At 40.0% G+C, this 60,948-nt stretch overlaps 2 protein-coding genes and 1 non-coding gene across 7 annotated transcripts; all 3 read right to left on the bottom strand.

Moving 5' to 3' along the window:
* Nucleotides 1-2,012: 2,012 nt before the first annotated feature.
* On the bottom strand, nt 2,013-26,164 carry MYBL1 (MYB proto-oncogene like 1). 5 transcript variants are annotated; one of them, XM_027894661.1, is made up of 16 exons: nt 25,722-26,164; nt 22,179-22,281; nt 21,988-22,059; nt 19,032-19,124; nt 18,322-18,542; nt 16,477-16,660; nt 16,176-16,250; nt 14,630-14,734; nt 13,228-13,461; nt 12,543-12,914; nt 11,606-11,748; nt 11,266-11,380; nt 8,731-8,847; nt 8,540-8,644; nt 6,449-6,574; nt 2,013-4,653 (listed from the first exon to the last, which is right to left on the bottom strand). In XM_027894661.1, the coding sequence occupies exons 1-16, from the start codon at nt 25,739-25,741 to the stop codon at nt 4,525-4,527; spliced, it is 2,214 nt and encodes a 737-aa protein (XP_027750462.1). In that variant the 5' UTR covers nt 25,742-26,164; the 3' UTR covers nt 2,013-4,524. The 5 variants fall into 5 exon arrangements, with proteins under 5 accessions (XP_027750462.1, XP_027750460.1, XP_027750461.1 ...); XM_027894659.1 differs by having other exon boundaries at nt 6,449-6,628; nt 25,722-26,163; XM_027894660.1 differs by having other exon boundaries at nt 6,449-6,628; nt 14,630-14,731; nt 25,722-26,163.
* A 407-nt stretch (nt 26,165-26,571) lies between these two features.
* TRNAY-GUA lies at nt 26,572-26,661 on the bottom strand. The gene is given in 2 exon segments: nt 26,572-26,607; nt 26,625-26,661. It is a non-coding gene; the product is annotated as a tRNA-Tyr (tRNA).
* Nucleotides 26,662-35,854: 9,193 nt separating this feature from the next.
* VCPIP1 (valosin containing protein interacting protein 1) lies at nt 35,855-52,868 on the bottom strand. Its single transcript, XM_027894658.1, has 3 exons — nt 49,971-52,868; nt 44,715-44,801; nt 35,855-41,712 (listed from the first exon to the last, which is right to left on the bottom strand). Exons 1-3 carry the CDS (start codon nt 52,666-52,668, stop codon nt 40,841-40,843), a joined length of 3,657 nt encoding a protein of 1,218 aa, XP_027750459.1. The 5' UTR covers nt 52,669-52,868; the 3' UTR covers nt 35,855-40,840.
* Between the last annotated feature and the right edge of the window lie 8,080 nt (nt 52,869-60,948).

Below are 60,948 nucleotides of genomic sequence, written 5' to 3'. Positions count from 1 at the left end.
CTTGTGCTAAGGCCTCTAACATCCATCTTCTCTGTATCAGAGGGTGTGATGATACAGGAAATCAGAAGTCAGGTAGATAATCCAGAAGACTATAAAAAGAAACCCAGATTAGAACCCAAAATTTCTGTAAAAGGTAATGGCAGGTAGACAGAACTGCCACTGCAATAGCAATTGCATCACTGAGTGACAAAGTCCAGCTGCAGGCACTGTCAGAGGACTCCTTTCAATTCTGTACCTCACAAAACACACACAGCAATGAAGCAGAAAATGAAATTAAAAAAGAAAACCACACCACCAACAAAAGCTGATACTGAAGAATGCCATATTGCACACCTCTTAATCCAGATGCAAACAGAGGTTTCTTCATAAGCATTAAGGTGATACAGTGGGTATAAGCATTTAGATATTTTCTTCATACAGAAATGCAGGATTGTGTATAAGCGTCCAAGGCTTACCTGTTCCTCCAACACATCACGCTAGCAGAACTACAAGGATCCCATTGTTCCCTTCAGCTGCAGGGCAAGAATCCAACCCACTCAGGGGTTAAGCTGGCTGTCTCCAGGGGCAGCCACACAGACCAGTATGCTGCAGCTTCAAGAGGGACCAACCTTTTGGCTCGGCTGGCACAGAAACAGTAATCCACAGCTTCCTCATGAAAGTAAGCATTTAAGCCTATAAAGCTTATCCAACGTCAAGGAAACTTATGAAAAAAAAGGATGAGGTCTAGCATTAGAATACATCCCTGTACTTTCTCCCTAGGTAGTGAACCTTTACCTGAATATTTGTCATGAAAACAAATGCACGAAATCAATGTTTCAAAATTTTTGTTGCTTGCATTGTGTGTGACCTTGGTCACAGGTATGGTGCAACTGTGGTCCATTAATATTCAGTGTTAAAACCCTTATTTCACAAAGCTTGATTCACTCATAGCACTGCATCAGTTTTGTGCAAATCTAGTAGAGTTATTCTCATGTAAAATTAGAATAACAGCAGTAGGAACTAGGCTTATTCTCACCAATCAATTCCTTTAAGATAATTTCTTCCGAGTAAAAGCCAGGTCCACGAGTAAAAGCTTCCAGAGCATTCATATAATGAAATTTAGGGTTGTAGTTAATACCAAATTTGCCTTACTGGCTGTCCATCCACTCTACTTTGTTTCATTGAGCAAAGTCAACACAGAAAAATGAATTAGTCACATCATTAGACTTCACTTTCCTTTACCTACCCTGATTTCAGACATCAGCAGCCAGCCACAAGAACAAATGCTCCAGTCAGTCCACTTCACTTGTCCCAAGCGATGGAAAACTTTACACATGCAAACATGAGCAGGTCTGCAGGTTATTCATACAGTGGTCTGGCTGTGACAGCCAAATCCCCAGCAAAGCCCCTATAACAGTCAGAGTTTGCTTATACAGCTTAAATACAAATTACAGGTCCTATTTCTGAAGAACTGGTTTGTGTTAGTCCCTCCTGTCCTTTTCCTTCAACAGATTACCTTAATTATTTGTCAGTTATATTTTGTCACAAAACTGGGAAAAGCATTGGAAATTTTGTATTGAATGCCAGTGTTTCTCTCAAAATAAGAGTTTAACACTAACTCAGATTAATACATGTTTGTGAGAACCAGTAAGGGAGGGGAAAAAATAAAATCACACTGCACAGCTTACACTTGCATTTACTTCTCAAGACTCAGGTACGCATACCAAAATACTTCTACCCTACAAATGAAAGGAATCTAAAAAAAGCTTTAGACTATGAACATACATCTCAAATTGTTTTCTATACGTAAGTATTTGTATTAAAGCTTTGAGAGACAAATATAAACTGATAACCAAATACAAGTAGGCTTACATGCAGGTTGAATCGAAGCAGGTATTACCAGGGCACTCCATCCTGCTTTGTAATCCACTGATTCCCATAACTGTTGTCTCTGCCCAGTCCAGAAAAGGCAAGTCTCTTGCAGTTTCACAGGCACACATACAAACATGTTTTCAAATAAAAGACACTTACAGTAACCTGGTACATAGATGCTTTATTTCTGACATTAACGTGGTCTGTATTGTGAGATTCTCTTATATAAAAGTAAAGTTTGTAGTACAACAAAAACTAAGATAAACAAGGCATTTGTTGCACATTATGTCAAACCTTAGAACAAAAATATGGAGTAATATGTATTTAGGTTTCATGCAAGTTTGGCTGCTGCATGTACAATTTACCTATCAAGTGAAAGAAATGCAAATGCACACAACATTCAAAAAGTAATAAGATGCCTGACATATGAAAGATTAAAACCTTCCTGCTAAAGTAACAAAGTAGGAGTTAACTAAACGATCCAACCAATACCAACAGAAATTTTTACTACTTACCATAAATCTATGCTTAAACTTGGTACAGGTACTTTTGGTGATGCCACTTCTATGGAAATATACCATCCAGATTCCAGATATTAATTCTCTCTTAATGTCTGATTTCATTTTTTATGAATTAAATGATGTCTCCAGCACTAAATGTTGCTGTTAAATCCACTCTGGTAATGCACACCTAAAATCTAGTACTGCCAAGAATTCCAATTGACTCCTCTAAATTGTCATAGGTGAGGAGTAATCCTGGCATGATGGGCATTTTCTGATCTCTTGTTTATACAGGATTCCCACCCCCCTTGAAATTTTGATGTGAATTAAAAACTGCTAAAAATGTTTGTGCCTACTACTATCAGAGCCAATATTAAAAAGCTCTTAAAAACAAGGATTATATATGCCTTGAGATGTTTAAAAAAAGTTTAAGAACCCATTACCTTCCTTGTGCCACTCATCACATGTTAAAATTCTCATTAAATAAATTCTTCACTACCATCTTTGATATTACAGTGTTAGGAACAGTTTCCACACCCTGCATAGTACTGGTTGATCTCATAAAGTTAACTAGAGAACCTGACATCATGTAATTTTACATACAGTGCATACGATGCTCGCTCTTTCCATCTCTCATAGCAGCAAGCCGATTCTGCCACTATCTGTAGCAGCACACCCGGGAGTGGAGAGGAAGAGTGTCTGAATTATAAATAACTAAAACTACAGTGTACAATTCTATTTACCTGTCAGTATTTGTTGAGAGCACACCATCATAACTTGCTCAAAATTAACTACGTAAAAATCTCTACAACAAAAGCAAACCAAAACATTTCTTCAAAACCAAAAATAAAGACATAAAATAAGTGCAAATACCTAAAATAGGCAACTAAAGCAAGTGTTGTGACCTGTATACCTTTAAATAAGGACAAAGACTTTTCATAAATAAAAGAACGTTCTCTTTGCTCTTCAAACATTTAGTCAGTATATAATGGTCAAAGTCAAGTGCAGATACAATTGTTTTGGGATCCAAGGTGCCAAGTTTCTTAAAAAAAAAAAAAAAAAGAATAAAATATATATATTGAAAATGCATTAGTTTTTAGTTCCTATGCAGGACAAAGTACTCCTGGGTCTCATGTAAGACCCCATCATTTCTTTCTAAATATATTTAAACAAGGAACAGGAAGAGTTGCTGTATAATACAGGTATACCTTGTCATTATGTTGTAGACCAACATGATTTTAGGGCTATAGTGCAATCCTTATGTAGATGTAACACATACAGTATAGATTTTTACACTTCACTGTAATTCTTTTGCTATTCCATATATTTTAAACTTGTCCTTTTTTCATTTTAGCTGTTTTAACAGGAAACAACATTGGCCTCTAGACAACCTGCATACATATAAATATCTACATTTAAGCTTTGAAATGGAAATAAATTATAAAAACAGAATCCTCTCCAATTTACAAAATTTTCCTTGTTCCTACATACTGTACAATACATTCAACAATCATCTCATTTTGAGATTTATGAAGAAAATACTGATGCTTTACACTAAACTTAATTCACCCCCTCTGCCTACTTCTAGTACCATTTGCAAATAAATATATTTAACACTGTAGTTAATTCCATTGTTTTGCAGCATACCAAAAAAATTAGTAGTGCAACTTTCTATCCTTCCTTTGTACTTCTTTCTGTTGTGTTTCTTTATATACTAGAAAAATGCTACATAAGCAAAAGCATATTCAGTCATGTATCTTGCTCATTTGAAAACCAGAAACAACCTATAAACCTACTCTATATTGAAAATGCTCTAACAGATAAAAAATGCAATGCAAGTCAAAAGAATAAATATGAAAAATAGACCTAAAAACTGTATGTTGGCAATACTGAAATGCATTTTCCCCTTCTTTATATTATTCCAGGGCATTACTCTTCTAATATTTAAGAAACTCATTGCAGAACTGTTTGCAGTATCCCTTCGTAAAGAATGCAAGAGCTTCATGTCTGTTCTTTGTCAGTCAAAAGAAGAAAGGAAGCTTTAAGGTAGCTTTAAGGTTTCCCTTGGCAGACTCTCTCAAAGGCAAGACTTAATTCACAATATCATACTGGAATCGCATTTAACATTGTTTCAGTTTCAATGGAAAGAGATGGTTGTCAGTTGCAGTGACCATCACAGTATCAGAGACCTCGAATTGCTGTTGGTAGCTGTGTATGTGCTCAGATATCTCCTTGCTTGTTCAGTCATGATAAGCTGGTCTTCTGTTTTTCCATAAACAACTGCTTCCCAGTCACGATTTGGCTGCATAAAATAAAATTCTGTTAAAAATATTCTTTTAACAAACTAAAATACTTGAGCAGTTCTCATACAATCTCTCAGAGTACTAATAAATTATCAAAGTCTATCAATAGTATATATTACTGAGAAGGATCTAATTCTACAGTACAATACCTAAGAACTGTGACAAAGCTCCCTGTCTACCCCTTAATCCAGCTCCCCAGCAGTGCATCTGTGTTATGCTTCAAGTTTTAACACACAAAGTGAAAAACACTCTTAAAATACTAACTAGTGCATAAAAGGGAAGCTAATTAAGATATCTTCTCTTTGAATATCTTCCCCTTTAAATGTGCTAAGTTCAACAGGCAGAAAAACACGTTATTGACAGCTGTTTGGAGACACCAAGGAAGGCAAAATGGTTTGGCAGCTGAAAAAGAGCACTGTGCAGAACTTTACTGAACCAAGTGGCAGCTGTGGGTGAATGGTCAGATTTCTGGGGGGAATACATTAGAAATGGTAAAGGAATTGGGAATAAAAATGATGAATGGAAGAATAATTGAGCCACTAGTCCTGTTTCTTCCATGAAGCAAAGCTTGCACCTTTGCATGATTTACTGAATCTCAAGCTGATTTGTTGCAGCTCTAACTTGGACACGACACTAGCAGATTGTAGCATAATGAAGAACGCAAGATCCTCTTCCTCCCACGTTGAGCTAGAAACTGATCCAACGGATCAGTTCTACATATATATTCATGGAGAAACTGAGTTGTTTGAGTTTCTCTATAAATTTAGCAGAACTTGATTCATGGAAGGGACTTGGGGCTAGAGAGGCCACAAAACTGAGTGGGAATTTCTCTGGGGAAAGAGAAAAAAGAAAAAGATGCTTCAATGCAAACACTTGTGAGTAAAGTATGACTAAGTTCCCCTTTTAAGTATTCTAAAGAGCGTACTTCTGGGCCAGAGAGATGAATTTACCTTTGCTGCAATTCATAGTAGTTAATCCTTTTATTTATTTATTTATTTTAATATCACCATCAAATGAACTTTGTTCTTCTTTCTCATAAGAAAAGATCAGAAAGTAATACTGTTGTCTCTATACTTAAAAACATCATCAGTAAAGCAACTAAGTAGAACAGGGAAGATCAGGCTCCAGGTGCCCTGCGTTTTTTTGGGGATTTTTTTTCATCAATACAGAGCTGTACATATTCTGAGAAGCCACAAAAATTTTATACATTAACTCCTTATGGGAAAAACAGGAACTGGTACAAAATCAGGTCAAAGAATCTTTTCCTAAAGCTGGTGTTCAAGACAGGCAGAGGGAAAACTAAGTTCAATGGTTTTACCAGTATGGAAAACATACAGAGGTACAAGAACAGGCATGTAACAAGAACATTTACCAAATGGAACCTGTGGATGAACTCTGCTTAATGAAACCCACTGGGCTTATTATGAAGTAAGCATCAGCACAATCTGAGAAGCTTAAGCGCTATAGAGGTTTAGTTTGCACCAGGTCAAGTTTTTTTAACTCCTAGTCTTGGGTACCCAGACCTGTTTTGTAGGTTTCCCCTATCCTGCTTTTTTCCCCACATTTAAATCTTAGAGGCCACTCAGTGAAACATCAGGGTTGTATTTAGAGAACTTAGCTATGAATTTGTGGACAAATAACCAACTTACAAGAAATAAGGATCATAGAAACACTGACCGAAACTGGATCACTGATTTGAAAAATTCTAGACATTAGGGCAAGACAGAAACAAAACAACAAAAAAATTCTTTGTTAACCTGCTAACAGAGCTAACAGAATTCTTTGCATCCAGACCTGAAGAGCTTTCTCCATTTTGACATTTTTTGAGGCACATGCATTCAGTTTCTTCTTAATTACTGCATTTGCTTTGTCTGCCGGATTTGTATCCTGTTTTTCTGATGTCAGGTTACATCTGTTGTCCTGTATTTCCAACAATGGTGTCATTAATAAAGATGTGGTATATGCATTTTTTGACTATTGACAAAAAAAGAGGATAGGAAACAGGAATAATAATTAGTATTTAATACAGAAAGACTTTAACTGCTGTGTTCACAGAAGCCAAAATGTAAATAAAGCAAATGCTATCAGAAAGACCCTAGGAAAGAATCTGAAAAGAAAAAGTGATGAACAGTATATGAAGAACTAGCATGGTCTACAGTGGCATCCATAGTCAATACTAAGCATAGTATAACAAGCAGCTTGATTTAGCATGATTTAGGTATTACTGAGTAGACGGTTTCTTTACTCTAAAGCCACACTACAGCTGATAACATTTTGTTAAGAACAAGAACTTGATAAAGTGGTAACTACAGAACAGTTTTAGAGAAAAAAGCTTGTCATTCACTTCTAGCACAGCCCTTGTGAAAGTCAGGAGAAGGAGATTGGAGCAGAAAAAATAAGATCAATCAGTTTCAGGGGAAGGAACTCAACTTTAAGAACTGAAACAAGCACTGGATGGATCATACCAGAAGAGTTTTATATGCTGATAAAGTCTATGGAAATAAAAAGAAATTGGTCCAGCTTCAGTATACCAAAGCAGAAGAAAGGTATATGGCAATTTTAGAGAGCAAAATTAGATGAAGTAACAGTGGCATAAGTATTTGTTTCTTTACAAAAACACCCCATTAAACTGCATTAAACCACCTTTGAGTATTTATTCTAACTCAGACCTTACTCCTAAGATATCGTCACATGGACACTCAATTTCTACTTAAGGATTGGTACATTTTTCATTTTTAAATCAGATACTACCACTTTCTCTCTTTCTAAGAGTGAATCTTCCTGTTGCACAGCCTTCCTCGTGAAAATGGAGGAAAAGGATTTTTTCCCCAGTTCTCTGCCTTTAATAGACCATAACATCATAGTGTATCTTGGTTTTAGCTTAATAACCTGGACATCGGTGGTGCACAATACACCGTCGTCACAACAAGACATAACTAAGAAAACACCAGGCAACTTGTTTGTGGTTGGAAGGGCTGCAGCACTGCTGTTCCTCCTGAGAGAGTGTTCTTGGGGAAGAGGGGAATTCCCACTAGGTGGCAGAGCACCCAACACCCAGGAGGCAGATATCTACGCTTGGCACAGAGTCTTCAAAGGCATTAAAGAAGGGAATTCAGGAAACTAGGTACAATAATCAGAAAGGAGTTAAGACTCAAGCACCTTAAGCATTCTTTTCAAGGACTTCGGCTCCTAACTCTTGAATATACCTTGTACCTAATCAAGAATCACAGACATTTACTCTTTCAGAATTAAATACATACATACATTAATTTAAAGATTAGAACAAAGTTTTCCTACAAACTACAAGACCAAAGATTAATCTGTTCAATCATTCAACTGAAAAAACATTGAGCTACTTTTAAAGAAAAAAAGGACCATCAGCCCCATATCTGATTTCTTTATGTCTTTGTTGCTGAGGCAGAAGTATTCAAATTCCTTCAGGCAGAGGTAGCACACAAACCTCATCTTTTACATGCTTAGTATTTCTTAAAATATTGCACTATATGAAGAGGAGGAAAAACATGCTGCTTAATATGTCATCTCCCTGGTATATTACAGAGCTTCTGCATGCTGTGTATGCTAAAGTTTATAAGTAATCAGCATGGGAACAGCTTTGCTACAGTACTAAACCTGCAAAGCATTCACATTTCTTTACCAGTCCTACTCTGAAGTCCTAGAAGAAAGAATTCCCACATGAATTCAAGCCCAGTGTTCAAGTATTTCTTGAGTATTTTAAATAGTATTTCAAACTGAATGTGATTTTCGCTTTCTAGATATATGAATCTACCCTTAATCAAAAACTGTATTTTAGTTCACAGAACAAAAGATACGCAGTTCCACATTAATAATGCTGCCAGTGCTGCTCTTCAGTAGTTTAATACTTACCGGTATATCTAGACTATTATCTTCTGTGAAGCGCTGGGCACCAACCTCTTCTTTTTCCTGTGAATCTAGGATCAGTGATTTTCTGACTTTTTTAGAAGAGTTGTGCTGAAATAAACATTTTGCAGAGGAAAATTGTAAAATATTATTTAAAAGCAGTTATTTTCTATTTGAAATTATTATTGTCATGTTACCTCCTGCTTGCAGTTTTTATACACAGTGTCATCTTCCTCCTTAGGAAATATATCTGTTCCAGTTTCCTCTTTCAAAACTTCCCTAATGTCTTCCTCCGAGAAGGCAAGTGGTTGTGACTAAACGTTAATTAAAATTGAAAAAGAAAATACAGGAAGTCTATTAGTTGTTAGTTCTTACCACATCCTACATTCAGCTAATTTAGGCTAGAAAAGGCACCTTGCAAAATACAGCAGCAGATAAAAGGATTAAAGCTACTGTAGTTAAAAACGACAGGGCTACATGTTATTTATAGCCAGATAAAACATATACATGCCTCAAAAATGCAAGGTAGCATTGAAGGAGACAAACTGCTTCTTTGCATTTATTAGTAATGGTTATCCACTGATAGAAGGGGGAAAAATACTTAATATATACTAACACCTATATACATATACATGCATACAAACATACTAAAAAACTGTACCAGAAATGTATGACTTGTTGAGAAAGGAATTTATATCAATTTTAACACAAATCTTTGTATGAGACATCGACAGTTCTAAGTAAAGTGCAGAATTTCACAGAAGCCATACAGATGGCTCCTTTGTGTACTAACAGGAGAAGAATTCCCTTAAGCCCTCAAAATTTGATTTTGAACAGGAGGTTAGTAGTGGACAGAAACAGGAATGCCAAACCACTCCATTTGCATAGTGAGGGACTGTGAATCTATAGGGTAACACAGATGGTGCCAAGCCCTGTGGCAAAGTCTGAGCTGCCTTCTGTGTTTGTAGAAAAGAAGTAGTCAATATATATTGGCTGGAATTTTTTCAGAATTTGAAAAGCATATGTCTACTGAATTCCAAAAGTTATTATGCATTAACATACCTTAGCTAGGCTAGGAAGAGAACAAAAATTGAATTCATTTGGAACAAACAAACAAGCAAAAAAGTAACATTATCCATAGTCAACAACTACAAAAAATCTCCTGAGACAGCCAGAAGAATCAGAGGGTCATGAAGTGCTATAGTAAGATTTCTGGATTTAGGATGAAAAAATGACAGATGTCATTCAAGTTTAACACACCGTGGTGAACATCTAGTCTCAGTCCTAGCACTGCAGAAGAACGAAAGCCAGAAAACAACTCAGGTCTAACATAGTCCAGAGGATTCAGAGGTAATGCAGCTTTTCAAGTCAAATGTTGTTTAAAATAACAGCATATCTACAGCAGCTTACTCTTACTAGATTATCCAGTTGGAGGACCCACACCCATTCACTCTCTCACTATTTTTCTTTGACAAAACAGAATGCTAAAGCATTCAAATTAAAATCTCAGACAATTATGTAACCACCTGTAAGGTGATACATAAGGTTACACAAAAGGAGAAATAAACTCCTGATGTTTCCTGGAAGACCCCAGCATCTGGGAAGACATTTCCAGAAACTGATAAGAGAGACCAATGATACGAAGATAACATTGACCTTTTTTGGCAAATGTCCCGCCAGAGAGAACACAGGAAAATTACTTTTGGGCTTATGTCCTTTGTCTATCACCCCAAAATTAGTGTATTGACTCAAACTGCCTAAGAAAAAAGGTATAAAAAGAGATTGGACATCAGCAAAAACAGGGGAGAAGTTCCATCGACACAGCAAGAGATGGCTGATGACCCAGTCTTTCTCCTTCCACTTCTGGGGATGCCTGGAAGGTGAGACTAATGCTAATTGCTTGCTTCTAAATAACTAGAACTTACTTTTGCTTCATAGAATTCTTAGTGAGTTGCTTTGCTTTAGAGTGTGTGCTTATGCCTTGCTTTATTATTATTACTACATGGTTTAACTGTATTTTTGCAGTTAAACCCTATTCCAGACAACACAAACCCTATAAATTGGCACAAATTTGTATTAATAAACATGTTATTTCATAAACTGCTAGAGTGAGTCTGTTTTTAGGTGCTGACAATTTCATCAATGGCGAAATAACTCACAGGAGAAACTTGCTGAGGGGTTTCCCTGTCACTATTAAGTGCGGTCCCTATAAAAGGCATCAAATGTCCTGTCCGTCTCAGTGAATCTGTTAGGTGAAGGGCCTCACCTAACGAGATGCTAACAGACTGTATTAGACATTAAAAGGCTTTGATCTCCTGAGAGGACATTGATAGACAATCAGTAAATTAATACAGACTGGACAGAAAATTCTTCTTTTCTGCCCCTTTTAACATGACACCATCTCATAAGAGGTACAGTGTTAGCAAGGCTAAACAAACTTAAAGCAACTCACTGATATGAAACCAATGCATTTAAGATTACTGTGGATGTAATTATGGATTACATATACCAAATTACCATTCAAGAAGAACATGCCTCCATACCACACTGAAGGATACGAGTCTAACAACCAAATCTGAAGCATTTTTGGTTGACATTCTAGGATAATAAGTAACTGAAAAAACAGCAGTTAGAAAATACTTTTTAAGATCACACTGAGACTTAGAGTACCTCAAAACCAAGAGGGCATTTAGACTTCAACAAAGAAGAAAAGAAATAGTATTATCACATACCATAAGTCTGAGAGGACCATACTTTTTTTCCTGAGCAGCCAAAGCATTTTTAAAAGGAGTTGGTGTCCTTGGTGTTGAACCCAAAAGAGATCTTCTCATTGTGGGAGTTCTAAAACTGTTCAAGCATAGAAAAGTGTTCATACATACATTTTAATATTTTAATTTATCATTAGTAATGTAATAAAATTATTCTAAGAAACATTTTATATAGTAATATTTTATATAGTATTAAGATTATTTTATATAGTATTACTTCAAGTGTATTACATTTTAATTGGATTTTGACAATATTTGCTTTTATTTGAACACCACCACCAGATGTTTAATGTAATAATCCTACCCCACATTTTCCTTTTGATCTTGTGGTGTCATTTCCTTGTGTAGAGGAGTCGTAATAAGAACTTTCTGCCCACAGATTGGAGTCGATGTAAATGCAGGATTTTCAAAGTTAAATTGTTCATTTCCAGAGCAAGTGTTGAAAAACTAAGCAAAAGAGAGAGAAGAAAAACCCTAACCAACCTTATAGGACAAAGCTTCACCATTGTACTAAACAGTAAAAAAACCCAAAATTATACACATGTATCTGAAAGGCTTTTACTGAAAAACCCAAATACACTATTCTTGACTTACACTAGAAGACATTTCACAGAATCAGCCGGGTTGGAAAAGACCTCAGAGATCCTCAAGTCCAACCCTTGATCCAACACCACCATCGTTACCAGACCATGGCACTCAGTGCCACATCCAGTCTCATCTCAAAAACCTCCAGGGACGGTGAATCCACCACCTCCCTGGGCAGCCCATTCCAATGTCTGATTACTCTCTCTGTAAAAATTTTTTTCCTAAAATTCTATCTAAACCTCCCCTGGCAGAGCTTAAAACCGTGCCCTCTTGTCCTGCTGTTGGTTGCCTGGGAGAAGAGACATTTATTGCTGAAACCTTGATTTTCTCCTTCAAATCCCTACTGCTTAATTAGGTCACAGAGACAAAAGGTCTCTATCAACAACTATTTGCATGAGAAAGTCTGAGTTCAGACACAAGTTGGTCGCTGCTGCTGCTGCTGCTGCCCTCTCTCATCACTCTCCGAAACAGAGGAAATAGGTTTATTTAACAATTTATGGTTTATTTTTAATATATTTACCCTCGTGCAGATCTTTTAAGAAGCTTTTTGACATATCTGTTTAGGCCACAACGTATGACTAGGGAAGAAACTGCTTATAAGTTATAACTCGCTCGCTGCAGTCCTCATGTTCAGCCATGTTTAAAAATAAACCCACCTGTGATGGAGAAAATGGTAGTGTTTTCACTGGTGTCCGCTTTAGTGCAACATTGACAGCATCATTACACAAGCCGTCATTCAGATCACTGACTGGTGATTGCCCAACACGCAATCTCTTTTTCTTTCTCAGGATAGCAGGTGGATTGCTGAACTTAGTTAAGTTCGAGGTTGTTGAAAAAACTGTTTCTTCATCTCCACTGATGCTACTACTGTGGCTTTTGCCATCCAGCATAACGCCAACATTATACTGGCACTCAGGAGCTCCTTCATTGTGTTGAAGCCGCATGAGTTTTACTGGAGCTGACTTGACAGGAGATACAACAGCCTCTGAAAGCTCAAAACAGGTGACATCACTCCACGCTACCGGATCCTGTGAGGCAAGATGCAAAACACTCAAAACACTAGCACGCTCCTTCAAGGTTATTTCTCAATGTCCAAGCCAATCTATCAGCTCTCTATCTCCAAAAGCCATATACTGAATTATTCTCCCTGTAACTTTCATACAATCCTAAAAGACTCAATATTTTAACAAATAATTATGTTTAAACAGGAAATAAAACATTCGATACTGCTGAAACTACAGACAAGTACAAAATAGGGTAATTTTAAGAGTATTTTACACATACTCAGTAAGTTGATACTCCTAAATAAACACTTCTTTTTAAGAAGAAATACAAACTTACAATTTCCATAAGATCTAGTGTCTCTGCAAATTCTGGAATGGTTTGTAGAGGTGTTAACATTCTATTTGCTTCAACACCCAAATACTTAGGTGGTGAATTCTGCTGAACAGGTGTGATTCGAGTCTCATCCATGCTGTAGAAATCACTCGTTTGTTCCTCAAGGCTATTTAGTGTATTAGGCATACAATCTTCCATGACAAAACTTCCAGACCAACAAGGTAAGCTTCCAGCTTGCTAAAAAGTTATGAGGAAATACATTAATCTTACTCAACTTAGAGGTTGAAAAGAGTAAATTATGTGACTGCAGGGCAGAAAATGTGTGGGAAGACTAAGCATATTAATTTTTGCATTTTCAAATACTAATTATGTGTTTCAATTAATGCAGTTAGTCTTCTCCTTACATTAACAAACACAACATTTTCAAATTGTGTAAGATTTTTATCTTACCTCTCATTCATATCTCATACATGCTTATTAACTTAGATAATTATGGGTTGCATTAGAAGCCATCTCTGATTCAAGTTGCCTGTATACCTGAAACCTAGTATATTATGAAGAAATCTTCACTAAAAACACAGGTACATTTCAAGACGTTTCTAGAATGTGAAGTACTTCTTGTTTGATCTGATTTTTTAGGGTAGATTCTGCATTAATAGTTCCCTTTTAGTAGACTGTTTAGTATCCAAGAAACATTTTAATTTTCACTGGAAATCTAGAAGCAAAACAGATTCCACTAGATAAGCAGAATATTCCACTGTTTCAAAAGAATGCCAGTAATAGCTCCACCACATAAAACTGGAAGTTCCTCTGTAATCTAAACTAGTGATCAATATGGTTGGGTTGGTTAGGTGTCTGATGTTCACAGCTTTCTGAGGAAATCAGTGACGTCATCTGCAAGTTACTCTAATTCCACTGAATTTATGCATAAATTGCATACAATGCCTGTTTATTTACTGTTAGTCATGTCCGAATGTCGATATCAGGTATTATAAGTACTCACACCGAAGTTTGCCAAAAACATAATCTACAGGACATTTTAAAATCAAATAGGGTAAAGCCTATGTATTTTTCACCTGCCTCTGTCGAGCAGATGATCAATACTGCTAATCTATAAAACTGAAATGGCAGGGATATCAAATGTGTTATCTCTTGAAGAAGATTAAAATTCTTAGGAACAACTGCCAAACTGCTGGTCACATTTCTGCTGTCTTCACTGTTTAGAAGGTTAAAACTGCACTAAAAATAAGTTGTCTCAGTCCTAATATATAGATTTTGGTTTACAACTCAACAGCCGTAGGTTAGGTTTTAGAGAGTCAGGTGAAAAAAACACCACACTAAACCAAAAAACCAATTGCTGAGGATTAACCTCAGTAATGCATATTCAAATATTTACAGTCCTTACAGAAGACATTTGTTTTCTTCTGATTTCAGTCTCTGCTGACATAAGTAGCAATTCAAGTTCCTTTATTTTCTTTTCTTTATCAGGATCATCATCAATAAATGGCTGCTGAAAAATTTAAGAAAGAAAGAATTACTATTTTCCACTTCCACCACCCCTTCACAGTAAAAATTCTACATTACAACATAGCTGTATTTTCAACAGGAATCTACACAGAGAGGGAACAGAGTTGTTCAAGTTGTATCAAGTTTCTAATATGGCCTATAAATGGCCAGTGTGATACAGCTATGTTCTATCTTTAACAGAACCAACAATGTTGGCACACTGGAATATGCATTCATGTTTTTGTGTGCTTTCTAAAATTTTGAGTTATTTATCCTAACTGAGTGTGTAAGAAAGTGTTTCAAATCAGCATTTGCAGAGCGTCTACACAGGCAATCCTACCACTACTATCAGAAAAGAAGATTAACTAACTGGCTTTGGTTGGTTGGTTTATTTTTAACCTCCTTAACACTTTCCATTATTGTTATAAATATAGGTAAGTGAGGATATATGCCATGAGTTTCAAAACTAGTTATAATCCTGATTTTAGAGAGTACTCTCAGAATCAGGGAAGAAAATGCAATATGAAACAGATGACCTGCATAGGAAAACTTCAGGTTAGGTAGAGAGTCCTGCAGAATGTCTCTAACACATCTACTACAAACAAAACATACATTATTCCTTGTGTCAAAATATTTTTTTTACTAATTCTAAAGTCACAAAAGTTCTTCCAAGGAGTCATACCAGAAGCAAAGATCTACATTTAGTCTGCAACACGCAAGAAATTTCAGATATAGTCCCAACAAGCCCAAAGAAGCAAAAGGAAATAACATATCCAATTTTTTGTTTGTTTTAAAGTTCCTTAATACTTCAGCATTTAGAATGCTGCAAAAGAGCACCTTCAACGGATTGAAAGACATTTATCACTGAGAAAGAAATAAAAGCTACTGAGAACAATAAAGCACAGTCAGAAGCGTAAGTCACAGTAAGTTATTTGAACTGAGTTTTTCAGATAGGGTTATATTTATTACATATATATAAGTACTAAATAAATATATAATGGCCAGTCTTCATGAACGAAGATCCGGGGAAGGTCTTTACACCTTCCAGCCTGCGCATTGGATTTTTTTTTATATATATAATATAATTTTATATATAATATAAAATATAAGTAGTAAAGTCTAGTCTTTACATTTCTCATAAGGTGGTAATACTAGCAGGTCACAATTTTAACCTCATGATTTAACAAGGTGACTAAATTTTAAGCCATATTTCTGTCAGAAATAAGCACAAACATCATGTTTCTGGGAATTACAGAGAGCTCTATTTTTCCTATCAAGAAATACCAATGATGCAAGCAAGCCTAATTATAGAGGAACTTATATAAATTTAGGTGAATGATGAAGACTAACAAACATACTGAAGATACAAGTTTTTAAACTCTTAATTTTACTGTATAATACATAGTAAGTTCTCTTTAATTTATGAAGCCTGTTAACAAATTTACCTGAACTATGTTGGAAGATGATGGAGCATGTTCTAGACAGCTGCCTTCTGATGAAGCATACTGATAGGCTGGAATCTGAAAAGACATAAAACATTTTACAAACCCTCAACAAAAGGAAGTTATAACATTATCTCTAGTTTATTGTACATAAACTATTTATTATGGTTTACGAATCTAAGTTACCATAAAAATCACAAAAAATATTCTATACATCTTCAATATTTCAGATTTATTTCTTGTTCCAAATCAAATAATTTATTTGAAACTGGGAAATACTTATTACTCTGAATTTTGAACTTACATGCGTTTGAACAGGCATATAAAACTGATTCTGAGTGTGCAAGTGCTCCATAGTCAGACAAGGTTGTGGCTGAAGTTCAGAAGAACTAGTGCTTTCAGACTTTATAACACTTTGCAAATATCCTTCCTGTTCCACCTTTCTCCGCATTGTTGAATTCCAGTGATTTTTAATTGAATTATCAGTCCTAAAATAAAAGTGAAAAACAGTGACTGGTTTCTGTATCTCAAAATTTAATATATGACATAATTTACAGGGTTTGTAGAGTAGGTTAACCTGAGGCTACACAAATCCATAAAGTTCCAGCAGTTAGACTGTCAGTTCTATTATCAGTGGTGGTTTGGGCATAATTACTAGAAAGCTACTCTTCTAAAAACTTCCTTATACTAAACTTCAAGTCTGCAAGAAATTAAAAGCAGCAAAAGAGAAAGCCTTGGTTCTGGCTGTTGTCACAGATGAGAACCTTTTCTATTGGATACTTGGAATGTAAGACAATCACCTGAGGTCCCACAGCATAATCAAGGCACTTTGACTAGCATTTGCTGCTGGAAGACACTTATTCTAAAAATGTGACAGTCTGCAATCCCAGTTCTGTGTTTTATGTGCAGCTTTGTGAAAAAACATCTTAATACTCTTTGTGCCCTTGATCTTGTATGGGGAGAAGCAACCACGGCGTTTTGACAAGCAGGCTGAAATCACTTCACACAACCACTGAAATCACTAGAGAAGCATTTAGGTAAGAGTGGAGTATAACTGCATTACAGTCTAAAATACTAGCAATATTATTCCTAGCCTTAGAGAGAGGTACATAGAAACAAAAATTGCTTAAAGCCCCATTCTTCATTTAAGCTTGACTCCCCTTTTGCATCCCACTAGTGTTAGACTCTACAAATCTTCTAGGCCCAGAATCTCTACCAGTCTTCAACTAAGAGTCATCTTAGATTTATTTACAACAAACAAGTCAGTGAATTAGGAATTCCTCTGTCAAACTCATCTTCCCTCTCTGAAATTCTACTTAGATGCAATCCATTCTCTTCTCATTCCTCTGAAGGATTTTCTGTGAGTCATGGGTTGTGTACTTCATCAAAACTTTTAAACGCACATCTCTTATTCTGCTAACATAGCAAGTCCTGACATTCCTTAGGCACAGCTAGACAGTCACTTCCTGAACACACAAACTGAATTCAGAAAGGGACAACTTAACGTTGAAATTCAATTAGCAGTACAAGGTAAAAGCATTATTTCATTAAACTCTTTATACACTAAAATTTTGTTTTCTGCAACTATAGAAACTGCCAATCAGCCTTGAAACAAATATAAGGAGGATAATGCATACAATCTTTAACGTAGAGACTTCATGGAGCTTTGCAATGCATGACTCCTAAGTCTGGACTTTCAAATATTACTAATATTTTCTTTTACAAGTGTCCAGTTCAACAAGTGTTACACACACACACACACAAAAATAAATCTGATCTTAAACCAAGAAAGTCACCCTCAAATGCATATTAATGTAGGCGCTTTGTCATCAAGTTTGATATCAAATCATTCTTGCTCTATTACTTGCAGTTAACCCTCTTCAGCTCAATTGCAGAGGGTTTTTAAGTGATCAAGAGAATTTTGAAGGTACCTGCAAAGCGTTAGAGGTCTTTTTATTGGTTTTATGGCTTTTTAAGAATGCATAATCAAATGCAAAAGATCTTAAAAATTTTTAGTATCTATCAAGATAAATACGTTGTGGTGTAAGTTTCAACAGATGGTCTCTGACTAACAAGTTACATTGGAAAGGGTAGTGAGATGACCACTTTTCATATTCCAATATTTAACACAAATAAAGTTGCAAAGCACCTTCCAGGAAGAAGTTTGGCTATTTCAGCCCATCGGTTTCCCAAACGCTTGTGAGCTTCATAGATTATTCTGTCCTCTTCTTCTGTCCACGAAGACTTTTTTACCTCAGGATTGAGATGGTTATGCCATCTCTCTCTGCACTGCTTGCCTATTCTTCCTTTCAAGTGTTTTGCAATTAGAGACCAGCGCTTTGGACCATACTTCTGAACTAATTCAATAACCTGGAACACAGATGAAAGTACATTACAATTCCAAAACCTAGTTTACCTAATCAAAGACTGAGAACACTGATAAACTCACATTTTAGAATAGCATTGTAATAGTCATCTTGATATGATATTAGACCTAAGGGGGCAGATGATGACTTGGGAGGTTAAAAATGATTTTTCAAGAAATCAAAAAATTACTTATTAACTGCAAATTCTCTATGTTTAGAATATAAATATATACTGATGAAAACATTCATTTGGAAGTGTTCTTTCTGTCACCCATTGCATAAGCTGACGTTAGGCAGACCATACATTCCTACTTAAGAGCAGCTACATTTTTTTTTCCCTCACACATCCCAGTGTAATGTAAATATCCATGGCTCAAGACCCACCAGACATCAACTCTGTGGGAACAAACCTTAAGGAAAAGTGCAGATTCTTAGCAGTCACATGGCAATTTTATTACAGTAAAAGAGCAGAGTTTCAATTAGTTTTCATTACCCTCTGATCTTCTTCTTTAGTCCAGGGACCTTTAATCAGTTCTGGGTTTAGTACCTTCTGCCATCGATGCTGGCACTGAAAATCTGAACGATTCTGAAAGTTTTAGAAGATCAGTGTAGCTGTTAAACTCTAGATTATGTAAACATGTAAGTACTTTCTAGCCAGAATTATTAGCTTATTTCAAATTAAAATGTTAATTTAGACATTTGTTCTAAGTATAATTGTTAAATTCTCCCTTACTGTTTCTTCTTCCATTTGCTTATAAAAACTTATCTCCAGAAAAATAAAGCCTTGCATGAAGCTCTATTCGATGTACTTACTTGATAATCAAATTCAGAACTTACTCTTCTTTAGAGAAAAATTTAGAATTATTTTTGTCCTCATTACTCCACACTTTCTCTGAACTTTGAGGTTGATATACTTTTGACATTATCTACAACTTAAATAAGGAGAGAAATTTTTTAAGGAAATACTTTTTCTTTCAGATAAAAGAATAAACCTTTTTCCAAGTCTCAGATGAACATATTCTCAGTTCTTTACCACAGTGTTAAGGAAAACAGATTTATATCAAGTTTAGTTAACACATACTAATTAAACAACACTGCTTTTGCTGGTCAGGACAGATGGTGCTTTTCTGTAGTTTCACTAAGGATCTTTTGCAATATTGTTCCCAGTTATGAAAGAGAAGTAAGTTTTCACTTAGCTTCCTCAAAACTCTCTGTAGGGAAAGCTTGGTCCAATCCTTAGAAATATGCAGGTAAGAGCCTGCCCCAGCAGAACATACTAGCATTCCTTTTTTAACAGTGGGACATGATCATTTACTCGCTTCAGTGCAAGCTGTTGGACAGCAAGTACCAATTGCAAGGTTTTGCTGGGCTTGTCTAAAAGTAAAGGTGTTACCATGCTAAAGTGAATTTAACCAAGCAGCAGTCTGGCAGACCAGAAAAAACACCCAAAACACTAATATCTGAAATTACACTGATCACAATACCTTCCAAGTTAATCACAAGTAGTAACTGTATGATCGAAAGTACATTAGTTTATTAAAAAACATTTTCTAGTGAAGACAAGTTGTAAAAGACAGACTCAATATAGAATAGCTGTTTCCATTCTGAGGGGAAAAAAATTAAATTGTGATATTTTAGTGTTTTTACCTTCCAGACATTTCTGAAACCCTAATATATTTTTGGGAAAAGAGCAAAACAAGTGATGGAATGAAACAATAAAATCATTTCAGTCTCCCTTAGCTGCAAAAAATTGAAGGCAATTACAAGCTGTGTCCCCTCTCTTGAGAGTCATCTTGAAGCCATCTTCACTTTTTGGGGGCAGAGTAGAGGAAAGGTTTACTTGTGCCCAGTCCAATAACAAAATGAGGTTTTGAAAACACAGAAGCTCTCAGGCCTCTACATGCTAATAATTGAAGACGCACTTGGTTTTCCTTGAAAAGGACCATCAGTAACTGAATAAGTGCTAATTATGCCAGCCTCTATTATTTGACTTTTGAACACTGCAATAGGTCACCTAAAGAGTTTGTGGAGTCTCCATCCGTGGAGATATTCAAAACCCAAAAGGACACTGTCCTGGGCAGCCTGCTCCAGCTGACCTTGCTTGAGCAGGAGCTGTGGACCAGATGATCTTGAAAAGTTCCTTCCAACATAAACAGTTCTGCAGTGGGTAACCTGCTGAACATGAGCTTCCTTGTCTCCAGAAGCATTTGTTTACATCTGGAGAATTTTTTATTAAAAAGCACCTCCACACTACATCTGCAGACCAGTATCCCAAACATTGTATTTTCAATTTAATACACAAGCTTTTTGATATTATCATGTTCTCCTCTGCCATTCACTCACTTGACTGATTTTTAGAAGGGGATAATGCACATATAAGGAATACTGATTGCTTATGCACTCCTTAAATTTAGAAGCTTTGAGTTTATTCCCTGATATCTACACTTTGCCACCTGAAAAAAAAATAAAAATCGGAAGCATCACAGTTGCACAAATACGAGGAGAACGATAAAAACTTACAGCTGTTCTGCATTTAGAATTCAAGTCTATGTTTAGCACACAGGAATTTCATAGAACCGTATCATCCCACACAATATTATAAGAACCTCAAAGGTGTGAGGGGATGTAATTTTTTGATTTCTAATATCTGAACATTCAATACCATTTCCAGGCAGTGATTTCAGCCTTAGATCCTAGCCATGTTTTTCACAGTAGGATTTCATAACATTTGTTCAGAAGAGAAACAAACATCATCAATTCTAGCTGTAGGTACTTTACACCAGTGCCTCTCATACAGCTGAAGAAACATAAATGTTTGAGCCAGTAGCTCTTTCACTCATTCCACCTGACCATTTGAACAGAACTAGAAATTTTAAGTGTCAGTAGGAAACTTCCACAACACCGGCTAAGGTTCCATTCCTAGTAACTGAAGACATCATCAGGTGGGAAGATTTATGTATGTTGGGGAAGTAGTCATCACTATAAAAAAACAAAAGCCAACAAAACAAAACCCAACAAACACACATAAAAAATAATTTTAAAAAAATCACCCCTTCTTTCCTACACTGTTTAAGAAATGGATCCCACTCCTTTCAAACAATCTTTCAGATGCAACCCACTCTCCTAACTGCTTCAGAAGCAACCCATGAACTGTAGATTACCAGAAGTAATGTAATCAGTAAGAAACAGGAATATATTCCATAATAAAAACAAATAGCAAGTGGGAACTGAAGGCATCAAGTATTTTTGATCATTTCAGACAATTGTGAGAGCCTAAGCCAATAAGGTTTTCTGAGGTCTGAGCTAGATCTCAAGTCTATTCTAGAAGCATCTCCTAACATAGTTTTTATTGTTATATGCTTCTGATTTATATTTCATCCCATTTCCAAACTAGACATATAACCAGATAAACATCAAGAGACCTTAACTGAAAAAGAGGTTCAACTTACTTGTAGATGACTAGCAATGAAAGCCCAATCATCTGTACCATTTTGTTCCACCAGTTTCTTCAGCCTTTCATCCTGTTAAAGACATAACCTCAGCCAATAAATGTTACATGCTGTCCAAATACAATACTAAATAACAGCATATTTCATGAGCTAATAAGATCATATAGGAATCAAACTAAAGCCAAAATTACCTCTTCACGTGTCCATTTCACCTTGCTACATATCTTCTTCAAACCTTTTTGCTGTGGTACTTCATAGTCATGATCCATATACTGAAAGTCATCATCTTCCTCACTGCAGAGTACAACAGAAAAGTGAAGATCAAAATAGAGTTTAAAATACCTCTGAATAATTTTTTTCCCCTAATTACTTGTAGTTTTTTCCAATCTGTATATATTGTTCTAAAATGATATACGGGATTTGCATGATTGTAAGACCTACCCCCAGCGGTTCACTGTGTCAAAGGAACAGAATTAATTTTAATTTCAAGACCACAGAGGGGGATATGGACAGATAACTCATTTCAATCAAGACTTAAATATTAAATAAAAACTACTTTTTAAGATTCATGGCTTTGTAACACATTTGTGAATCTTTATTTTACACAAATGAGCTTATAAGATAGAGTGGTTTGCTAGTCTGCAAAACACATTCATGATCCACCTTCACAGCTGAAACAACAAACACAAGAGTGTCGAATAACTGTTAACTTGAGATTCTAAGAAGGCTCCCGACTTCACTAAAAGCGTTGCCTCAGTGTTACAGGCATTAGATACAAATCTTTGCAGACAGATACATTTCAGCAAGAAATAACTACTGCATCAGTGCTGAGTCTCAAAGTGCAGAGCCAGAGGGACGGGCAACCAGGTACCTCTGCGACTCCACGTAGATCACTCTCCATCTACTGGAGAAATGCGGAACTCCACAGCCTGGATAAACAAAGTCTTCCAAACAGGCGGCACAGAGAAGTGTTTCATGTAAACATCGCTTAAACTTCTGTGTCAGTGACTCGTGTTAGTCAGTATAAATTCAAACACGTGGAAACCGAGGTCTAACAACAAGAGCAAAGGCCCAAAAGAGGGGTTCCCATCCCAATACATGGCTTAAATTAAAAGCAGTTTCATACTGAAATGTGTATTTTTCTTCATTCTAATATCGGTACAAAGTATGATATAAATATCACAAACTGACATTCAAAACTAAACTTACTAGATCTGTTCAACCTTAACAATTATGTCAATTTTTCAACCAAAAGTAAAAAGAAAAACCAAACTTTCCCAGAATTAACCTGTGCTGGCATCCTAAGAACAGATTAGATAGGAGATCTCTACATTATTTTCCAGATCAGCACAGCATGCTGATTAACCACGTATGCGTTATTTGTCATTTCCCATGAAGTATGTTCCTGCAAGCCACAGAGAACATATCTCATTCAAAAGCACTGCCACAGGATAGTAAGCGCCCACTCTTGCAGACCCAGTGTATTTAACATCCTTTCTACATCCTATACCACCTCCTGCATTTGCCCTACTTCAGTTCATGATGCAGCGGAAACAGTAACACAAACATATTAAAGCTCTGTGCAGTTGGTGAAATACAAGGCAATAAAATTGTCAAAAAGTCAACTGCAAGTTCTTCATGGTACTTTCAAAAAGACTAGGCTACAAAATGACTGTAAGAGCTTTGCATTAAGTGGCTTAGGATTTACAAGAAGAGAACCTAAACTCAGAAGTAACAAAGTTTTTTCTTTCCTCTCACACCTCCTTCTTTTGTCATTTCTCCACAGGTAACAAACAAACTTCAGGGGTATATCTTGGTATTACGAGAAGCATATTTTGGCATTATAAACTGATTTCATACCAAGTAAGCCATACATTTCACTTATAACTAAAATTTGGCCTTGTGGTTAAGGCCTTTTTCAGCACAACCTCCTCACCTACTGCACAGCAAATTAGTTCATGAACAGTTTTCAGTTACGTGAAAAGTCACGGGGATTTAAAAAAAGAAGGGGCTCCCTGTACAGGGCAGTGATGCTGATGAGAGCGCTAGTACCAGACACTGTGGATTCCCCCCTGGCAGCAGCAGTGGTTCAGAGCCCTGTGCCTGAAATTCTCCAGCAGTACATGTTTCATCAAATAAAACATTTGGAACAATAAAGCAAGTATTTTGTGAGCTCTGTGCTAGCCAGCCTTGCAATTCTGAGTTGAGAATCATTAAAGGAAAAAATCAAGCTTGTAAATGCAACAACCAAGAACGATTTAAAATTAATTTAATATAACATTAAATTAAACTTAATTCCGTTTGGCGCAAAACAATTACACCTCTCTCCTTACTCCACACCTAGATTAACAATCTTGAAATCACCTTTATGTAAACTCATAGTTTCAATAGTTTAGTTTTTAGTGGAAATATAATCATCACACTTATTTGGAGATATCAACACACACTGACACAATATTGCCCTAGGGCTACTGACCTCTAGGCAAACCTTCTTCTGCTATCCACAACCTGCCGTATTTTCAACCATGAAATCAAAGCACTCTTTAGCCATGTGAGACAATACAAGCTAAAGCTTGACAAAAAATGAAACTACTGCTTGCAAGATCACAGGTGAAAGTCTCTTAAGCTACAAAATACACATTAGGAGTAACAAGAAATATTCCTCCCTCTCTGAGCTGATTCTTGCAGTCAGCCAAGCACAGACAGCTCCAGCAGTTACCCTCTGCAAGCAAAGCCCCTTTGTGGTTTACACAACTAGAACCCCAAAGCATTGCTTTCTTGTTTTAGTTGCAGTTTTGCAGAAAAATATTATCTTACAAACTTCTTCCATGTCAGAGAGAAAAACACATAGGCAGTTTTAACATCTGTAACTTTGAAACCACTCTCAATTACAGGAAAAGCATGCATTCATGGTAAACCTCTGATGCCTTAGGTAACTCACTGAGTATCCTTTCCTTTTTCAATCCTAGTCCTTCTCTTGTATTTCTTTATCACTTTTCAAAAACTGATTTTCTACTTAGGACAAGAATAACCATAGTGACAAAACAGTTCTTCAAGGCCCACCTTCTGAATACAAAGCAAAGACACACCCATTTTCATACCAGTATGACAAAAGATGTATGAAACCTATCTGGGGCTGCTGATGGAGTTCGTGAGGAAAACATTATCTCTCAGGAATACTGCAGGATAGATTGTGACATCCTCAATCAAAGGATATGCCAAATCAGAGAAAATAGGTGCATTGAAGATACTGGAAGAATCAACAGGCCCAAACCTTACATCAAGGCAGTGCCAAAGCCACTCGAGAGGTGAAAAGGAAGAAGTACTACTCCATCAGAAGGAAAGTAGCCAGCAGGGAAAGCCACTGAGGAGACAACGTAGTTGTTACTGACAGGCTCAGTTGTCCAGGTAAGCTACGACAGACGGCCCGAGGGAAAGCGCAGAGGTGAGAGCAGCTGCCAGGGGAAAGGCGGGATTTGTACCCGAGAGGTGGTGCCCGCCAGCCCGAGGGAACAGATACCTGTATGGTGCCGGACGGGAGAGGGAGGTAGAGGGAGGTGGGCAGTGACAGCCGGGGCGGTGGCAGGAGGCCGGAGCGGCGGTGAGGGGCGGGGCGGCACCTGGCCGGGATCCCGGGGCGCGGGGGGGCACCGGGGCGCGGGGCGGTGGGGGAGGCAACGTTGCCCGGGAGGGGTGGGGGGCACAGAGCACAGGGCGCCCCGGTCCGCACTCACCTGCGCCGTCTCTCCGCCATCCTCGGGGCGCACCATAGGGGGGGCCGCCACGGCCGCGGGGCGCAGCGCGGAGCCCCCGAGCCCCGCCCGGGGTCCCTCTCTCAGGACAGGGCAGGGCACGTAGCAGGGCACTGGTGGGTCAGGAAGGCTCGAGGCGGGCAGGGATCCTCCCAGGGCCCGCTGCTGCCCGCGGTGCCCGCAGCACCCCGGCGGCCGCCCTTAGCCCCGGCCCGGCCCGGGCGCGTCAGGCATGGCTCGGCCTGGCCGCTGCCCGCAAGGACGGGGCGCGCAGCGGCCCCTTTCTCGCCCCGGCCGGTGCCTCGCTCCCCGCTGCTGTCAGAGCTGCCGCGGGCTTCGGAGGTGCGCGCCCGCCCTTCCTGGGCTGCGCTGCTCTGCTCTGCCCCGCTGTTCAGCGCCGCCCTGCCCTGCGCTGCGCCCGCCCGGCCCCGCCGCACCCCGGCCCTGCCGCACCCCGGCCCCGCCGCCGCCGCTCGGGCTCAGCCGCCGGCGCTCGCGGCGCGCTCGGCCGGTGCCGCCCGAATCTCGCGCGCAGCCTCCCCCCCGCGAGCCGCCGTTTGAATCTGCGCAGGCGGACTGACGCCCCATTGGCCGCCGCCGCCCGCACGCGGCCCCCGCGCGCTGGGCGGGGGGGGGCGGGGCCTCGCGCGGGCGGGCGGGCGGTGTGACGGGGCGGTGGGGGGAGCGAGTCCCGCCGGCGCGGGAGCCCCGTAACGCTCCGCCGCGAGCGGCCGCGAGCCGCCCCCGCGCCCGCCGCAACGGCGGCGCCTCCCGACGGCGGAGGGAGGAAAAGGTAACGGCGGGGCCGCCCCGCGCGGCAAAACCGAGCGTCTCCTTCGAGCCGGAATCGAACCAGCGACCTAAGGATTCCCGCGGGCCGCGCCACTACAGTCCTCCGCTCTACCAGCTGAGCTATCGAAGGGAGCTGGCGAGTGTGTCTCGCTCCGGCATAGAAAACCTTCTTTCCGCCACCACCGGGGATGCTTGTCGGGATCCCCTTCTTGGGAATCGAGCCAGGATCCCCTCTCCAGGAAGAGCTGGAGCGTAAAAACACCCTGAGGACCGAGACCCGGCAGCTCCCGCGCCCTCCGCGCCGCTGCCGGCGGGCCGGTCAGCGCAGAGTGCGGCGCTCTCAGCCGCTCACGCTGCCCCGCCGGGCGCGGTGTGTCTGGCGCTGCGAAGCCAGCGCTTCCCACTTCCCCCCCTCGCCGAAAATTCCATGCCCTGTGGTTACACGCGTGCCTGAGGAGCGAGAAGCGCGGGTTTCATCCCACCCAGCCATCGCTGTGTTACGGGGCTCCTGCTCCAGCCGCTGCACTGATCAACTAAGAAAAGGTAACCCCCAAGTGAGTCACGGAATCAGTTAAGTTGGAAAAGGCCTCTGAGATCATGTAGTCCAGCCTACGACCAAATACCACCCTGTCAACTAGACCATGTCCAGTTTTTCCATAAACACCTCCACGGACGGTGACTCGACCACCTCCCTGGGCAGCCCAGTGCAGTGTCTAATCACTCTTTCTGTGAAAAAAAGCTTTCTTCTGTCCAACCTAGACCTCGCCCGGCACAGCTTGAGACTGTCCTCTAGTCCTGTCACTCGTTGCTTGGGAGAAGAGACCAACCCTCACATTGCTACAACCTCCTTTCAGGTAGATGTGGCACCACATCCTCACGTGGCTGCTCTGACAGACTCATGGACGCTGGGGAACTGCTAGGGAAACAGGATGGGAGCACCTGATGTGAAGACATGTCGGCAGCTGTACAGCCAAAGAAACCCAGAAGGGTAGGGGCAGTGTTTAAAGGTGCTCACCCACAGCGTTCACTCAGCTCGGGGTGCTCACATCCATTATAGGGCCCAAACACAAGCTTTTCACTCTATTAAATGCAACAGGATTTTTATTTTAATGGACAAAAAAAAAAATCAGCAAAGCAGCATATAGCTTCTTGTTACAAATACATTTTTTTCAGTGGTTAACTTATGGAAATTTGCTCACCACCACCACCATCACAGTGGCAGCAACCTCCTGACACTTATCACCAGCATAAAGTACAAGCTACATTCCAGCAGAACCTTTGTGTTTTCTAGGTATTCATATATACAAAAGTCTTTATCTGGAACCATGGAATCATAGAATGGTTTTGGTTGGAAGGGACCTTAAAGATCATCTCATTCCAACACCCCTGCCATGGGCAGGGACACCTTCCACTAGACAAGATTGCTCAAAGCTCTATCCAATATGGCCTTGAACACTTTCAGGGATAGGACATCCACAACTTCTCTAGGCAACCTGTGCCAGTAAAGAATTTTTTTCCTAATAACTATTCTAAATCTATTCTCTTTCAGTTTGAAGCCATTCCCCCTTGGCCTGTCACTACATGAGATGCTCCAGTTACACTTTAAGTTGTATTTAAAGAGAGATTCTCCAGTCCCTTAATCATCTTTGTTGCCCTCCACTATAGCTGCTGCAGGAGCTCCATGTCTCTCTTTTCCTGAGAAGCACTGACCTGGGCACAGCACGCCAGGTGAGCCCTCATGAGGACTGAATAGACGGGCAGGATCACCTCCCTCGACCTGCTGTCAGTGCTCTGCCTAACGCAGCCCGGGATACCATTGGCCCTCCTGGCCACCAGGGCACACTGCTGGCTCACGGACAGTTTGTTGTCCACCAGGATGGAATTCACAGAAGTTATCTGTATAAACGAAGCCCTTTATGGAGTCCGTACATCCCCGCAGCATTATGGATGTTCCCTGTATGTCCCCACAGCCGTAGGGATGATCCCATACGCAGGTGTCTCCGAGCGGGAACGCCGGGCTCGCAGCGCCCTCTGCGCGGACACACGGGAACTGCGGGCTCACGGCACGGAAGGGGAAGCACCCACCGAAAAATCCAACTTCACCCGCATCACAAACCTGCTGTTACAAGGGCGAACTCCCATCGTTGCATCTTTCATGGAGGGAAAAAAAAAATAGTTGGGGTTTTTATTTGCAGTCTTTGCCTGCTGCTTGCTAATAAGTATTCAGCATCAACCTGTCTTTGCTGTGATGCGCTTTTAGCATCCAGAAATGACAACGCAGCAGGTTTCCCCACATCAAAGCTCTGACAGGAGTCTTTGAACTACAAAAGCCATAATCAAAAAGTAACAAAAACCACCCTGAGACAGGATTTGTGTTGTCAGCCTCATGCGGTATGAAATGGCATCTTTTAGCACTCATTTATATTTAATTCAAAGTGAAAGGAGCCCAAAATGAAAATATTGTTGTCGAAATACATACTTTGTTGTATATTCCCACAGTAACACATGTGTTCCTAATTTGCAGGAAATAGACCCTGAAAGCATTAGCTGAGACAAACTGCTAAATTAATAAGTACTGATAGTCCTGTTGTTAAGAAGAATAATAACCTAAAGATGCAGTTTGTTATGACATCCAGTAAACATTCTCCTTGTAGTACGTCAGTAACTATGCACTTCCCTTTTTTTTTTCCTTTTTTAATCCTGTTACTGTCCTGTGTGACAAGGTCTAGCATTTGGAGTTCCTTGTGCTCCTACATCATTAAAAAAAAAAAAAAAAAGATATGCATCCCCTTCTATTTCTTCTCAGCTTCCAGTAACTTCACAAAACCAAGCCAGAGGCCTACTTGTCTCTTCAGAGATCTCATAGTAAGTTATTTTTTCCAACTGTTCATTTAAGAGCATCCCTAAGAAAGAAGGTGCAAACTGACAGTCTGTCTCTGCAGCACGATAGGGAACATCTCCCTTGAATGCTACCATTTTCAGGGACTATCCCCTCCCATTCCATCAGGATTGTTAAGGCCCACAAGCCACCAGGTTCAGCCTCAATAGACTTCTGGTAGGACACTCACCAGCTGGCAACATCCGAGTCCCATTGTGTTTTTTATCTTTGGCTGTCCTTCCCAAGACTCCCTTGTGACAAAGGAGAGCTCAGTTCCAGCCTAGACCTGAAGAACCTGACAAGGTGCAAAGACATTGCTGCAGATTCAGGATGTCACGATGAGGTAAATGTCTCTCCTAGCTCATGGACCTCGAGTCACAGTGGGCATACTTACAGTGGCACTTTGCCACTTCCCCACTACCTTAGGACTGTTTAGCTGTCTCCTGAAAAATCAAAACCAAACATCATTAGAATGAGCTGTTGGCATTCAGATCCTGCTTGGCTTTTGTAGTGTTGCACAAGTGCTAGCAGCAGTGGGCAACCCACTTCCAAAGACAGAACACTCACTCTTACCCAGATGATTTGATAGAAAAACTTCCCTGGAAGACGCAATGATGATACTGTCACTTGTCCTGTTATTTATTCCTTCTTGCTTAGTTTCCTGCTAATTTGCAGTGGAAAAATTTGTATTAGGCATTCATTATGACTCTAACCAACAGCAGACACTGATGTTGCTGAGAAAGAGGTCCCTTTCTGTGCAATGCTGATGCTTCAGAAAATGTCACCCAGTTGCAGTAATATAAAGGTACCACGCTATTAGGCCATATGTTAATTCCATATGTGTATTACTGAGCTCATTTGTTACTGCTCCAATTTGTTGAGAGTTCCATTTATTTCCTGATAAATCCTTTAATGAATAAAACAATATCAGTCATGACCTCATTGTCTATAGTCAAAAAGCTGAAATAATGGAAAAACTCTGAAGTCATGTGCAGAGGATTGTAATTCTTTGCTGCTATGCATCAGAATGTAGTTGTGAATTCAGGCAGCCTATTCAACATTTATCTGGACAATAAAACAACATATGGGTATTTCAAAGGAGGCACAGGGCTTAACACCAGTGACATGAAGTTAAAAATAATCAGTCTGTCCTAATGATCTCCCCGTAGGTTGTTCAGAAACCTTGTAACAAGAGAAACCCGTCTTTGTAAAGATGATTCACAGCACAAACAATCAACAAGGCATGAAACTGAATTCTTGCTATGAGAGAAGAATCTAGCAAAATTCCTAGAAGGAATTCCTTAAGCTCAGGAATCAGATTTTTGAATTGTGGAAAACAAGTGGCTTATTTCCTCAGCAATCAGTTTCCCAACCGATTTATAGAATTAAGATCTATAAAGTAAAAGAAACACTTAATGATTGCTAAAATAAAGAAAAAGCTCAGTGTAGATGAGCTTACTGATTTTATACTCAATACTTTCCTTTTAGTAGTCTTCATCACCAGTTCCCCTAGTGTCTATAATCTTCAGAGCTCAGCACTGGCTGAAACACTAACTATGTCAATCAAACCACATGCATCCACCAAGTCTTCAGCTCAGCTGCTTGACTTGGTGAGAATTCACTGTCACAGCACTACTCATTCAGCCCCCAAGGTGGTGTGGCTTGCATCATCCCTGTGGGGCTTGAGCTTCCTCCCCATGTTTGGAGAAATTCCTGATGAAGAGCACAAGGATACTCACCAGATACTCTTTTAAATTAAAATAGCTCTCCATATGACAGCACCTTATTACCTGCATCTGGTCCATGTCTCACTACCAAAGATCTCAGCTTGTCATTCGTACTTGAGTCATGTCCACAGTCAGTTCAGGCAAGCTGCAGTTCAGAGCAGTTTCAACTTGCTGTGTGCCTTCAGAGTCATACTTACAGATTTTCTATTTTCTTTTCTCAACTCTTTGTTACCAAAGTTTCTGAAGGGCAATTAATGGCTGCTGAAAACTATCTGATTTTCTTTCTAAATGCTTCTCACAACATTTTCCTAAGATGTTAAGTCTTATGGGAACAACAACTTCACCCAGAAGAGCTAGCAAGTTCCATGCACTTGAACTCAACCTACTTATACAGCCTTTCAGAGAAGGAAAAAAAGTGCTGTTACCTCTGCCTAACTCAATTAGCCTGTGTTCTGACACAGACAAATTGCAAGCACTCTGTGATTTCATGAATTTTGCTTCACTATATCAACATTATTCATGCTAGTGTAGGGAGGCTGGAAATGGAAGGCTAAATCACAAAAATACCAAAATAATCACATGTATCTGGATGGGCTCAGAATTTATGGTTGTACATTAGCCTCCGTGACAATTATGCACACAAAACATCTTGCATGTTTCCAAAGCAGCCCATATCACCTTATCAAGGAGGCTGTACAACTACTTAACGAATTCTGAGCTGGCCTTGGGATGAAGCCTTGAACTGAAAACAACAATCACAGTTCCCAGGCTCAGAAGATCAATTAAGCAGCTCCAGGGATAGTACCAGAGACTGGCACTAGGATCCTCTTGCTCAGAATGCAAGGCAGTGGTGTCAGTGCACAGTTCAGATGGATGCTGCCACTTCGAAACCAAGTCCTAAACCTCACCTCATCTGCTAGCAAGTACAGCAGCAGCTGCACTGATTGACAGTGTTCCTTTGAAGGGACAAATTTCATTTGGCAACCACATCATCTATGGTTTCCATGGCATAGACATTAATTTATATGAGGCACTATCAAGGCAAACATTACTTTTTAGGGGCTAAAAGTGGAACAGCCTTGAATCAATGAAAGGGGGAGAAAACATTCCTAAACTTACACTCAGATATTACACTTCAAGATTAATTATAATATTAATCTCAATTGACAAGCTTTACTAATTTCTCAAATGCCACTCCTTTATTTTGGAAATCATGGAGGAATAATTGTATTAGTTTTTGTCAGGTATTCAAATATTTTTTTTAAAAATTGACCGCTTTCACAAACATACTTACAACTTTGGAGACCAACATTTGGAAGTCACCTGTTAATCAGGTATTACAAATACATATTGTCCCACGCTGTTTTGGAATTACATTCTAGTAGGTCATCACTACAAATGCAAGAGAAGTCAACTTAATCCTTAGATTTTGTCCACCCAGGAGTAAACAATTAGTCCTAATGAAAGGGACTAAAGCAGTCGGAGCCAGACTGAGCCAACCAAATGATCAGGTAGCAGTAGCAGTGTCCCAGCAGCAGCCTAAACGAGATTCAGGCAAGCAGCCTAAATTTAATAGTATCCTTATAAGAGATGAAAAGCACTGGCTTGACTTTCTACCCCAAAAATCAAAACTACTTTATAATAAGAATAGTGTTCTGATCCCCAGCTTTCCAAAGCAGCGAAAAGACTAACAGACTCCTGATTACAAAAACAAGAGTCAAAGAGGCAAATCCGCCAGCATTACACCTAGCAGTCCAAAACGTGCTTGCCTCTGCTGCTTCCACAACTGTAGTTTACCTCTTTTCCCAAGGCACTGTTGCTCTCATGCCCTGCAGAATTCTAGCAGGAGGGGAGAAGAAAGAGCAGAGGGTGCTTACAGATGAAAAAGAGTGCACACTCCATCCTGGCTCCACTTCTGCACGAGAAACAAGTGTTCAAGAAAGGTTCTTGGTTACGGCAAATGTATTTACTGAGTCTGTTAAATGGCTCAAGTTTATGAGTTTCCCATGTAGAACCTCAGGGTTAGGGTTGGAAAGATACAAAACATTAAATGAAAAAAAGATGACTTTCAGAATGGACAACAGGTACCTAGGAATTTCTTGGCTGCAGTCTTAATAGAGACCTGAGAGAGTTCAAAGTTTCCAAACTGAGAAGGGTATGGGCTATCTCAGCTGACTTCAAATGCACGAAACAAAACAAACAAAAATGTTGGTGTATGTGGCAGGGTAAAGAAGTACTTAAGGTTACGAGAAACAGAGGGAGTAAAGAAATAAATACTGGCATCTAGTTTCTTTTAGTGTACCATGCCTTGACTTTTCTTATTCTGAAAGCAAAAAGAAGTAGGTACTCTTGCAGGTACTCTTGACCTTTATTTCCTGCATCCCTCCTGCTGTCCGCAAAAATAATTGCTATCTCCAGCATCTGTCCCAGGAAGCCAAGAAGTACCTTATTTTAGAAAAAACATAAGGGTAAAAAGTATTCTTGTATGTGCAATGTTCAGATGCAGAATTTAGGTATGTACTGAGCAACACTTGAGCAGATTTGAGCACACAAATAATTAGGAGTCATTTCATTCCCTATGCTTTTAAGCTAGGCCCTTACCTTTTCCAGCTCTTTTCATGCTGTCATAAAACCTACACTATCATGGGGCAATGACTGGTAACATCTCACCCACTGGATTGGAAAGTGTATATTGGCACCTTCTGCTCCTACGAGAAAGGAGAGGTGGATCTCAGAGAATCCCCAGATTTACAGTGAGACACTGCAGTTTCTGAAGTTCCACCATGGAGATGGAACACTCCATGGAGTGGAGGTAAAACAATACAAAACATGGTTGCCCCATAGAACTACTAGGTGAATTTTTTGGAAACATGGATAAATCCTTATGTATCTTCTTCCCTTTCCTGGATATGCTGACAAGTCCTCTGCTCTCTCTAGGAATCTCCCTTCATTTCCTTCTGTGCCATACAAGGCTTCCGTGCTTTTAACAAGGTTTTTATTTACATCAGCCTAATTTTTGTGAAATTGGATCATTTGTTGTCTCTAATTCTAAAAGCAGGAGTACAGAGGGCAATAAGCTTATAAAACCATTAATGATAAAAATGATTCAGAAGTCCAAGTGACAGATGAAAAGCAAACAGGAAAGCCAACATCAGAAGAGACCTCTTGAGGATTTGCAGAGACTGCACAAATGCATGTGGGAAAGGAGAATTTAGGATTAGGAGGCAGCATCTGTAAAATGTCTGTAAAATCAAAATTTCTCATAGTGAAAGAAGTTGCTTGAACCATGCCTTAAAGGTTTCTAAGAAACGACTGTGCATTTCACCCAGCCAGGCTCCACAGATTGTTGGGCAATTAGAACCACAGCATCTTCTAAACCTTCTTCTAATTTCTGGTAACTTCCTTCCATCTGCCATCTTTCTTTTAATTCTTCACTTATTGAATACCAGCTTCCAAACAGCACAGAGCCAGCCCAGATCTACAGGATCACTTTAGAAGTGAAATTAGATTTGCTACTAGCAAGGCAAGCCACTAGAAGTATTATTTCCAACAGAAAACAAAATTAGGTAGTCTTTTAAAAATAGAGGTGGATAAAATCCAAATACAATCTGTGCAGCTATCTCATAATCAATCTTTTTTCTTAACAGAGAATAATAGTCCTTTCTGAAGCCTCTTAAAGTGCCTGCAAGTTACTGCAACAGAGGTCATGTGTACACTGAAGCCTAATGTCTTTGATGGTATTAATAAATGTTCAGAATCACCCAGTGTACATCAATTTAAGTAATTCAAGTCCAAATAAATCCATTTCAAACCAGCTGTGGCAACTGGGTTTCTGTAAAGTCAGCTTGGCCATCAAGCCTACTACGGATCCAAACACCTACTTCTTTCATCAATTTTTGAATAATACTCTTAAAATGTCACAAATCAGCAGAAGCCAACGTGTATCAAAGCCTCCACATCAAGCAAAGCGATATCGTTTTGCTTCACTTTTGCAGTCAATACAGGTGTTTGAATTGACTCTTTGTAATACTAAAAGTACCTTCCACAACTCAGTACACATGCTGATGAGTAGCCAAGGTTCAATCTCACCCTGATCCCAGGAATAAGACTGTATTTTGAGGAGCCTTGTTCTAAAAGGAAGATGGGGTTTTGCAGGGATACTACAACAGATTTACTACGGACATACATAAGAAAAAAAAAGAGAAAAAAAAACCAACAAAGAAACAACAACCAACAACCCAGCCCCAACAACTCTAATCTAAAATAAAAATTTAGACAGATATTAAGCCTATACAATTAATAGCAAAAGTAAAATGAAAACACTTTGAAAGCACACTTAACTTTGTTGCTTCACACGTTCAGTGCTGGTTCTGGCTCACATTATAATCACTGCATTAATAAAGATGAGCAAATTTCTAGCTTAGCATTAAGCATTTAAGCTTTTGAAATACAAATCTTCCAAAGGATAATTTTCAATTCTTCATGATACAACATGCAATCAAAATTAAGCCCATATATTTACACCCATCATTTTAAAGAATGTTTTAATGCTAGCACACTTGGAATTAAAGCCTTTCAGTAAATACAGGAAGAAGTAACACAGCGGTTTGCAGATGGGTTTTATGGCTTCTTTTTAGGCTCAAAAGTTTTGATTAAAGCCGATTTTTGAAACAAAGTACCACATGTAGCTGGTGGGAAAAGCACAGAAATAATTTAAGTAGTTGTCAATATGTTCATCTTTCAGTATTGCCAAAGTTTCAAAAGCCTAGTTCTTCCAAATTATACCATTCATACTTGAATATTATACGTAAGCAGTAAAATTTTGCTTTGAATACATTTTGACCAACATTTCAAATACAGATTGCAAGGTATCTTAAATGTCATATATGACTTGATCAGCATTTTTCTACATCATCTTGGCGATAACTCTGAAAAAAAAAATTAGATCTTGGATCTCGTTCGCAAAAATATGAAACATATATTGTTTAGCAATCTCTCAAATTCAAAGGTCCTATTTGTTTAACGAAATATTCAGAACAGGTACAAGGTCAAAGAAACTCTTTCCAAAGAGTTCTTTTAAAGAACTTTCTTTCCAAGAAGTTCCTTTTAAACAGAAGCATTACTAAAGGAAAATGGATGACATCAGATTTTACTTTTCTAAGAGCTGTACCAGTTTTTCAACTTCTGCACAAGTATTCATGTATGCAAGTATAACGCAATTTATATGCAGAACGTAGAATACATTTTCAGCTCACTCATTTTGTAGCCAAGTCAGTATTAATTAAACAAGCTAATGTGTGAAAGACTAGATAAAAGTTGCACCTTATAAAACAAAAACAGATGTTTTAACTTATAGTTTTAATATAGCAATCAAAGAAAATTCCAAATACTGTACAGTGAAGTGTAGTATCATACACTATATACTGTTATAATACACTATTGTTACATTACAGATAAAAAAAATCAAATATAATTAGTACAGCAATCACAAATAAAACAAACCAAACCTTGCTGGATAACAGCCAGTACTGTGAAGATGGTATAGCTTCTATGCTAATTTATTTTTAATTCAACATGTAAAGCACTTTTTAAAAAGTTTTTTTTTCTAAATATATACACTATTTTAATTCCTATTTATACATTTTAAATAGCATTCCCTCCTAAAAGTGCACTCTTTCATTTCTTGGCAATAATCCTCATTGAACGTAAAATATTTCTGAAAATACCACTCTTGTTTCAATCTTTTATTGCTCAACCACAGGCATAAGGGCTCAGAGGGAATCCTGCATTCTAAAGATCTTAAGCAAGTTCTTCATGAAGCTAAACTGATATCCACAAGCAAAACAAAGAAAACCACTCACTGTTGTGGTTAACAAAAGGATCAACTTTGTATTCATATTATTATTTTACAAAAGCATGTAGATTCTGATTTTTGAAAATGGAGCCAAACAAATGTAGAGATAACAGTGGCATCTTCTTAAATAATTCATTTTCTATACAATTCAGACCGAGCATCACTCTCCCAATTGTAAGCACACAGTGAATTTTATTACCTGGCATTTTCAGAGCACTGAAAAAGTAGCAAGCAACTCTGCTAACCCTGTGACAGCGTCAACAGACTCTACTTTATCAAAGATTGTAAATTAAGTATTTTGGTCTTGAAAGCATGCCTGCTGTCAGCACACAGCCCTGTGGGGGCACTGTGCCTCTGCTGGAGCGTTCTGTCCGAGGCAACGTCTAGCTCACATTTTGGAGCCAGCAAGACTAGTAAGCTATATGGGACTCACAAAGCCTAAAATGCCCATTGCTGTTTTGTGACTACAACAGGGAAGACATCCCAAATATATTTCTTTGATTTCATTTGGGAAAAAAAAAAATTAGAGAAACTGCACTATCAAAAATTCAACCTTACTAAGCAGCCAGCCATTTGAAGTAGTAAAAGTCTTACATTTTCCTGGAAAACTGATCTGTTCTCCTGAGGTTTTCCATATGCTTATCAGCAAACTAGTACATTTCCCTTTTTATTTTCTTAAGAGGCCTGGATTTTCAGTAACCATCTTTCCTTTAGGTTATACATACTAAGCCAAAGTAAAGTTTAGGATTTTCTAATAATGTGTCTTCTTTGACACAAGATGCAGTGTAGAAGATGGTTGGTCTTTAGACAAGAAAGTAATCCAGGTGGATACTCGAAAAGAATTTAGAACCATGGCCTCTTTCCACAGGCAATTCAGTAGCAGGAATTTGGGTTGGTTGCTTTTATTCTTTAAGAAAAGGGCACCCTTCTTGACATTTGAGAAGTTCTACTGACACATCTTCACATCCACAATGAGCCAACGTCTTCCCTGCCCTTGTACCCCATCACCATTTTCTTGACTAACAGGGAAATCTGACAAGCACAAGTACACGGGTGCTCCTAAGACAGGCACACAGATTTGCCTCAACTTACATTTGCACCCACTGCCAACAACCAAATGAAACATCTGTTCCAACTTACACTTTGGTGTTTTTTATTTCACTTCTCCTGTACAGTCACACATCTCACCGGCATGTAGATGAGGTTTAGGTTCACTTCAGAGTATCAAAAGCCACCTTTCTCAAAACCATTGATACTAAATGCATGGGAAAGTCACATGAAATAAGAACCCTGCAAAGAAACATGCACAATCCTGCTTTACACCAGAGGAACTCAGACCAGTGGATCTTGTGACTGATACCATTTTACCATTCCTTTGAGACCATTTACCATTCCTTAGAGACCATCTTTTTCAGGAACTGGAGGGTTCTGACCTACATTACTCCAGTGGGCCCAAGACTCACACTAAGGGTGAGTCAAACAGAGCTATTATCTGTTTCTATTTCTATTTAGTTAAGAAGGAAAATGTCAAATTACTGCTGAAATGGGAAGTATGTCAAAACTAAACCAAGCCTTCCCCTTTACACAGTAAAAGGCACACAAACTTCTGCAGTCTTACCAGAATGGCATGAAAGAAGTGAGCATTTTTCATTGAACTAAGGGTGATGTGCAATAAATATTTCAATTTCTTTCAAACTTAAAATTCTCTCATATACACTGCCTGTATTTTTTTTCAAACAAAGAAGACTTTTTTTCTAAAGAAAAGGTTAAAACTGTCAAAGTGATGGTTACCTGGTCTAAACTGCAAGAAATCCAGGAGATTCCTCCCCCTCAACCTCTCCTGATTTAAACTCTTTCCCAGGAACATGCCCTGCTATATTTTTCAAAGCCTCACACAGTGACAAAGCACAAGCCTCTGCTCAACATTTTCTATATAGATGTAGCCTTCAGCCAGCTAGACTGATTCATGGGAGGCTAAATGTTTTCAGAAGTCATGGCAGGCTTCCAGCTGCTGCATGTGCATCCTGTTTCTCACTGAATAAGCCCTGCCAGTTAATCAGTGCATCAGCAAGGTCAGTTCTGGTGAGCCAACTACCTCACACATTCCAAGCTTCCAAACTGCTAACTTACTGGGTAGCAATTTGAGATCTTAACGATTTTCGTATTTGTGAAAAGGTATTCCTTAATTTTTACTTCTAAGTAGTGTACTAAATAATAAAGTATTTGTTCCATCTACATAAAAAGTTAACCAACAGAGGCATTTTTGACAAAAGAGAGGGGCTATTATTTCAGTGACTTGCTTCATTTCAGTTTTCCATACAAAAATAAATCCTCCCTCATGGGACATTTTATCATACTAATGCTTAGAACTGTTTAAGTGACTAGAAATGTAAAAAGTGAGGAGACTTTTCTGAGTACAAACATATACAACACAAACCACATTAGTGAACTGATAAAAACCCACATGTGCACAAACACAGACTTCAGTATTTAAATGCTCTTAATTCATTTGAAGCTGTATTTAACATCTTTCATCCATTCAATGTTATTTCACCATGAGAGGAAGCAACAATAGTGCATTTAAATATGACTATGAAGATAGGAAGCAAAGTGCAGTATCAGAAACACATTCCACCCTTAGGGAGCAAGCACAATGGCTGCTTCTTAAAAACTAGCACTAAAGGTCTGATGAGCACACTACTTAAGTGGATACCAGTTATATTATTACTGATGCAGGGAAATCTGCATCACAAACTGAAGTGAGGCTGAGAGAGGTGGGTAGTCTTTACGGACACTGAAACAGCATGTATTCCTTGTTCCCACAGAGTAAACACTGAGCTCCTAAAAGCTCAATTATCCCCAAACATTTTAGGATAATGTATGTTAGAGTAATTTCCTTCCGATAAATTCTTAATTTGCTCTTAAGAGGACAGCTGTTATTGAATTTTGGACATTTCTAACCAATGCTAGTAATCCAAGTCTTTTAGAAGAAACGGATTTGCCAATGAACGTTTGTTGTTTATTGAAATTGCCAAGTTCTCTCCTGTAATTGTCTTAAAAGTTGAACACTTGACTACCTCGGTATTTGGGAAGAAATAAAGATGTGCTATCACTTACTAAGAGAGCACCAAAATGGTTGTGTTGGCTCAGACAGCCATGCATAACCACACCACATTCACTTCATCATATGCTAAGTAGCCTTTTTACTAACTTTCTTAAACTGACAATATGGAGAAATCAGAGTTTACTAAAGTTACACACATTCCAAGATTTCTGAGAGGCGTAAACAGCTGTATGAATGAAAAAGTTATTAAATTGGAGAAAGTGCCAGCACAATGTAATTAAAAGTACTGTATATGCTACATTATCAAATTTAGCAGAAGTTTAGTTTCAGTTGCTTTTTGAAATTTATGTATAATTCAGGCTCATAGTGTATTTTTCACTGGAATTAAGTACCTGGGACAGAATTAATTTTGTCACATTTCTAGTTTTGCCTGTTCTAGCCTTTTCAGCAACCTTAAACTAGCATGGTAAGAACCTTGCATGGGCTTAAATTTTAAGACATTTAAGGAATTAAAAATTACAAAGAATTTTCAAGAACCCACATGTACAGCAGATATTCATCTCAGTGCATTTCCTAATAACTAATTTACAGGTAACAGAGCCAGCCTGGGCAGCAGTATGGTAATATTGAAAGCTATTGCCAATCACACGCTTATCATGCACTGAATAAGATGATATAATCTTTGACATACATACAAGATTTAATAACTAATCACTTTGTGTGGCCCAGCCAATAAACATTACATTTGAACAGTAATTTCTTCTACCCTTATTAGATTTTAACCTATCAAGAGTGATCCATTGGCTCAGTTGCATTAGTGATTCCTGCATCTTGACTATCCATCTCCTCAAGCTCCTCAACAGAATTTCCCTTTTGTGCTTTAGACCTTGCAGGGAATGTTGTTCCCACAGAATTCACCATGTTACCATCAGTTGATTCGGTATTCAAGTGTTCAGTACCACCTGGTGCAGAAAATGATTCGGTTAAACCAGCCTGAAAGCTCCCAGTTTTAGCAGTTGAACTCACTGCCTCTACTTTCCTTTGAGATACATCAACTGATGCTGACTGCTCTGTATTCTGATCCCGCAAATGTCTATCCATTGAAGCCTGAATAGAAGAGACCATTTCCTGCAACTTTTTTCTCTGTGCCTCAATCAGAGTGGGGTCAAGCTGCCTGCTGTCTCTCATTGTCACAACTCCCGGAGCAATTCGGATAAGCTCACTGTTACCAGAAGCAGCTGTGAATACAGAAGGCTCAATTTTAGCAGAAGGACTGAAGTCCGTTTCTGTGCTATGCTTTCTTAAAAGTGGTGTTTCCCTGGCTCTTTGATCGTGTTGTTGACTACTAGATGCAGTTCCTAGGGAATGGCCCTTTCCTTGAAATGCAGTTACATTATGTAGTTGTTCAGATTTCTTTTTCACTACTCCACCACTACCCAGCTTCAGCATCCCGTGTGAAGGACTCGCTTCCCTGCTTCTTGAAGTAGCTTCAGCTCGCACTTGACTTAAGGCCTCTTTAACCAGCTCTTCAACGTCAGGACCGATTGGAAAGTGCCCAGCAGCATCCACACACAGCTCTAATCTGTCTTCTGCTGCATTGTACACAAAGTTTTTACCAGGCAGATGTGGGAAAGTGCAGTGCTTGCCATCAGCCAAACCTATAGAGATAGAAAAAGTTATTCAAAGTGCCAATATGTTTTGAGGTATGCTCTGAACACACAGTAATTATTGTATTTAAATCTACTGCACCAAGTATGTAAAAAAATCCACACTGAAAATTACTACCATGAGAGAAAAAAATTGGGCTTTTATGCCACACAATAGCAACCACAGTATGTTGCTAAGATGCTGCTGCTGCCTCCTATGATGACTCTAATGAAGAGACAATGCTGCAGTATTACTAGATAAAATAACCACCTCACTGCAACTTGCAGTTCTAACACAACAGAAGTTAAAGAAATAGAATATGCCTGCAGTAACACAAACCAAGTCAAACCCCATCACTACCACCATCCCACATTCCCACCCAAAACAAGACAAAAACAACCAACCAAACAAATATCGAAACCAGAAAACTGCCAAGGAGCACATTTCAAAACACTATCTGCAGGAGTTCTATTTAAGACCACTTCCATACTAGTCAGAACTGTAGTAGGATTTCAGGGTGTGAAAGAGTTGCTAAGCCTGAGGAATTTCAAATTTGGTATTTTGTCTTCTTCTCAGAGAGGAAGTGTTGCTAGATAAACAAAAGTGTTTCAAGCTATGTTTAGTAGTCCTGGAGATTAAAATTATTAACCTTTACAAAACAAACATAAGGCATAATATTTTTGATCTGCTGTTTGTTTGATTGTCCCACTTACAATTTGACCAATCTGTAAAAACAGAAAGTTCACTAGTTAATTTTAAGTTCTGAAGATTCTATGTGTCAAAAATGGACAACATTCATTGTTAACAGTTTATCATCATAAAATAACTCTTTCAACTCTGTCCCATAAAGGCTGTGGTAAAGCAATAAGGTAAATATAAATAAGGTAAATATCAATATAAAAATAAGGTAAAGCAAATTCAGTGATGACAGCTTCCTGTGAGTTAAAAGCTATCTGCAGATGAAAACTTGGCTGCAGCCACTCTCTTCACTTTAGTTTCATCAGCTATGCAAGGAGAGCTACAATGAAAACAACATTGTTTAAAAGGTGCCAGGAGTAGGTAAATTATTGGGATTTTTCCTCACATTCATAAAATTCTTGAAGAAAACCACCAGAAATTATTCAGAAGGGAAGAAACACATCAACTAAATTCTAGTTCTGTGTTATCAAATGCAATGCACTCAAAATGAGTATTATGGGCATCAGTGAAAAATGTCATTCAATAATTTGAAATGTTATTAAACTGTTTTCATACTGATGAACCAAATGACCAATCTCACTCATCTGCCACAGCTTCTGATTCCACTTGTGCAGGTGCAGAGAATCTACAAATATGATTTTATTTCAAAGAGCATCAGACACGTAGCTCCTTCATGGAAGCCAATAACAAAACAGCCAAAACATAGAACAAAATTTACCCTCAAACACCTAACTGTCTAACTCAGCCTGAAGAACATATTTTAAGTACATAATTTACCAGTTTATTTGCCAAAGAGGGAGCTGTAACAATTCCTGTGATAGACCAAAACTGCAATTCTGAAATCTCAAAGTAAGATCTTAAATGATATCTACTAAAGCAAACTTCAGCTGATTAACAGTACCTACACTTGATAGAAAGCTTTGTTCCAAAGGTCCAGGACAATAGCTGCATTATTACATTAACTAAAATATTAAAAACACGTAAGGGGCTTCTTTAAGTGGAAAGATTAGTCAGCTCGTTGCACACTGGAATTGTTGTACTAGTGTGTTAATGCTGAAACAGAAATTCTACCTACCAAGGTAGTGTAAAACACCTGCATATGTAGAAATGCAAGAATGGTCAAATACAAACCGTCATCTCCCACAGCCTTTTTGCTTACCTTGTCAGTTGGCAAAAATTACTTGTAAGTCAGGCATTTTCTGTAAGTTAATGACCAGCTGGGTTATAAAATCCCATGGATTCATTTCAAGTTCTCAACTCTGGGTAGTCATCAATTGGTCAAAAATGCCCTTTCCAGCAGGCAATGTATAAGCTACAATTCACTTGCCATAAACATTACACCAGTCTTTACAAGCACAGTAAAAGAAATATTACTAAAAGGAAACAGATCTGCAGTAAGGCATCTGGACACTATTTCTATTACCCAGGCTAATAATTCAGTGAGAGGTGGTGGGCATTGAATATACCATGTATTTTAATTACTGCAAAAAGAACAGAAATTACATGGTAAAATACCTGTTTCCAGAAATAAGTAAGATAAAGTTAAGGTTGAAAAAACTGCCGAAGAACAAATCAGACAGTGAGAAAGAAGTAAAGGAATCATTACAACAGATGAAATCACAAGAGCTAAACTATGAATGTAAAGATTTAAACAAGAAAATAAACTTTAGAGGGAAGAAAATAACTGATTGGTACTTTCTTCTCTAAAGAAACATATGCTATTCTTTGTAGGTAGTATTTGTAAATTTAGAAATCAAATATACTTTAACTACTTGCTTGGTTATCCTGCATAGAGCCCAAATGTGATATTCATCAGTGCAAGAAGGGGATGGATAGCTTTGCTTTTGAACAACCACGTTAGGAATACAAAAGATAAATTTAACCAACCATTTAAATTTAAAACTTGCAGGACCCCATACAAAATATGTACTAAGAAGCATACTAGAAAGATAAACTCCTTCTAGTAAGTGTTTTAAAGTATAACAGCAACAGGTCCTATGTTTTTCTCTTTGTTTGATCTATACAGGGGAAAAGAAGTTTTTAAAAAACCTGTTAACTTATTTTGGTCATTCTGTCACCAAAAAAAATTGTTTGTACAATTCAGTAAGAAAAAAATTCAGAAAATAAGAGGTTTAAGTTCCAAGAAGTAGGCTAAGGCTCTGAGGGAGCATAAAGAGGCACAATATAAGAATTAAAATGTACCAAAGTCATAAAATAAAAATACATTTATGCTTACAAGTGACTCAATATCAATTTACAGGTTGCAGGATTTGAAATCAGAGGAAGGAAGGGATAAACAAAACCCCCAAAATACCTGTTGTTTTCTTCATTATGCTGTAGAATACTCCACCCTGCTGAAACAACTGAGGAAGCCCCTTTGCGTAAGACCAAACATCTTCTCCTGTAAAAATCAAACACAACCATTAGAATTAAATAGCCATATTCTAATATTATAACAATGGCTGCAAATGGAACTCCCTGAATCAAAAGATGAGTCCTCACTTTCTTCTATGAAATTAAGAATTTGAATTTTTACTGCAAATTCACACAATAGGAGCTCAAGACCTTGCGAAACTTTCAGAAAAACATACCACTTTCTGCAGTCAAATATCCTACATGTTCTAGTACAAAGGCTCCTAAATTTAATTTGATCCAAATTTGCAGCTCCTGGTTCTTTGCCAGGCCCTAAACACCAGTCTTCATTCTCTTCCTACCCATCCTTTCTACATTAAACTAGGAAATTACTAACATACTTCCAAAATTCAAGCACCATACCCTTGCTCATTAAAACCTTAATTCTATATCTCTACACCTTCTCAAAAAACAGAGATCAATTTCACAGCTGCCACAGAGCAGACTTTATACTGCAGCTGAGACACAAACATCCACATAAGCAGCTGCACAGAAGCTGTGTCTGTACCTTGCTTTTCTTAAGAGTTAGAAACAAAATATCAACAATGAGGCCCCAGCAGCCCTGCGTAACTGGCATTTTTCAAAGATGCCAAAAATGGCATTGAAATGTGACAATTTTAAATGATGATGAGAGAAAGAAGGGAAAAAAAAAACAAAACACCAACAACCTAGACTATGTAAGGAAAGGAATATAAGGAACAGAAAAACTGGGTTACAGTGACAAGAGTATCAGTGACCTAAGAGAACCTGCTCAATCAGTTCAGATCTGCATTTTTGCCTACACCTATTTCCTCATTTTGCTAACCACTTACCTGCTTCAGAGAAGTGATATGTGATGCAGCTGTCAAAGTAGTGCAAATGGAAAGTACTGATAAATTCCATTCTCCTGATGCAGAAGCAACTACTGTGCATATACGTTTTCAGAAAAAAATTCCTTTTCCCGCTTTACATAAAACATTTAGGGAACACACTGAAGTATTTTAAATAGAACTTGCCCCCTTCTTTAGGTAATGAAATCTCAATAACCACATCTCTCAAATTTCTATTAAGATTGGAGAATCAACTATAGTTAACTGGATGTACTAACTGCTTAGAACAGAAATAGCTGGAATGTGTCAGGCTGCAAAATATTAGCCAGTAATATTTCTTTGGTTGCTGTTACAAGCAAAATAAAAGTAAAAAGTATTTTTAATAGCTTCCACATACTGAACTTGCTCCTTTTATTTCTTTACTGCATTTCCCACATGGTAACTGTGGCTATTTTCCTGTCCCATCTGCCTCAGGTGAGAAAATATATTTCGCCCTCATGACAGTGGTATTATATGCTACATCATGCTTTGAAACGGTTCAAGCCATTCTCCAGCTTTTGCTTCCACTCCCTGACAGGCACGGGAGGAACGGGACTCCATACGCTTCCCTTCTCATCTGTTCCCCCACCATGATTCTGTCACTCACCTCTCCTCTTCAGGCATTATTCAGGTCCCTATTCTCTTATAAAGGTACAGTGCACATTCATCATGTTCTGTCTTTAGACATTTTTAAAGACAGAAGGCCTAAACAATCCAATTAATTTTGAATACATTCCCTCGAACCATACATGCTTGGGCTCACTGCATTCATTTGCACATCAAGCTCACAAATTTGGCCTTCACTTCCTAGCAAGAACATCCAGGTAGTAAACCAACTAGTCTTCTTTCTTATTTTCCATGGTCTGCTGAAGGAGGTCTTGTGTCACTGCTACCTGCATCTTTATTCTCATTTACAATTTGAAATGCATATCCCTATCCACAATAGCTCCAAAGCATCCCTGCTGTGGCTCTTCCGAGTCTTCCCGATGGTTTAAACACTGCCCACAGGAATCAAAATAACCACTACACTGACAGATAACAGAATACAGCTGTCAGCCCACCCAAGCCTGAAGAGGCCACAGACAGCAGCCAAACAGTGGCTGACTCCACACTAAGGACTCCTTTACTCTTTTATTTGAAGGGTTCCCTTTCCTTCCACAAAGAAGAAGCGCAGTTTTAGACATTAGTCACATTTTCCAAGCAAAGATTCCCTATTTGCTGCGGGCATGATTTTTAGAGCTTTGCATAAGGGAAGTACCACTGTTTAGTTAGCCTTTTATGCAACACCAACAAGGACTACATGCAGGAAAGCGTGGACAGCAAGGCTCACAAAACAAAAGCATCAGCTGCTGAAAGAAATACAAACTAACCAGGCTGTTTTGACAGAGATCTCCCACTGAAAGACAAAAAAAACCCACAATTGCAACTGGACTTCCCCAGATCAGAGGAACCAGTATGTGTGACTCAACTAAACTACATCTGAGGTTTGCACAGCTTTGTTGTTAGTTGGGTTTTACCATTTGTTTTGGTTTTATTTGCCATGGCAGTGCAGTGTTTATAGGTCACAAGTTAATTTGGATGATCATTTAGTTAGATTAAAAACTCCCTCAAGACACTACATTTATCACAGAGATTATGTTCTCTGCGCTGTTCCTACTCCAGTACACACTTCGCCAGACCAGATCCCAACTCCAGAACATTAAGGTATTACAACAAATCGGAACTATCCTACCCACAAATATGCCTCTTCTGCTGGTGTAGGTTAGTTTGCACCTGCTGCAAGCCCAAGATTGTCACTTCATACAGCAGAGAGAACACAAAGAAGTGCAAAACAAATAGAAAAAACTCAGCTGATAAACACAGGTTTAAAAAACAAGCTGTTTAATTCCAAGAAAATCCTGGTATCAATTAGTAACTTTAATTTAAACCTGGCTATTTTTGATTTTTGTGCACTGTTGAATTAATCAATGAAAAACAAACCACTCAAAACAGGTTCATCATACTTGGCTTACATGTATCCACAGTGCCTCTGCATGGACGTAATTAAATCTGTTTTAAATATAACACTTTAAATATGTTAATGTAAAATTACAATTCCTTTAGTCTTTTCCCTATAGAGTTCTGTATCTTGAGTTAAAAAAAGAGAAAGCTTTACAAAAAATCATGCATAATATGTTAAATAGTCGAGAATCACAGTATCTAATTTCCCAGGGCTTATTTTTAAATTATATACAGAAAAATTAAAGAACACGATCTAAAATTCTAATAAGTTAACTAGCTGAGACCAGAAAAAAAAAAATCTTAGTAACTGAAATACAAAAGAAGTATTTCAGCCCATAGAAGACTCTATGTGAAAGAAAAGCTTTTAAGCATCCAGAATGAATAGTTATGGATGTTTGAAGACTCACTTTCACTAAAGACAACTGAGGAAAAGAAAACTGTATCTGGCCTAGCAAGTATTTCAACAGCATCTCCCCCCTACACATTCTAATACGACTGTTTTACAAGAATACTTTTATCAGAACAAAGTTACAAAGGTGACTTTCAGAACTTTGCAGCACAGTTTTTAGCAGTACGGAAATGTAATTGGGAAACACTAAGGCTTCTTGTCCCAGAAAGGCTGAATATAGCCCCCTGAGGAACTGCCACCCCAAAACTTTTTACAAAGTGCAAGGACTTAGGAAGTTTCTCAGAGTTTGTTACCCATTGAAAAATCAAAACTGTAAACAGGCAAGTAACTTGATTTTTTTCTACAAATATTTTTAAAGGAGAATGAAGACCCAGGGAGAAAAGTGATGATACAATAATAGCATAGCTGCATAAGGTTTTATAACTGGTTTATCCCTTGCTGCCACTTTTACTTCTATTAGTAATGCAAAATGGATGCAGTCAGAGAAGGGTGAGGTAAATTCTATTCTAACCTGTGCTCTGAAAGCAGAATCTATCAGCAGTGAGAGGCAAAGACAGAAACTGATTCTTGCATACAAGATCAGCTCACAGTCTATGGATAAATATCTGCAAAATAATGACACACCTTCATGCTGAAGTTACCGAGATACTTCTAAAGGACAATGAAGATTTTTTAAGCAAAAGCAAATAACTATACTTTCAGTAACACTTCCTTCAGACAGGAAAGCACTGTTTTAAGCTTTATCTCAAAATTAAGACAACTTTTAAACCTAACCTTTTCCTGCACTTTGGAACGGAGGTGTAAATGTCAGTGTAATGAGGTGAGTAGTGATTCAGCACCTTATCTTGCAAGAGACACAGGAGTACACCATCACACTTCGAAAAGAATCAAAGTTCTGCTTGATGAACTTCTGACACACCACTGGGTGATTACGTAATTGTTTCGTTTCTGAAACATCACATGCTTCAGCCACACCAAATCCCTCCAGCAAGAGAGAAGGCTCCCACAAAAAGAACCCAACCTGTAAACATGGTTCATAGAGCTGAATGTATGATAATTACTGTTCCACTTCCTGCCAGGAAGCAGCAAGAACTGTAAAACCTGATGAAGAAAGCACACAAATGAAGGTCCAGGTCTCCTGAGTTCAAAAAGCAAAATAAAAACCACAGGCACCTGAGGAAAGTCCTTTCATCTTGAATTATTAGGAGATTTACATGACTGATAATTTATAAGTATACCTTTTGAATCCTATCTTCACCTTTGGGATTCAGATCCATGTTTAGATTCTTTCAGTTTGTCACCTGCTTACATTCTGGAATAATAGTTTTCCCAGCTCTTTAAAAAGACCAAATCTTCCTTTAAAATTAGCAGATTAGAAAGGGACAATGTCATGTTGATTTGCTTAAACCAACACAACTCTCTATGGAGAGAAATGCCAGGATTTCATCCTACTACTAAGGTGAAAATGTGGTCCTCGGACTTCCAATGAGCAGACACTCAGCATCCCCTTCTCACCTCTGCTATGAGTTCATCTCCTGAAACCTGAAGGTGATGTAGGAAAAAAGAGAGCATGTAGCTCTCACACATACACTTCAGATGTGTGCCTAATGAGAGACAGGAAAAATCAGCAGAGAGCAAGGACAGCAGGGGCAATGCAACCACTTCTAACCTGCAATTTTTAGAAGAGGACTTTATAGCAAAGAAGGAACTATCTCATATACCTCCTATATGCACTTTTAGAAGCCACTGACAGCATGTTAAATGCACTTCTCATAAAGGAGCTAATCTTCTCCATCAATACAGAATAGAAAAAAAATGTATGTATGTAACTACAGTTTGAAAAAATGTTATCTTCTACTTAAAAACATAATTTCAAAGTACAACATGAAGTCAGCCTTACCCATGAGTGTTGCCAGAAGACAGAGCGAATACATCTCCTTATCCACTTGCTCTTGCAGATCCTTTGATGAGATTTTACTGGTCACAGCAATGTCTTCATGCTTCACAGCATGGGCCGAGTGTGCTGAGGCAGCCTGCCTGCCTTCCTCCTTACCCTTCAGGATTTCTATGGCAATCCTGTCACCATGCTGCAAAGGAACGGGCTCGTTTTCCATGCCTTCTTTGGGAGGCAGAAGCTCTTTCGGAGGAAAGCCATAGCGAATACATTGCAAATAGGGAGGAATATTAAATTCTCTCGCTATGCCTTCCTGCAGCTCCAAGAAGGTGGTGGTGCACTTCAGGGTAAGCATCGACTGCCTCCCATCATTGGTGGTTATTCGAATTTTCTTTTCTTTTGCAGATGTTGGAGAATATGGGGTTTTGGTTGGTGTAGCAGGTGCAGACGATGGCCCCTCACGAACAGCCCCGGGAGAAGCAGTCCTGGGTTGCCCTTTATGCTCTTGTTTCAATTTCTCACTTTTCCGTTTCTGCATTACGGAAGCTTGGTCCGCAATGTTCTGCTGAATAGTTCTTTCAGCTTTGCTCATATTCAGCTCCTCCTTGTGCAAAGTTTTTGTCTTCTGTCCAGTCAAAATAATTTTGGTTGGAAGTTGCGACTCTAACTCTTGTCCTTGCTGTACATCATCAGCTCTTTGGGCATGAGCACCATCGATATTTACAGGGGTATAGTCATCGGGGTTCTTTTTGGCAGTTTGATGCAATATTGTGTTGACAACTTTCTGAACAAGAATCTCACTACCAAATTCACCAGGGAAGTGCTTGGTAACAAGTTTCATGGCGACATCATACACATTGCTGTTCAGAGATGTGTCGCTTTCGTATTGGAACCAGTAGACCGTCTCTCTCACTACTCTTCCACCCCACTCTAGAGTAATAGGAAAAGCTTCAGGCAGATTGTCATATTCTTTACCTTCCCAGTAGTGCTTGAATCCACAGCCACATTTGCCACCTGTAGACCTTGTATTAGTTCTGTCTCCATCGATATATGAAACAGACCCATCCTCTCTGACGCGGCGCATTAAGTTACCGTGACACCAGTTACAAACAGTCAAATTGCTCAGGCCATAGTCTGGTACCAGCACATCCTTCGTGGGGTTGTAAGAACACACCAAACTGTTCAGGGGAAAACTGTAATTTTTGTCGGGCCTTAGCTGGCCATGGGTGCTTTTTGCCAGGTTATACAGCTTCCCCCCGGGAGCCAGCCACTCTGGGGGAACGTGATGCTCCGAAAGGGCCCCGCAGATGAGGCACCTGTGAAGGCGGTTGTCCATCACTGCTTTTTTGGCAGCTGCAGTGACCTCTTCAGGCTGGACCCCTATTACTCCAGTCCTTCTGTAGAAATACTGATGCACATCAGCTACAAGACTGGGGTGGATACCGTGTTTACTCATGAAAACCTCCTCCATCGCAGCAACAAGCCTCATCAGGTACTTGTCCTGCAAACTTCTGTCTCCTCCAATGATACAACCACCGTCCTCCTCTAACATGATGTACTTTTTGATGAGGTCTTGAGGAACTCCCCAGGCTTTAGGAAGTAGCTTCCTAGGCAGCTTAGGTAAAGCAGCACCTTTTATTCCAACGAGAGGAATATAATGGTTACGTCCTGAGCTACTCCACGCAATGCAGATCGGCTTGTTCAGCATGCCATCTTTTCCCATGCATTTTTCCAGGGGTATCAGACCAGGGAGGAATGTCGCCGAATAATCTCCAGAGCTTCGCATTCCACTCAAGGAGTCTAACAGGATTATAGGCCGATGAAGCACGTTGGCCAGACCAAAGATGTGAATATTCCTAAGGCCCATTGGCACACCTTCTGGAGGAACAAACAAAGGGTCACATTCATTGATAATGTCCTCCCACTCTGCCGCATCGATAAAGTCATGGAAAAGTGCCTTGTAGTGACTCAGATTCTCCTCAAAATGCTTCTTTAGATTCTCTCGCAGAGCATGCCAGAACAGTTCCCTGCCAACCAGCGCCCGCGAGACTGCGTGGACAAGGCAGTGGCCATCGCCATCCACGTGGACAGGGATGAGGCACTCTTGACTGTTGTTGGCCTTCTTGATGTCTTCCAGGGTGTCGTGCAGGTAGATGAGGCTGCCGGAGCGGTCCTTCCCATAACCGATGGTTTCGACGTGCTCCGGCTCGATGAGGAAGGCGCGGTCGCCCAGGAGGGAGCAGTCAAAGATGTCTCCCTGGTTCATCTCCGTGAGGAGTTTGGCTTTGCCAGTCTGCTTGTCCATCCCGTAGCGGGCCAGGATGGGGGCCAGGAGCTTGCAGTGGTAGTTGGAGAGGCCCATGACTTTGACGAGCTCGGTGTTCCTGCGGGGCGGGCCGGCGCCGCTGACGCCCAGCAGCGCGTTCCGCAGCAGGTTGTGCAGCACCAGGTCGGGGTCCGTCACCTCCTCCACGGCCAGCAGCTGCCGCTGCTCGTGGCGCCGCCCGCAGTCCGTGCACTCGATGCTGCCGCTGCCCTGCGGCCCGTGGGCCGGGAAGAACAGCCGCGCCTGGCATTTGGGGTCGGGGCAGGTGCCCGAGAAGATGCGCCGGTCCCGCTTCTTGGAGGCGGCCGGAGGCGGCGGCTGCGGCTGCTGCTGAGGGGACGGCGGCGGCGGCGGCGGCGGCTGCTGGGGCTGGGACATCGCTCCGCTCCGCCCGGGCTTCACCCGCACCCGCTGCTCCGCCGCCCTCACAAGCGCATCCCCTGCGCGCCGGACAAGGACCGCCGCCCCTCCCCGCCGCCCCTCAGCGCCGGTGCCGCCCGAGCACGGAGCGCCCCCCGCCCGACGCGGAAGTGCCGCCGCTCTCACCGCCCCTCGGCCGCCTCAGTGCCCGCAGCGCCGCGGCCTCGCGCACTTCCACGCCGGTGGCGCACGCGCGGCGCCGCGGGGACGGCCGGGAGCGGTAGTACTGCCGGCCGCGGCCGCATGGCGTGGGGAAGGGAGGGGGCCCGCGCGGGAACTACCGGGACCGCGAGGCCGTGCGGCGCAGGGAGGCGGGCGGGGCAATCCCTCTCGGGAATGCTGGGAAGTGTAGTCGGCGGGGAGTGGGCCGGGAGGGACGCGCGGGGCGCTCGGCGGTGCTTGTTGCGCTTCCTGCGGCAGGCGGGGGGGGGCGGGCGCGGATCTGGGGGGACACCCCGCTTGTGCATCCCTCCTGTGTCCCCCCCGGGTGTTGGATCTGAGGTGACACCCCACGGGTAACATCCCTCCTGTCCCCTCGCCCCTCCCGCCTGCACGGGCGGGTCTGAGTCTGGGGGGACACTTCGAGTGTTCAGTCCCCCTCTGTCCCCATCGCGTGTTGAGGCCGAGGTGACACCCCACGTGTACATCTCTCCTGTGTCCCCTCGCCCCCCTGCATGAGCACGGGGACGAGGGTCCCTCCCGTGTCACCCGTGCCCCTGGGCAGGCTCCGGGGGCAGAGGCGGCTCAGTCCCAACAGGTTGTCGCCGGCCAGAGGCTGCCACCAAGAGTCAGGGCAGGAGGCCGGCCCCAGCCTGCCCCTCAGCAGTGCTGCACAGAGGGTCTGGGTGCCTGGGGGTGACCCCGACGCCTTCCTAGGCACTAGGTTTTCTGACAGCCCCGCATGTCCCGCCAGGCAGGATCCCCTGCGGGCGTGGGCACACGAGCTCCGACCCCAAGCCGTGCCCCACAGCCAGGCCTGGGCTGTGCCTGCCCTTCGAGCTCCACGGGCTTTCTGGAGCTCAACACAACCCCGTCGAGGTTTCGATTCCCGAGAAGCTACGCCGGGCTGCTTCTCCGGGAGGTGAGATATCTCAGCGGAGGTGTTCCCCAGCTGCCGGCTGCTGATAGCGACAAAACAAGGCACAAGGAGACGCGAGAGCAAGTTGTTAACACGACTGATCCCTCCAGCTGGTGCTACGTAAGGAGATAATGAGGGAACGGAGCTGGCGCTTACATTATCTCCAGTGGCCGTCTGAAATTATACTTTTGCAGAAATGAAATGGGATAATGTTCACAACTTCCAACCTAATTACAGCGGGCTGGCAGTGTATTCATGCGGAGAGCTCAAGGAGGGTTACTTTCAGCAAACAGGGGATTTAAGTTCTCTGAAAGCTATTCCAGATAGATATTTATCCTTTAATAAAGGAAAACTGAAGCTGAACTTTTGGAGGACGAGGTGGGACCTTACGGGATATTGCCAAGTACCAGAGTGACCCAGCCCTACAGATACAAGGGCAAAAAAAATGACCACTTCCTCCCTCCTCCGTCATCCTGGTTCCACCAAACAAATGCCTGACATTTATATCCCAAGGCCTTACCTATTCTAGAGTCAGCCAAATGATCAAAGATTAGAATAAAAATCATAGAGAATGTATTGTGCTTGTATTTTCCAATGCAAAGGGCATGTTACATTTTCATTAACCTAAGCAAATAATTTATGGATATGACATTTAAATTAAAAAGATTCAGATGATTAATACATAGAGAAAGATTCTGTTTCTGTGCTCTGTCACAGGCTTAAGGAAAAAAATGGCTCCAGGCCTGGCCCCATGACAGACTTGAGCACTGCCACCTTCCAGTGACAGCAGCTGAGCTGTGCATGCTCATTCCCTTTCAGTTTCAGTAATTTGTCAAGCATAGAAAATGTGTGTGTGTGTGTGTGTGTGTGTGTGTGTGTGTGTGTAAATGTATGCATTCCACAGCACAATCTTTTATCTGATCTTTCAAAATACGTCTCAGATTTGAAGGGGACAAGGTGAAAACTGTGAGACAGATGTTCATTCTTGGCTGCTACTAATTCTTTTTTATGTGTATGACAGTAAGGTAGCAGCATCACCAGCTCTATAATCCTGCCAATGCGCCTTGTACTTGGGGATAAATCAGCAGTCTGTGCCCATTCATTCCGTAGCCTTCCCTTCATAAGTAGCGGGGACGCAGTAAAAATGCAAATAGGGAAGGCTCTGTCCTCTGTGAAACTGTGTGGCAGCCACTGAGAATGGGCACCATTCAGGGCATCGGCCGGTGACAATCCTGTGCTGACCCGGGCTGTGTTCTGAAGAAATGTCAAAGAAGTTTTCTGTAACATCGTGGCCTCTGGAGCAATTCATTTCTTCGCATGTGGGAAATAAACACTTCCGTTGTTGTTTAACAGTACTTTGTAGTAAACAATAGGGAGCACCCTGGTGGAATAATTCACTTTTACTGTCAAAGCCGATGGAACTTTTGATATTTTGTTTACTTCGCTAGCCAGATGTTTCTATGAAAGCACTCTGACTGTAAAGTCAAAAGTATCTCTCCTTCCAATTCCCTACATTAATTTCACTGATAAATTATATTCAATACAAGAATCTGTCTTTTATGGTGACTTGACCCTAATTAACGTGGATGTCTTCAATGAATGACATTTGCAAGTTTTCCAGCTATATGCAGACTTATCATCATGATTGATTGCCCAAGCAATTTCCACAACAAAACTTTCATTACAGAATCTTTGATAAAAATCACAATTCTCTGGCAAGCTAATAATTTATGCAAATTAAATGCATCTTTATTTACAAGCTTTATACACTGTATCTGGCAAACGGGATAAGGAAGTTCCGTGTTATATCACTGAATACAGATCATGCAAGTAACTAAATCTTTAAACAGCCTTAAAGGAAAATTCAGGAAATCCTGGGCCTGCCTTATTAGTAGGTACCCTGCAGAAGTGTAGCAATGAGTTCTACCAGAGAACACAGCAAGAACCACACTATTTTCACAGGCAAACAACAACTTCACAGTCAAGAAAGTAGGATTACTTTCACATCCACCACATACTTGAAGATCACACTCATTACAAAGTTAAATCTATTTATAATGGGTCAGAAGAGTGATTAATTGTCAGTAACAGGATATATCTGAACCCGTGCCACTTTGTTGATGAGTACCAAGCACTGCCAGTCAAAATAGCAGGCATTCATTTCAGGCTCAGGATGCAAGACGTAAAAATTTCAGTTAGATCTTCACCCAGTGTTATTCCCTCTTCTTTGTCATTCACCCTCAGGAAATGGGTCATTCCCAGGTCAAAGCAATTATTTCTCAGAGGAACTTGTTTCTTTGGAAGAGCAATGAGAAGTTTCCAGCTAAACAGAAACAGGAGGCTTGTGCACCATGCCAAAGACCAGATCACAATAAACTGGAAGATGTTCTATTTTGTCAAGAAGTGAAAGTTATTTTCAGCTTTCAGCTACACCTCAGCATGCTCTACAGAAAAGAAAGCTAAAATCTGGTGTTACCTTCGTTGAAATACTGGCAGAGCTTATCCTGCCTAGGCTGCAAGACTAGCTAGTTTATTCTGATCTGGCCCTAAAAGCTCTCTACATTTACATCTGAGAGAAAGGAGAGAGAAAACACAAGTGTGAGGCACAGGGGAAGACGGCAATATCATCACACCCCACAATGAATGCAACCCATTTCTATTTAGATATGACCCCCTAGTGTCTAAAAAGCATGTGTAGAACTGCAACTGGATAGTACTTATGATATCATAAGTACTATTAGTAGTACCAGCTATCTACGAGGAGTCAACAACAGCATGTGCTCCACAACACTGCACAGCTTTGAGTCCCATGTAGTGGGGACTCTTGTATTTATCGCTCCTGTTAAACCAATTCGGCAGTCACTTCCAAACTGCTGCTGAACTGCATGTATTTTTTTTGCCCGTCACTTGAGCAGGCATTTTTAAAAGCCCAAGCACTAACCACCACACTAACTGTGGCATGACAAGGGGGTATTGGTCACGGGCCTCCTCGTGTCCTTGTCCTCAGAGGCAGCCTGCAGCCCAGCAGTGTTCTGGCAGGACAGGAATGACCACTGAGCAACTTCAGCCTTCATAAACCTTTGGGTTAATTAATAGTTAGTCAATGGTGGTTAGAAAACAGCTCCTGACTTATCCATGGGACCTGGACTGGTAACTCTTGTCCTGGATACATCCAGATGAATAACTTCCACATCCCTCTCCTACTGCCTCCCAAGGATGTCCAAAATGAACAACTGTTTTTCTTCAGTGCTTTCACAGAGCTTGAACTGCTGCCATTGCAACAGGTTCAGCATTTCACACCACTAATAGATGCTCTCTGTTAACACTGATGTCATTCCTACACACAAGACCAAATTTGGGCTGCTCAGGATGTGGTATGTGTGTTAGCAAAACACAAGCTCGTTACGAAAACAACATGAAAAGGGAAATACTGGGCAGAGGTTCCAATACTAATTGCCATTATCCAAATAGCCTGCTCAAAGGCTTGGCTGCTGCAAATGTTTGCTCAGGTATAGCCTTGTCCAGTAAGAGCAGCTTGACAGCTGACTCTCATGCAGGGACAAACGAGGCATCCAAGAGGAGCTACACAGATTTGAGTTTTTTCCCTATGCTTTCCTTTTATTTCTTGGCTCAAAATCTGGTTCTGAAGCCCTATCTTGAAAGCATTTTAAATTGATTTCACATGCAAACTCCTCTGCAAAGTTAAGGCCTCACATTTTTTTTTACTGTGAATATCCCTTTGCGAATTGATGTCAGCAGAACTGGCAAACAAAATGGATTAATCAGGACTGTCGTTGTCCAGGAACTGTCAATAGAAAATCGATCTTTAGGGCAGTAGACCGTTAAAAAAAAGGAGAACGTAAGTGTTATTAGCTTAGATGTGTAACCTGATTATATGGATCCCTCAATAGCAATTACTGTGAATATTTATCTGTTTTCCATAGTGCTCTGTCAAATACAATTTGAAGGAATAGTACAATCCCATTACACGAAATGATAAATGACTCAAAATAAAATAGGTTGGGCAACTAACACACTCTCTGCCCTATTGATTTGTATGTTCACAGCGTATACAGTCACTGATCTCATCAGCTGTTAAAGGTTTACTTAAATCTATATGACAACCACACATATTTAAGCATCTTGATTAACTGTCTGGTCCCAAGTGAAATTCTCTCTGCAAACGTCCCATTTAGTAGGGAAGAATGAACTGCCATTTCCAGTACAGAAGAATTCCCAAGACAAGGATACAGATGGGGGACAAAGACAACAAATACTTCTTACAGAGAGCACATAGCAGTGATGCCTGCCTTGCGATTATATTTAAAATTTGGAAGTATTTCACAGGCTCAGAGCCTGTATTTTTCAAACTTGAAGACATAGCAGAGAACCTGATACACAAATTCAAAATGGTGCGAGTGGATCAACAGGCTGAAAAAAAAGGAAAAACAAATGTAGTCACTCTATGCTTAGATTTTCTCCTGAGGGTTTTAACCTAGATGTTATTACAGTTGAAATTTAAACTAGATGAACCCTTCAAACTGGTTTGTTGCCCTGTCCTTTGGCTACTAAGCTGAGCATAATGCCAGACCTTCCAAAATGCACAAACACCATAACCATCAGTAGCCAGATGTTCCAATAGTTTCTAGTTTTCCAACAGCTCAGAAGGTTCTTGGTCCTTTGTACACCTTTAAATGCCTAGACTACAGCTCTTGTGTTCATGAATTCATTGCAGTTCACTAACAACCCTCCAGCAAGTGGGATCTTCTACCATACTTCATTGTCGTGGATGTGATTTCTAGATATTGAAATTAGAGAAAAAGCCAAGATTTTTTGTGATTAGTTGCAAAAACAAAGCAACAGGTCCCTACTGCTGGGCAGGAATTTATTTGAAGAGAAGCTTTTTCTTGCAAAAAACCATTCACGGTAACAATGAAGATGTATCATCCATTAAAAAAAAAAAAAACAAAAACAAAAACAAAAACAACCAACCACTTTTTTTTTTGCTTTTGAGAAGTATTTACCCATTATAAACTCATTAGCTTCTATCATGAAAAATTCATTAAGTGACTTTCAACCAACTCTTGTCCTTCACTAATTTTACAAGAAAAACAGGGAAAAAAACAGGAAAAAAAAGAAAGCTAACAAACAAACAAACAAACAAACAACCCCCCCAACAAGTTGCTCCTGGAGACTTTTCCACTTCTGGTGTATTTTACTCTTATTTGCATAAAGCCATGGATGGTGCTTATCTCTATATACAGTACTGGTAGTCCGAATCCAAAGCTACACACCACGAATCCTTGGACAGAATGCCAAAGCCGCCTCCTGCGTTGTTCTGCCGCACTCAGCTCTGGCAGTAGGTGTCAGCAGAAGCCAAGGAAGGGAGCCTTCCCACTCACCCCAGGAACACAGATGATACATCAGTGCTGCGGGGCACAACTACTCCGTCACTCTAATCTGACGCCTTTTAATCTGACTAATCAAATAAAGAAAAACGGAGGGTCCAGCTGCTGAACATCCTACATAATTTTACCACACTGAGCAAATAAGCAGGATGAGCTTTGATTACACCCCGAGACTTCAGTAGCATAGCAAGTGTGGTAGGGGAGTTCATACAACAGAAGCTGATATCAAGGAACACTGTGTGCTGGAGAATGATGGGATACCGTGATTTGCACATTGGGAACACGAGTACCAGTTCTGAGGTCCGGAATTCATCGTCCAGAATTCAAACAGCTGCAACAAAGTGGGGGTGAAGAGAAGACAAAGGAAAGATGGTATGACTTTACTATGGAGCACTGGATAAGGAAGATTCAGGGGATGTAATTTAAAGGGGAGGTTTTCAAACAAAATCATACTAAGGACCTTCATTACCGTCAAGTTCACAACTCAGATTAAGAGACATCTGCGGGTAAATGGGTTCAGTGAGAGAAAGCTCATTAACGGATAGAAGGTTTAGGAGAGATTCTGTCAGTATAGAAAACATAAGGCATCCTATAAGGGAAGGCTTTCTAGATTTGAATATGAGCAAATCTAGCTGAGTAAACAAAAATATCAAACAAGTTGCACAAGAAATCACATGAGAGCAAAAGAAGAACAATTAACTTCAATAAAATACCTTTCAAACTCTCTGTATTGCTAGATAATACTGCATGTGAAGAAAGTAAAAATAAAAAATCATTCTGAAAAAATCAGAGGTTACATGTGCCCAAACCATCCTGATCTAAGGAATAGTAAAGTATAGAAAAATCAGCTCGGTTAAACAATTACATTGAGCCCAAAACTACAAAAAAACCCAACCCAACAAAAAACCAAAACAAAACCATCCCACAAACGAACGAGGACATTCTGCAAGCACTCTGTTACAGTGAGGAGTGGTTGACAATGCCAGCCCAATATGGTCACCTATTTTCTCTCAGTGAGGGCAGGCCACAAATGTGAGAAGAAGTGACAGCTGCCTGATCTTGGCATTCATGAGTTTTGGTATCCTCTCACATTGCACCTTACAATCAAGCTGGCAGAAAATGCACTGATCTGATACTGCTGTGCTAGATAGAAAAGCCATGATTATAGCAAACTTATGTAACCACAACATATGCAGAGCAGCTGGTCACTACCAAACTGTAAAAGCATATCAAAATGAGGTTATGCAAGCATCTGCCCTCAGTCTGTTCATTAATTACATGCAAGATTATAGTTATTAAACTTGTGGGAAACACTAAGCTGGAAAGAGTTGCAAGCACTTTGAGGGAGAAATTTATAGTTAAAAATTATCTTGACAATCTAGTGAAATAAATAGGATTAGAAATCAGCATATATAATATTTTATTCTCACTTACAATCATAAGATAAAAGAGTAAATACATTAGAAGCATTCTTCAGAAAGGATCAGAGCAACAGTGAATCACAAACTGCTTGTGAGTCAGCCATGTCATATTGTTATGAAAATGCAAAGCCTCTTAGAGGATTCAGAGAATGAGTGTCACAGGTAGACAAAAGGATCAACATGGCAACTTGCAGCAAGCACAGTGTGTGTTGGTACCTCATTGCAAGAAACATGAGAATCAACAGATAAAAGTCCAAGCAAAATGAACAAGAGGCTGAGAAAAAGAATGGATGTCCTCCTGCAAGAGCTAGGTGACTGAGGCAGGTATCAC

The sequence above is a fragment of the Empidonax traillii genome, unplaced genomic scaffold (genome assembly GCF_003031625.1).
Source record: "Empidonax traillii isolate 1590-97213 ecotype Southwest subspecies unplaced genomic scaffold, ASM303162v1 scaffold438:size550143, whole genome shotgun sequence".
NCBI lineage: Eukaryota > Metazoa > Chordata > Aves > Passeriformes > Tyrannidae > Empidonax > Empidonax traillii.
This window is presented reverse-complemented; position numbering and strand designations above follow the sequence as displayed.

What these genes read in the sequence shown, in the direction of transcription:
- MYBL1 (XM_027894659.1), bottom strand. Translation starts at nt 25,741, where the DNA reads ATGGCGGAGAGACGGCGCAG. An exon ending in CACTAGATCTTATGGAAATT is followed by an intron (nt 12,915 to 13,227) that starts GTAAGTTTGTAT and finishes CTTGCCTCACAG; the next exon opens with GATCCGGTAGCGTGGAGTGA. An exon ending in GATCAAAAGGAAAATGTGGG is followed by an intron (nt 11,381 to 11,605) that starts GTAGGATTATTA and finishes ATGCTTGAACAG; the next exon opens with TTTTAGAACTCCCACAATGA.
- VCPIP1 (XM_027894658.1), bottom strand. Translation starts at nt 52,668, where the DNA reads ATGTCCCAGCCCCAGCAGCCGCCGCCGCCGCCGCCGCCGTCCCCTCAG. An exon ending in TCTTCTGGCAACACTCATGG is followed by an intron (nt 44,802 to 49,970) that starts GTAAGGCTGACT and finishes TGATTTTTACAG; the next exon opens with GAGAAGATGTTTGGTCTTAC. An exon ending in CATAATGAAGAAAACAACAG is followed by an intron (nt 41,713 to 44,714) that starts GTATTTTGGGGG and finishes CTATCTCTATAG; the next exon opens with GTTTGGCTGATGGCAAGCAC.